At 36.4% G+C, this 72089-nt stretch overlaps 1 protein-coding gene and 1 pseudogene across 3 annotated transcripts; both read left to right on the forward strand.

Annotated features, from left to right (window-relative positions):
* The first annotated feature begins 7883 nt into the window (after window positions 1-7883).
* Window positions 7884-30565, forward strand: LOC115991062 (annotated as a pseudogene).
* Window positions 30566-52821: 22256 nt separating this feature from the next.
* On the forward strand, window positions 52822-57437 carry LOC115992657 (ankyrin repeat-containing protein At5g02620-like). 3 transcript variants are annotated; one of them, XM_031116884.1, is made up of 5 exons: window positions 52822-52831; window positions 53530-54070; window positions 54296-54445; window positions 55789-56297; window positions 56650-57437. In XM_031116884.1, the coding sequence occupies exons 1-5, from the start codon at window positions 52829-52831 to the stop codon at window positions 57328-57330; spliced, it is 1884 nt and encodes a 627-aa protein (XP_030972744.1). In that variant the 5' UTR covers window positions 52822-52828; the 3' UTR covers window positions 57331-57437. The 3 variants fall into 3 exon arrangements, with proteins under 3 accessions (XP_030972744.1, XP_030972742.1, XP_030972743.1); XM_031116882.1 differs by lacking the exon at window positions 52822-52831 and having other exon boundaries at window positions 53202-54070; XM_031116883.1 differs by lacking the exon at window positions 52822-52831 and having other exon boundaries at window positions 53202-54070; window positions 55792-56297.
* The last annotated feature ends 14652 nt before the right edge of the window (window positions 57438-72089 follow it).

A 72089-nucleotide genomic window follows, 5' to 3' on the forward strand; every position in this document is an offset into this window, starting at 1 on the left:
GTGGTAATTGAGCATTTAAGTGATCTGGGAATTGTGTTTGAAAGACTGAGGAAACATAAGTTTCATCTCAATGCCTCAAAGTGTTCCTTTGGCATCAGTTCCGGTAAATTTTTGGGATATATGATCTTGCATCGGGAAATAGAGGTTAATCCTGATCAAATTAGGGCAATAAATGATTTACGACCTCCTCAAAATTCTAAGGAAGTACAAAGGTTGACTGGAATGACTGCTGCCCTAAACAAGTTTATCTCTCAATCAGCAGATAGATGTAGACCATTTTTCAGCTCCTTCACAAGTGGAAGGGATTCGAGTGGACTGAAGAGTGTAACCTTGCCTTTGAGGAGTTGAAAGAATACCTGTCCCAACCACTTATTCTTTCCAGGCTGGAAAAGGACGAAGTCCTTTTTTCTTATATTTTGGTTACGTGTCATGCTATGAGTTTAGTTTTAGTAAGGATGGAGGCCAGGTGTAGAAACCGGTCTATTATGTGAGCTTACCACTAGAGAAAGCCATCTTGGCCATAGTACACACTACAAGGAAGCCCCCTCATTACTTCCAGGTGCTTACTGTCGTGGTCCTTACTCAACTCCCTCTGCAATCATTACTTCGAAAATTGGATTATACGGGAAGAATTGCCAAGTGGGGAACGATCTTAGGAGCATTTTACATAAAGCATATGCCTCGTACAACTATTAAAGGGCCTGTGCTTGTAGACTTAGTGGTAGAGTTTACTGAACATCCAGGAGTGGTTGTTGTCGAACAGGGAGAATCAATTAGGGTGTAGGTCACAGCTGTCAAGATTTTCTTGGACTCAAGGTTGATTGTCGGACAATTTAATGATGAGTTGAAAGCTAGGGATTATACAATACAGGGGTATCTTAATAAGGCTCGACAACTATAGTTTGGTTTTGAATCTTCTCTATTTAGCAGGTCCCGAGAAGCAAGAGTACTTATGCAAACTCTCTGGCAACTTTAGCAACTTCACAAAGCAGGGCCTTCCTCGTTGAGGATTTATTAATGCCTTCTGAGCCAGAACTGGTGAGGGTCGGAGTGCACTAGATAAGGGTTGGTCCGAGTTGGATGGACCCCATAGTCACATTCTTGAAGGATGGAGCATTGCCTAATGATAAGGGAGAGGTTGAGAAAATATGAAAAAGAGTTCCATGTCTTTGGTTGTTCAAGGAGCAAAAATTGTCTAAGCGCTCTTTCTCGAGGCCATATCTGCTTTGTATTCACCCTGAGGTAGTGGAGCCACTACTAGAGGAGCTACATGAAGAAATCTGTGGTAGTCATACAGGAGGAAGGTCGTTATCACATAGGGCCCTTACTCAGGGTTATTGGTGGCCAAGTATGCAGAAAGAAGCTCAAGATTATGTTAGGAAGTGCGATCAGTGCCATAGGTTTGCCCAGAGCATCCACTAGCCTGGGGGCATGTTAAATCCTTTCTCTAGCCCATGGCCATTTGAACAGTAGGGCTTGGACATCATAGGACCATTTCCAAGAGTAGTGGGAAATCAAAGATGGCTTATTGTAAGGACAGGTTACTTCACAAAGTGGGTTGAGGTTGAGCCGTTGTCCAATATCAGGGTTGTTAATGCAAGAAGTTTTGTGTGGAAGAATATTGTGACCAGATTTGGGGTTCCCCATACTCTTATCTTGGACAATAGGCTCCAGTTTGATAGCAAATCTTTTAGGAGGTATTATGGTGAGCTAAGCATCAGGAATAGGTACTCAACCCCGACCTATTCACAAAGGAACGGTCAAGCTGAGGTAGTGAATAAGGTTATAGTTAACGGTTTGAAAAAAGAGGTTAGATGAAGCTAAAGGCAAGTGGGTTGATGAACTCCCGTATGTTCTTTGGACTTACCGAGCTACTCCTCGCCGGTCAACTAGGGAAACCCCGTTTTCCATGACCTATGGTTCCGAGGTAGTAATTCCTTTGGAAATAGGATTTCTGACATTAAGAACAAGTCTATTCATTCTAGAAAAAAATGATTAGTTACTTCGAGAGAGTTTGGATTTAGTTGATGAACAGAGGGAAGTGGCCATGGTCTAGTTGGCACATTATCAACAAAAAGCTTAAATAGGGGTACGACATGAGAGTGATGGTCATACCATTGGCACCAGGATACTTGGTGTTGAGAAAAGTGGTAGGAACTGTAAGGAACCCATCGTAGGGAAAATTTGAACCTAACTGGGAAAGGTTATATCGCATCACCTCCGTAGCTGGTATAGGTGATTATTTTTTGGAAGACCTAGATGAAAATATTGTACCACGTCCATGAAATGTAAATAACCTACAAAAATATTATTATTTGATAGGCCAAGAATGTATTGATCTCTTATGATAAAGTAACCAATTAATTTAGCCAAGTCAATTAATTAAGCTAATTAACATGCAAAGTGCGTGGTAGTACAAACAAATCACCAAATAACTAAAGTGCAGTAGAAATTAAATTGACACCGTGATTTTTTTATGAATGGGGAAAATCTACACGGCAAAAACCCCACTGGGTGATTTTAAGGTCATCACTCCTAAGAATCCACTATTATCAAAACAAGCGATTACAAGTAAAGGAATCCCAGTACCTTATACCTACCTATAGTTGAACCCTTACCCCAAAAGCCAATTGGACTTGTTCTGTAGTGACAATCTCTCCTCTTAATGCACGGCTCCTAGTACGTGACTAACCAATTTGATGCGCGGATCCTTGTATGTGGCTTACTTACCAACTTTAGAAAGATGTTGGCTGCAAAGTTCTTCAGTTCATCACACGATGAATATCACAAAGTTTTTTGGGGTGTACAAACACAACTACTTCTTCAAGAGAAAGATGAACTAGGGCAAATTCTGTCTCTAGTCATAATTTGCATGAACAAGACTTTGGTTCACACTCACGCAACCTTTTATGGGCCTTAAAATAATCCTTATATATGTTTAGGGTTGTGAGAAAAGAAAGCCTAAACATATATTCACTGATTGGAGTGAAATCAGCTCTAAAAAATTGAATTTCATAAGCCTCGACAGATAAGGTATCTATCGAGCTAGCTGTTGAGCTTCGGGCTTCACAACTTTTTATACCTCGATAGATACTAGCTGTTGAGCTTTAAAATTCAACATTTCTTCACTTGTTTCTTGAATAGACTTGCACAAGTAAAGTGCATTTTGTCAAAGGATTAACCAATTACCTAAAATATTGATATATGTTCCTAACATTTAATCACATATGTCCTAACATTATTAATGAAAGGCAGTGTTGCCATCTTTTACTTTAATTATTATTGTTAAGAATGCTTTTTATTTGTTTAAGTGTTAAACAGAACCTCGGCTATGCCTGGTTCCCTAAACCACATGCCTTGGGTAAATTAAGTTTTTTATTTATTTAAGTGTTAAACAGAATCTCGGCTATGCCTAGTTCCCCAGACCACATGCCTTGGGTAAATTAACAGTTTTTATTTGTTTAAGTGTTAAATAAAACCTTGGTCATACCTGGTTCCCCGGGCCATATGCGTTAAATAGAACCTTAATTATGCCTGGTTTCCCGGACCACATGTTTTGGGGTAAATTAACAGTTTTTATTTGTTTAAGTGTTAAACAGAACCTCGGCCATGCTTGGTTCCTCAGACCACATGCCTTGGGTAAATTAACGCTTATAATTTGTTTAAGTGTTAAATACAATCTCAATCATGCCTGGTTCCTCGGACCACATGTCTTGGGTAAATTAACGTTTTTTATTTGTTCAAGTGCTAAGTAGAATCTCGGCCATGCCTGGTTCCTCGGTCCTCAAACTACATACCTTGGGTTAATTAGCATTGTTTATTTGGTTATGCGTTGAACAGACCATCAACTACCTTTGGTTCTTTGGACCCATGGCATGGGTAATATAAGGTTGGTAATAGTTCAATAATTATCTTGAATTATGGACTAGGAGAGGGTTAATATTTCAATTTTGTAAACCTTTGGATTTTCAGTAAATCAGATCATGTTTTGCCTTGATAGGTTATATATTTAAGTATAAAACAAAATTATATATAGCAATACACATTTAGAATGAATTGAAGAAGCAAAAATGCGTTCATTAAAGTTTTTCATTAATGTGAACAGAATACAAGAGTAGACAACATGATTTTAAAAAAAAAAAAAAAAAAAAAAAAAAAAAAAAAAAAAAAAAAATTTAAGTAGAGTGAAGAAGTGTCGTCCTAAGCGTTAGTTGATGGAGGAGGGTTGGTGTTGGCTGTTGGTGGTGGATTGGAGTGCTCAATCTCCTTTTCCTTGGCTGGTTTTGAGGTGACGCTAATGGTATCAATATCAGCAAGCTCTGTTGTTAGAGGAGCTTAGGGAGCAGTGGTTACCTAAGGGGTTGGTTGTGCTGCTATTCGTAAAGCTAGAAGGTAGAAGATGTTCTCAATTTTCCTTAGGTCCAAGGAAGCATCCACCCTAAGCTGGTCCCTGGCCAAGTTCAGCACCTTGGTCCATACCATCAACTACCTTTGGTTCTTTGGACCCATGGCATGGGTAATCTAAGGTTGGTAATAGTTCAATAATTATCTTGAATTATGGACTTGGAGAGGGTTAATATTTCAATTTTGTAAACCTTTGGATTTTCAGTAAATCAGATCATGTTTTGCCTTGATAGGTTATATATTTAAGTATAAAACAAAATTATATATAGCAATACACATTTAGAATGAATTGAAGAAGCAAAAATTCGTTCATTAAAGTTTTTCATTAATGTGAACAGAATACAAGAGTAGACAACATGATTTTAAGAAAAAACAAAACAAAAAAAAAAAAAAAAACAAAAATTTAAGTAGAGTGAAGAAGTGTCGTCCTAAGCGTTAGTTGATGGAGGAGGGTTGGTGTTGGCTGTTGGTGGTGGATTGGAGTGCTCAATCTCCTTTTCCTTGGCTGGTTTTGAGGTGACGCTAATGGTATCAATATCAGCAAGCTATGTTGTTAGAGGAGCTTAGGAAGCAGTGGTTACCTAAGGGGTTGGTTGTGCTGCTATTCGTAAAGCTAGAGGGTAGAAGATGTTCTCAATTTTCCTCAGGTCCAAGGAAGCATCCACCCTAAGCTGGTCCCTGGCCAAGTTCAGCGCCTTGGTCCATACCTAAAGGCAGTAACCCTGGCAAACCTCTATGACTTAGGCCCTCAAAACATCTTCTATCTCTTTCACCCCAATGTCACAGCCAGATTGCTTGGCCTGAGCAAGAGCTTCCTCTTTTTTCTCTAGTTCTTTTTTCTGAGCTTCAATATGCTCCCGAGCAATTGCAAGTTGCTCCTCAGTTATGGGAAGATGCTAATGTTGGTCTTTAGCTTGCTTCTCAACACCGACCAAAGCAGCCTCAGCACTTTGGCTATAGGCCGTGACCGAAGATAAGCCTGAGGATGGTCAATGGTATTGCTGGGCCTAGGTCAAAGGGTCGAGGACAAAGGAAAAGGATAATAAGTCAGCTATGATGACTGAAGAACTAGGCCACCTCGAGAGGGCTTGAGGGAGGTAGCCGTTATGGAAGGATAAATTTTATGGAAAGTAGCAGAAAACTCAGTCAACCCTAAAAGATGAAATATCTAGGAAGAAGGCTGTCACCATCACATTAAATGAACTGTTTGCATTTATGGAGAAGTGACACCTAAACAGTGGTAATTTAGCTCATAGCTATCTACAAAATTTCCAGGAGGTCCTGATGGGACAAGCATCCAAAGGATTTTCTACCAAATCAACAAGTGGAAGGCTGGGATGAAGGGGAGTAGGACTATATAAAGAAGGGATCACCATGAAAAAGTAGGGGGGGGGGGTAGGGGAATTTGAAAAAGGAAAAACAAAAGGAGAACATAGTGTATTCACCCAAATTTGAATTGAATATAAGAACATCTCATCCTCGGACTTGTCCGGGGAGTGTTATTTCTACTAATCTGTGTTTTAACCTTGTTGTCTTGAGTCCTATCAACTGTGGTCCACTTTTCTTGTAGTTTTGTTCCCTGGATCGATTATTCTCTTACAAATACATTGTTTTGGGCTTAGTGGGTCCTTGTCCATTGTTCTTGGTGGACTTGAGTTCATTTCAAGGCTCTACATAGTCTATGCCTCAACTTGGTAAAAAAGAAAAGTACAAGGAAGGGTATTAACGTTGCTTAATAAAGCAAAGAATATAAGCATATTATAAAGACCAAATTAGATGCTATTTTGCACGGAAAATGTAACAATACAATCCTTTATTCGATAAATTTTCTAATGGAAGACAGTTAATTATGAATCTTTTCCTTAGGGAAGATAGGGTAGTGGAAGGTATCTACTTTGCTTAAAAAATTAACTAGTCAGCAAATAATATAAAGAATTAGATCCCATTTTGCACTGAAAATCTACTTTTCTTGGATAAAGATTCAAAACTTGTATTCAGCAGAACATGCATTTTCATTACGAAGGAGCATCTAATTAGACTAAGTGTGTGTTTGGTAAAAATTATTTTTACTAATTTATTTTACTATTTAGTTTATTTTTGCTATTATTTATGGGTCTCATTGCACTTTTTAATACTATTTGTAAATCCTACTATATTATTTCAGCTAACTTTTACCTTTATTTATAGTATTTTCAGCAAGAAAATTTCAATTTCAACAAAATAAGCGGATTCCAAATAGACTCTAATTTAATCTTATTATGATGCTTTCTTGTGGCTGTACACTTTAATGGATTAAGTAAAAAGTAGATACATTTACTTTCTTGTACTGAAAAAATAATAGAAAAATTAAAGTGAAAAAAAAAAAAAGAAAAAAAAAAAAGTAGATAAACGCATTCTCTAGTAGTTGATGGCAGTCTATAAAAGAAAGTTCGATCACAATGATGGTATCCGACACAAACAATCTACATAGCTCACAGAGGGGAAGAGGGAGAGATCGTAAAATGGTAAACTTTCGGAAAACTTGTAATTGTTATTGCTTTCTTATCGTCATCAACATTATAATCATTATCATCACCAGTTCGAAGTTTCATTATATATAAAATAAAGTATCGTTACGGTAAGTATTATGACCACTACTATTGATCATTGTAATTGTTTTTTTTTTTTAATAATTTTATAATTACTATAAGAGATAAAGGAATTATATACTAAATAATTTGGAAACATCAAGATATGCTAATTAATTGAGTTACAAATCCATTTTGTAATCGTTATTGATGCTGCATGCCACCTTGTTAATTACTGTAATTGTTATTAATTTATTAATATTTATTTTCTTCCTCTTATTATTATTTCACTATTATATTGATTATTATGTAGTCCTTATTGGGACTTTTTTTTTTGTGAGAGAGTTTCAACCTATGGCGTTCGCTCTTGATGATAGCTCTTTATTATCAGACCTAGACACCAATCAGTTTTTAGTGTAGGCGGGGATTAAACCCCAAATCTCTTATACAACCATTAGAGACTTTACCAGTTGAGCTAATTGGATCTCACAGTCCTTGTTGGGACTTAAATGTGCTACAGTTATACAAATATATGTAACAAAATAATCTTTTCATTTATTTGTTGTTGAATCTTGCTCCAAATTATACGGGGAAATTTCTTTCAAATATATATATATACACGTGGAGAAATTTTTTACTATACTTTATGGATTAAAATATGGTAACTGTTATCAAATTAACTAAATTAAACTATAAGTGTGGAATTACATCAATATTAAACAAATTATTGGTGCGATTCTGCTTCCTTTTAATTTAAATCGTACCCAATCATCATTAATCGGTATTGGCATCCTAGAAAGGGAAGACTTTTTGGCATCATTGTCTGACTCGTTATGTGACAGATAATTGATTCTCAACAAAATCACTTTAATGGTCGTTGAAAATACTGTTTAATCTAGCCTCCTGCTCGCTATGACTTCACGTTCTGATCCATTGATAAATTTGCAGCTCCAACAAGTTAATACACCTCAATCGCTAGTGTACGATGCTTTTCTGAGAGAAGACGAGGAAACGGTGATAAATCTGTGTGAAGATTTTGAGGAGCAGAGACTACGCATATTGACTATACATGATGACACAGTGCTCCAGGCGGCCACTTACGCCAAGAAACCTAGCTTGGTACTGAGACTTCTACAAGACTTGTCTGATCGCCATCTTGATAAACTGACTCGCCAAAACCTTGCCGGAAACACTATTCTCCACGAGACCGCCATATCCAATAACGCAATAGAGGTGGCAAGGAAAGAGTTGGAGAAAGCTCCAGGATTGTTATGCATGCGTAACAACCTTGGAGAGACAGCTCTTTTCCGGACCGCTCCTTATGGCAAGCAAGATATGTACGACTTTCTAGTCAAAAAAATCTCTGGTTACGATGAAGCCAATCAGAAAGTCTTCCTGCGGAGGAGAGATAAAACCACTTTTCTACACATGGCCATCCTTTACTTCGGCTAGTTCTCCCACTCCTTAAAAATTAAAATCATACAACCATGGAGATATATTTCTCTTTTATGGGACTTGGCTTGGGTTAATGCTTTCAATGCATAGGACCGATGTGATTATGACACGAGAATAATGCTACAAACACAAATTTTTTTATAATATTTTTTTACAAATTATTGATGTGATAAATTTTATTAGTTCTTAATTGATTCAATCTTTAATATTATTTTTTTCCTTATCAATAATGTTAGGTTCTAAAAACTCAGGAACTAATGTATTTAGAACTCTAATATGTAGTGTTGGCAAATCATGATCAAAACAGTTGTTAGTCTTGTTTAGACTTGCTCAAAGTGTGTGCGTTGTATGTAAAGTTGAAATCGAGTGGCTGCAGAAGTATTAGTGACTTTTGGCCTAGTTCGATCGATCGAATCTCGGGCAGAATGTTTTTTCTGCAGATTTTTCCAACTTAGTCCTAGCTTATTAAAACGTGTAGGGTTGTATGTTTTGCCCCAAGTATAAAAGGTAAACCCTAGCCACGTTTTTGTGGTTGCTCTATTTGCTGTGTGTGTGAATCTCTTGTGAGATCTAGAGGTGATTGCCTTCACACATGCTTAGGATTATCAAGAATAAGATTTCATTAAGAGCTTCATGATCATTCAGTTGCTGCACTAAAAAGCTTAAAGAAATACAAGCGGGTGTGCTTGTACTTGCAGGAAAATCCAAGAAAGAGAGAGTCCGTGGTTTCAGAGTTTGCACGTGGTCGTGTCAGTAAATTTCTACTGGTGGGTAGCAATAGGATATTAATGGTCTAAGTCTTATTGTAAAACTTCGATTTTTTCATAGTGGATTCAGGTTTACCTTGAGGATAGCTAGGTTAAATTCTCCCCAAGTTTTTACCGGTTTGGTTTTTTGGGTCATCATATCATTGTGTTATTTATATTTCTACTGCTATGCATGTGGACCATGTCAGATAGGTAAACAAGTGAAATCCAAACATCCGTCTGTTGCTAGTGTTCAAACTTCAAGACCTCTTGAGTTATTGCACATTGATCTCATGGGTCCTGCCAGAGTTCAGAGTTTAGGTGAAAAGAAATATATATTAGTTGTTGTGGATGACTTTACTAGATATACTTGAGTTGTGCTTTTGAAAGATAAAGCTGAGGCTCCTAAGAAGATGATACATTTGTGTAAGAAATTGCAGGTTGAGAAAGATACTGTGATAGCCAGAATCAAAAGTGACCATGGAAGAGAATTTGAGAATACCAAGCTAGCTACCTTCTATAATGATCAAGGCACACATCAAGAGTTCTCTTCACCCAAGACACCTAAACAAAATGGAATAGTGGAACGAAAAAATAGGGTTGTTCAGGAGATGGCACATGTCATGTTACACAATAAAAAGTTGCCCAAATCCTTCTGGGGAGAAGTAGTTAACATTGCTTGCCATACACTCAACCGGGTGTATTTCAGATCTGATTCCAAAAAGACTCCTTATAAACTCTGGAGAGGAAAGAAGCTTGTAGTAAAATATTTCAGGATATTTGGTAGTGATTATTACATTCTACGTGATAGAGAGAACCTAGAAAAATTTGATGCAAAGAGTGATAAGGGATATTTTCTGGAATACTCCTCTACTAGTAGAGCATATATAGTGTATAATCTAAGAACCAAAACAGTCATGGAATCTTCAAATGTTGTGATCAATGATGAAGTATGTTTAGAAGCACATTCAGAAAACACTGCTACGGTACAAAATAAGCCATGGAGGTTGAAGACTCACTTCCTGTTGATTATGTGAGAAAGCATAGTGGTGAAGAGTTGATGGTGCTGAATGATGCAGTTTCTGTGCCATCAAGTCCAGAACCATCCACACCGGTTGATGAGACTCAACAAGCACAACATGAGTTTAGTCCTTCATCAGAATAAAAAGATACCTTCACATCTCTAGTTAAAAGTCCTTCCTCTAGAGTAAGGCTAAATCATCCTACCACAAATATATTAGAATCATCCTACCACAAATATATTAGGAAGATTGAATGATAACATGAGATTAAGATCAAAAGCCTTAAGTGTAATTACACACTCATGCTATCTGTCCCAATTTGAACCGAAAAAGGTACATGAAGCACTTCAAGATGCTACTTGGGCAAATTCTATGCATGAAGAACTTCATCAATTTGTTCGAAATGATGTGTAGGAATTAGTTCCTAGACCAAAGGGAGTAAATATGAGTGGAACTAAATGGATCTTTAAGAATAAGTCAGATGAACATGGTACTGTTATCAGGAATAAATTAAGACTTGTTGCTCAAGGTTACACACAAGTGAAAGGGATTGACTTTGATGAGACCTTTGCACCAGTAGCAAGATTGGAACCCATTAAGATACTTTTGGCTATAGCTAGTCATCTAAATTTCAAGCTATATCAAATGGATGTCAAGAGTGTTTTCTTGAATAGGATGTTGCAAGAAGAGGTATATTGAAAGTTCAAAAACGTGTATAAAACACCTTTGAACGTTTAGACCCCCAAATAACAACTTAATCAATTCAAGCAATATGTCAAACAACTAGTGTGCGGAAACTTAACATATGCTATCATACGAAATTGATTAAATACTATCTAAGCCATAACAAAATAAAATCCACAGCAGATAATTTAAAGGCAAAGATAGAGGAAGGAAGATGCAAACACAAGGACAACACGCGATGTGTTATCGAAGAGGAAACCGAAGTCCTCGGCGAAAAACCTCTCCGCCGCCCTCCAAGCGGTAATCAATCCACTAGAAAATATAGTTGGGATACAAGGACAGCAATAGACCCTCCAAGCCTAATCTACCCAGTGCACCTAAGCCCTCCAAGCTTCTTGCTCCAACGAGGTTGCGCCGAACCTTTTTCTTTTCTAGCTTTCCGGATTCCGCTACTAGACCATAGCATCAACCAATGAAGATTGGTTCCTTCCTAACTGCTTCCCAGAAATCCAAACAGCAAACTCACAATAATGATAATGGTGAGAACCTGGTTTGGTATAAAGCCTCTCAAGGATTTAACAATGGAGAGGAAGAGAGTTGAGGAATTTGAAGAGATTCTAAGGTAGAGATTGTGGGTGAAACAATCTGGTTTTTCTTTAGGGTTTCTCTCTCAAAATTCTCTCTGGAAGCTCTCTTTCAATCGTGGGTAATAGGGGTATTTATACTGGAGTGGAGAGGAATGTGAAACGTCAGAATTCTACAAAACAGGGGTGGCTCGCGGCTTGACCTCGCGGCTTGACTAAGTCGCGAGATCCAGTCGCGAGATAACCGTATGACCAGTTGTCCTGTTTTGTCCTGTAGTGCTCCAGCTAGCAGACTGTTCACCTTCCAGCATGCTTGGCACGTGAGGTTGCTTCTGGCGGCTTGAAGCCGCGAGTCACCCGCGAGACCCAGCCGCGAGACTCTGTTTTCTTGCACACTCTTGAGCAAACTTCACTCTATCTCACTCACTACCGTTACATCAAACCCACCTAAATACAGGGTTACTAAATGCTGAATTACAAGCAAATTTGGCACGGAATAAAGCCAATTAGATGGTTGAATAAATTCAACCTTACAATCTCCCCCTTTGGCTATTCCGTGACAAAACCCTAAAACAGACTCTAGACTTAACATGTGAGTTGGGAACAGTTGAACAAAACTCACTCACACCTAACTCTAGAAGCTGTGAAGCACTTGAATCATATGAACATAATACTCCTGAAACACAACAATACACCATGATCATTGTAAGCAGAAAATTATAAAATGCATATGAAACAGGCAATATTTGATCAAGCAAAGATGGAGTTATGAAACAAACCATGGCTTGATCAACCAAGTGAACACCACAAGGTAGTGATCACAGTGCTCATTCACACTTGGAATGAACACAAGGACATACAAGTTAACAAGCACAAGGCAAGACACTTGTATGCACAACACTCAACCAATGCATATCACACAAGGCATATGCATCTAGGAACAATCCTACACGGGCACAAGAGTGACAGTACATAAACCAAAATGCATAACATTTAGATTAAAGTACTGATTTTAACATAGCATAAAGGCTGCACTAGGCAAGGTACATACCATAAAGCCTACAAACTATGCATAAGACATAAACCCTAAAAGCTTACATAAGCACATGGGTACAAACAAACATCCTGAAAAACATCATCAAAATATATTAAACTTTAAACCAAGAGTATAAGTTAAGAGTAAGAAACAATACACCAAAAAAAATATAGTGTATCAAACCCATAAACCACTAAAAGTACTTAAAACATGACTCCCCCTCAACACATTACTCCCCCTTAAGGGCTGCTCTACTGTTTCTCAGTCCATCCTCAACAGAAACATCTCCCCCTTTTTGTCAGGAATGGCCAAATGGTCAGTGTTCAGGCTGAGTGGTGAAGCTGTCAAGTTTTGCAGACAAAACATCAATCTGATCCTGCATAGCTTTCATCCTCTCAGAGTGCTCAGTCTGGACTTCTCTGATCCCATCAAGTCTTTCCAGAATGATTTGGAAAGCATCTGGAGGAGTATCTGAAGAAGTTGATGCTCTGGGTCTTTTGCCACTCCTCCTGGGTGTTGAGGTTGATGGATGCCCGGCTGCCTCTGCTTCAGTCTCCATTGGGACACCTTCTCCTTCATCACCTTCATCTTCTTCTCCTGGAAGTCTAACACTTATCCTTTTGCAGGTAAGCCTGTTAATTGCAGAAGGTGTGGACATGGGACTGATGTCTTGTGGGATAGGAACACCCTTCCTTCTAAAAATCCTCATAAGCAAACTGGGAAAGATCAGTTTTGGCCTAGAGGTTGTTCTTGTCTCATCCACAATGATGTCATATATGTGGGAACTTATGTCTATGAAGTTCTTTTCTTTGAGATCCATCAGAAAGATTGCTCTAGCACAATTGATGGTAGTCAACTTCTTAATGGGATAGAGGTTAAACATCATGATGATCGTTAGGCACCTCATGTCCACTGGAAAGGCAGTGGTATTCAAACATTTTCCTTCTCTCTGCCCACCTATCCTTTGTTGAACTGTTTCAATGGATACACTCCTATCCTTGTAGTTGATAAACTCCTCATCATCTAATCCTTCAAGTCCTAGTGCCTCATCTATGACATGAGCATCTACAATGAATTCTTTCCCTCTAACCCAGCAGCTTAACTCATTCTCCTTTATCACAGCATTTGAGTAAAATTCCCTAATCAGGGGTTCACAAACTACAGGGAAATCACTCAGAAGTTTTTCCCATCCTCTACCTTCAAAGCAACTGGGGATAAAGGTTTGTCTTAAATCCTCCAAATCAACAAATCTCTCTTGAATAATTCCTGCACTCAAGAAGTTATCCCTGTATCTCTCAAAGTGATGAACAGACCTAAAAAGCTTAGAATCCATTTTCAACCTTTTGTCAGCCTTCTTCGCAGTAGTTTTCTTCTTAGGAGGTGAGGGAGCCATCTGTGATCAATCAGAAGAGGCCACAACAATACAGAGCATTATACGTGTAAAACAAGTTAGTCTCATGTAATAATTAAAGAGATATCATCCATACAACTGAATTTGAAGCATTTAAACACAGGCTTTTTAGATCAATCACATGGAAAAGCAAGCCTAAGATAGGAAATACACATACCAGCATCAGATATAGAAACTAACTTAAAAGCAGTTATATGTCAATGAGACAAAAGCTGAGAATGATATGACACATAAACAGTATTGTGAAGCACACATATGCTCCCAAAAGATCAACACAAAAGAGCAGGCATATTTAGCACATTAAACTCACAACCCCAAAAAAAAATTGAAACACCTCAACAGCTCAAAGAACAGTGAAAATCAAAGAATCACATAGCTAATCACAGAATGAAGAGTAATAGTGAAACAACTAAGAACAAATCATATTCTAGCAGCAGCAATCGCAATCTAAGCGTGAACAAGGAGCAAATTCCGAAACACAAACCCATTTCTAAAATACAAATATATGCGAAAGATCAAAGGGAAAAACACAAAATTAAGTAGAAAAGAGTGGAAAACTGAAAACCCATACCTGTGATGTGAAGATTTTGAGCTACAAGTGTGCAACAATGGAGATTGGAAATGGGAGCACGGAGTGTTTGGGAGGGAGAAGATGAACAGTCACAAATATTCGAGGGAAAAACTGAAACAAATTTTAAAAACTGCCTTTATTTCTGCAAAACACGCGATTTTCGCGACTGGATTAAGTCGCCACACAGTCGCCAGCTCAAGCCGCCAAAACACACAAGACCAAAAATTTGAAAAATTTTTCTAAGTGTTTTTCGCGACTGGAAGGTCTACCCGCGAGTGAGTCGCGAGCTGAGCCGCGAAAATCTCTGAGTAACCTCGCGACTGGACCTTCCACTCGCGAACAAGTCGCCAGAAATTACCAGCGAAGGTGCGACTGAGGCTCGCGACTTGACATACCCGCGACTGAGCCGCCAAAACAGAGCAAAACAGGATTTTTGAAAATTTCAGATTTTTCAAGCAAAATACTGTCCAAAAACACCTAAAACACTCAAAAATCTTTTTGTGCTTGAATCAACAAAGATTGAGCATGTGAAAACACATTTCATCAAGTACAATCACACAAATGAATATGGCATTTATTGAACATAAACTTGTGTGTTGTGTGTGGATATCAACAATGAGATAGTCCTTCGTCTAATGAGAAGCTTCAATGATCAATTCAACCAAGGCATACACAATTAGCACTAGATCATGTGACCCATCTCAATTATAGAAATATGTATATATGACCTCCCACATAAACTTGATAACATGATTTGGAGCTTAACATTTGACTCCACTTTTAATCATAACAATTGATCTTTTTGATCTTTTGAGTCAATCACCTCTCATTGTGAGAGTGATATATGATATTTCACTTTAATGAATAAGCCTTTGGCTTTTTGAATAAACATTCACTTCAAAATAAGGTCGCTTACCCTTTTTCCTAGTCAAATACTAGAGTGTGCGACAGGCTTTTGCAGCTCAATATCTCTTTTCATTTGGAGATTTACATTTGGTGAGCTCTTTTTAGCAAAAACAAAAATAAAGAGTGGGAAGATATATAGACACAAGTCTATGCAAGTCTCAAGATCAACAAAACCATTCACTAATCATTCATGACAAGTTTGAAGATCTATTTACAACAATCACAAAGATTTCAAGATTTTTCCCACTGTGATATAAGTGCATAAAGACAAGCAATGCTCGAAAATGCACAAAGCCATTAGCACAAAGGTACAAGGCAAAACAAGTTTTGAGACAAAAACTCAACAAAGTCAATCAAGCTTTTTGATTTTCTATTTTTATGTGTTTTTTGGATTTTTGACACAAGAAACAAAAAGATTGATAAAACAAAATTAAAGAAATGTACAAAAAGACAAACAAACAACCAACAGCAAAAATAGCAAGCAAAACAATCAAACATATTCACAAAGCATAGGAAGTATTGATGCATGGACATGTTGTAATGCTTATGCATGAGTACCCTTATTCACCCTCACGTCACTTGCGTTTGGGGTGATTTCCTTATAGGATTGGGTACGGGAGTTAGGGCTTTCAAACCTTCGTGAGAAGCTTTCCAAGCAGTTGGTGAATGCACCAATCATCTTCATCACGTTCATCATTCCGGGATCACCATTCTGATCTCTAGATTGATCTCCAGCCCAACTTCTTCTCTCATTTCTAGGTCCTCCTGACCTTTGAGGGGTTGCACTATTCTTTGCTCTCAGCTTTTGGCAATTTGGTCGAGTATGCCCTTGAAGTCCGCAGTAGTGGCACACATAAGTTCCTCTAGGACCTCTTTGTGGTCGAGGACGTGACTTAGCACGAGATTCAGATCTGTCTGCAAACTGATTTCGAGGATTTAACATTCGTTGGTTCACCAAATTCTTCTTCTCCTCCACCTCGAGCTTCTCACCAGTAAGGTTAGCTACAATTGGAGCTTCAGCCTTTACAAACTTCACTCCTTTACTAACATTTCCAGACGAACTACCTCCTCCGGTATATCCCAATCCGGATTTGTCTGAGAAGCTCTTTTGAGATGATATAACATCATCTAGCTTCTTGGTGGTAACCCTCTCTACTTTGGCATTAGCTTGCACAACCTCACTCTCAAGAAACCTTACTTTTGTGTAAGCTTCGGACAACTCTCCATTCAGAGTTTCTATCTCACACTTGGCCTCCCTATATCGGATTAGGAGACTTTTGTAGTCCTCCTCAGCCTTCTTCATTTTTCTCACAGCAGCCTTGGCCACCCTTGTGTATTCCCCGGATTTCTCCAAAAGTAAGTTATAATTCTCCTGAAGGTTCGCGTTGCTTCCATCTACTTCAGCATCCGATTCTTCAACAATTCCTAGTGATTCATCATCACTATGTTCTCCAAGATCTTGCACAAGCAGATTCAGTTCATCTGACGACTCAACATGAGCAATAGTCATAAAAGCCGAATAGTTCCCCTCTCCATCACAGCTCTCTTCAGACTCTGAGTCAGACGAATCCGAGTCACTCAAGGTCGTGGCATACACTTTACCTTTCGATTTCAAATAATTCGGACATTCCTTTTTGAAGTGTCCATGCCCGTTACATTCGAAACAAGTGACACCTTGTGTAGGTTGGGATTCTTTTCCATCTTTCCTTTTGAATTCCCTTTTCTCCCTTCCAGAACTTTGGAATTTTCTTTTATCATCAAATTTGCCATTATTTTTGAATTTCAAAAACTTTTTGAAATTCTTGACAAGGTATGCAACATCTTTGTCAACCACATCTTCTCCCGATGAGTCTTGATCTTCTACCTTCTCATTAATGGTCTTTAGAGCAAGAGATTTACTCTTCCGTTGATTGGGCAGCGACATCTCATAAGTCTGCAGAGAACCCACCAGCTCTTGCACTTTGATGTCATCGAGGTCCTTGCTCTCTTCTATTGCTGTCACTTTAGCTCGAAAACTTTCCGGCAATGATCGAAGGATCTTTCTTACAATCTTCGAGTCCTCCGTTTTCTCCCCCAAGTTGAACTTGCTGACAACCACTTCATTTAACTTCCCATAGAAAGAGTCAAAAGACTCATCCTCACTCATTTTGAGCTCCTCAAACCGAGTGGTCAGCATTTGTAACTTGGTGTCTTTCACTTTCTTCGTGCCTTCATAGGTAGTTTCCAAAATCTCCCATGCTTCTTTGGCCACGGTAATATGAGAAATCCTGTGAAATTCATCTGGAGACACACCACAGAAAATAGCATTGAGTGCTTTACTGTTAGCATTAGATGCAGCAAGTGCTGCCTTATCCCATGTGGATTTTGCTGCCTCTGGTTTGGTCCAACCAATCTCAACAGCATCCCAAACGGATTCATCAATAGAACACAGAAAAGCTCTCATTCGAACCTTCCAAAAAGCATAATTACTACCATCAAAATATGGAGGTGCATTTAGGGATTGAGACCTATCCATCTCAAAAGGGAGTCAAGGATCACACAATGGTAATGAAACCAATATCAGTGTACCCGCTCTGATACCAATTGAAAGTTCAAAAACGTGTATAAAACACCTTTGAACGTTTAGACCCCCAAATAACAACTTAATCAATTCAAGCAATATGTCAAACAACTAGTGTGCGGAAACTTAACATATGCTATCATACGAAATTGATTAAATACTATCTAAGCCATAACAAAATAAAATCCACAGCAGATAATTTAAAGGCAAAGATAGAGGAAGGAAGATGCAAACACAAAGACAACACGCGATGTGTTATCGAAGAGGAAACCGAAGTCCTCGGCGAAAAACCTCTCCGCCGCCCTCCAAGCGGTAATCAATCCACTAGAAAATATAGTTGGGATACAAGGACAGCAATAGACCCTCCAAGCCTAATCTACCCAGTGCACCTAAGCCCTCCAAGCTTCTTGCTCCAACGAGGTTGCGCCGAACCTTTTTCTTTTCTAGCTTCCCGGATTCCGCTACTAGACCATAGCATCAACCAATGAAGATTGGTTCCTTCCTAACTGCTTCCCAGAAATCCAAACAGCTGACTCACAATGATGATAATGGTGAGAACCTGGTTTGGTATAAAGCCTCTCAAGGATTTAACAATGGAGAGGAAGAGAGTTGAGGAATTTGAAGAGATTCTAAGGTAGAGATTGTGGGTGAAACAATCTGGTTTTTCTTTAGGGTTTCTCTCTCAAAATTCTCTCTGGAAGCTCTCTTTCAATCGTGGGTAATAGGGGTATTTATACTGGAGTGGAGAGGAATGTGAAACGTCAGAATTCTACAAAACAGGGGTGGCTCGCGGCTTGACCTCGCGGCTTGACTAAGTCGCGAGATCCAGTCGCGAGATAACCGTATGGCCAGTTGTCCTGTTTTGTCCTGTAGTGCTCCAGCTAGCAGACTGTTCACCTTCCAGCATGCTTGGCACGTGAGGTTGCTTCTGGCGGCTTGAAGCCGCGAGTCACCCGCGAGACCCAGCCGCGACACTCTGTTTTCTTGCACACTCTTGAGCAAACTTCACTCTATCTCACTCACTACCCTTACATCAAACCCACCTAAATACAGGGTTACTAAATGCTGAATTACAAGCAAATTTGGCACGGAATAAAGCCAATTAGATGGTTGAATAAATTCAACCTTACATATATGTTGAACAACCGAAGGGTTTTGTTGATCCTCACAGACCGAATGATGTTTATAAGTTGAAGAGAGCCCTGTATGGTTTGAAACAAACTCCACGTGCTTGGTATGATAGATTGACTGCATATCTCACCGAGCATGGATTCGAAAGGGGGTTTATAGATACCACTCTCTTCATAAGAAAGGATAAGAATAGTTTTGTTGTAACTCAAATTTATGTTGATGATATTGTTTTTGGTGCTACTAATGACTCTCTTGCTCATTCTTTTGCAGATGAAATGAAAGTAATGTTCGGAATGAGTATGGTTGGTGAACTAACTTATTTATTGGGATTACAGGTAAAGCAAACGGACTCAGGAATCTATATTAACCAAGCAAAGTACGCAAGAAATCTAGTCAAGAGATTTGGACTGGACAAGGCTGCACATGCTAGAACACCAATGACTACAAATGCAAAATTAACAAATGATCCATCAGGTGAGTCTGTTGATGTTACATTATACAAAAGCATGATTGAATGCCTATTGTATTTGACTGCTAGTCGGCCTGATATTGCCTTTAGTGTTGGTGTTTGTTCTAGATTTCAATCTAATCCTAAAGTTTCACACTTGAATGCTGTAAAAAGAATCATAAAATATGTTGGTGAAACTTTTGATTATGGATTATTTTATAGTAAAGAGTCTAATCTGTCTCTTGCTGGATTTTCTGATTCTGATTGGGCTGGTAATGCTGATGATAGAAAAAGCACCACCGGTGGATGTTTTTATGTAGGAACCAATCTTGTTGCTTGGATGAGTAAAAAGCAAAATTATGTGCCTTTGTCTACTGCAAAGGCAGAATATATTACTGTTGGAAGTTGTCGCTCACAGCTTCTTTGGATGAAAAATCTTTTGACTGATTATGGGATATCCCAAGATACCAAGGTTGTTTATTGTGATAATTCTAGTGCTATTGATATCTCTAAGAACCCTGTTCAACATTCTAAAACTAAGCACATAGAGATTAGATATCACTTCATTAGGGATCTTGTTGAAAGGAAGATTATGTGTCTTGAGTATATCCCTACTGAACGTCAGAACGCTAACATCTTCACCAAACCTCTTGACAGAAGTAAGTTTGAGATACTTCGTCAAGTAATTGGTGTGATTCTATGTCCTTAATCTTTCTTGGCTTTCTTGGTCCTTGTGCTTCATTGCTTTATTCTTTGTGACCATTGTTCTTTGGTTTTTTTTGTTTTCTTTGTTTCTAGGATTTGCATTGCATAACATTCATACATTTCATTCTAGGTTGTTTTTGTTTATTTTTTTCAAATAAAAAGAAAAAGGAAGTAAATTGTGTTTTGCACTATTTTGTTGGTCTTGAAAACAAGGTTGGTCAATTTATTTTCACATAACATGTCTACCTTGTTTAGCTTTGATGAGCTTACTTATTGCACTTTAATAGTTGAAACTTTGTAATGCATGTTGTGTGAGAAAGATGTTTATGGTTTTTGATCACTTTATCTTGATATTGAAGTCACATGTCTTTGACTTTCGGACTTGAATCTTTTGAGAAAGGCATAAATAACCATCTCACCACTGTTCACTAGCCAATCATAAACATCTTAGTGCATATCGTACGATTTTGTGCTCGAGAAAGTGTAGCACATGCATAAAAAAAAAAACATAAGGTGTAGCCTCGGTTTAAATGTTAAAATTGGTGTGTACATTATTGGATTTAAAGCTAAATCAAATAAATAAAATTGGTGTGTACATTATCCCAGCTATTTTAATAAGTTTCTGAACAATTAAAATTTGTGTGTACAATATGAGGCAAAATCAAGAAACTTACATAATTACAAGCTTATGATCTAGGAGATGTGAGAGTTATATGATGTAATTTTTTAGGTGATAGTCTTTTTCAAATCCTATGTGATGAATTTTGTAGATCTTGTGGTTGATTGCTATTCACATATCACCTCACATATATCTCAAGCTTTTGCTAGTTGCACACACTACACAAGTTACTCTTTGCTAAACATTGTACATGTTATTGTGTGTGTTTTTGGTCTGACCAACCAAGTTTGCAAATACTTTGAGTTTTTATACAAAACAGATTTGGTGCTTGAGAATTTATGGAGAATGTTTGAAAATCTTAATTTTGAGAAAACTGGGTCTAAAATTGTTGTTTTTGAAAAACATTTAATCACATACTCATGCATTTTGTTCATCAATTTCAATGCTTCGAGATGTTCCTAAAATGTGTTTTTTTTTTTTTTGTTTGTTTATTTATTTTATTTATTTAAAAAAAAAAACTGTTTTTTTCTCTCAAAATTTAAGTGAGCCTTTGTTTGTTTCGATTGATTGAGTTTGTTTTTCAATCAATCGAAATTGTTTTTTAAAAATTAGAGGAAGCCTCTGTCTGTTTTGATCAATCGAAACTGATTTTCGATCAATCGAAAATTGTGAATCAGGTTTTTAAAAAAACTAAGTTTAACTTGTTCAAACTCACTTTTCAAAAGTTTTTCAAACTTTTCTCTCTCTCTTCGAATCGGACAAGGCTTACCATCAATTTTTTGTTGTTTTTCTCCATTCTTTTTGCAATGTTTTCCTCTCCCAAGGCCTGTAAGACATTTATACCCTTCCTTTTGCATTTATTTTCATGTTTTCATGCATAAATTTACGCTTTTTGGGTAAATTTTCGGACCCATGCAAAATTGAGATTTTTGATGTTTTAAGCCAAATTTTCTGAAATTGATCAATGGGTTTCTGTTCTAGGATGTTATAAACTTGATCTTGATGGTTTAATTTGATCAACTTGCTAAATTTCGAGAAATTGAAATTTCTAGGGCTTGTATTTACCCAAATTGGGGATTTTGTTCAATTAGGTCCAAATTGATAAAATTGGCTTGTTGGATTAATGTATTTGATCATTATAAATTGATCAATTTTTTACAAATTGAACAAGTGGTTCTCTCAAAATTTTGGCATTTTTGTTAGAAACTCTATGCTCAAGCTAATTTTCTGAATTTGAACTTAAATTAAACCTATTCTCACTGCATTAGAGCATGCATCATGACATTTAACTGTTCATGCATCATATAAATTTTTGTTCTATATTTTTTTTGTGCTAACTTGCAGTCTGCCCTTGATTTTTTTTTTTTTTTTTTTTCCCTTTTTTGTTTTGTTTTGTTTTGTTTTGTTTTGTTCTGCTTTGTGTCTTTGTCCTTATCCTAGCACCATGCCTAGGAAAACTAGAACTCATAGGATACCCTCCACTTCCTCTAAGTCTTCCTCTTGGAGTGAGTTGTTTTGAAATGACAAAAGCAGAGAGGTTTATGAGAAGTTGAACAATAAGAGAAAGATATGGGCTGAGTGATCTATTGTGTTAGATGATCTTGATCCTGCCATTAGGGCAAACTTTAAGAGTAGAGGCTAGTTGTCTTTATTAGAGGTAGATCGTCCACCCCTGACCGCCCTAATTAGAGAGCTATTCTCGAACCTCTCTTGTCACATCTATGATTCCAACACCTTTGTTCGGAGTTGGATACAAGGTGTTGAGTTCACCATTGCCCCTAGGATAGTGGCTGACGCTCTTGGGGTTTTGGTCGTTAGGCAGCCTGTCTATCCTTGTGAGGAGTCTCTATCCCTTGATAACGTTATGTCATACATCACTGGGTCTTCTATCCAGTGGGGTTCTGATCCTCAGATCACATCCGCTGAGCTTACTGAGACTACCTATCTTTTCTTTAGGATAGCGTGTCATTCTTTATGGCCTATTTCTCATCTCCACACCATCCCTCTTGAGGGATGTGTGTTTTTGTACGCCTTTGTTTTTGGTGCATCTATTAGTTTTCTTCATCTGTTTCTTCATTCTTTGAACAAGGTTCATAGGAGTTCAGCCATCGCTCATGTTCTTATTCATCCTATTTTCATTCGTAGGATTTTGTTGTTTCTCAATCTAGTTGACTTTCCTACTAGTGAGCTCGTACATATTATAGCTCCTATAGGTGCCACATTCCTTAGGTAAAGGGCTGCTCATTTGAGAGTTGTTTTTATGAGTCCTAGAGTTGAGCCTTCTAGTGCTGTTCCCCCTCCTCCCTCTTCTACAGGTGATACTACGGCTGAGGCGTTAGGTGCTACTGCTGCTGATGCTGATGTTCCTCCATTGACTACTTCGGATGATTCAAACATTCAACATATGTTGGATCATGTCTTGACCGTTCAGACGGCTCATGAACAGATTTTGGTGGATGTACTCGATGAGATTCGTGCCTTACAAGTAGAGTTGGCACAGTTTCAATGATCCTCACCACCGCCTCCTTTTGATGATGGATTTTGATTGCCCTTTGACATTTTGTCACAAAAAGGGGGAGTACATTTAGGACACTTGTAGAGGTTTTTGTTCTTAGGGGGAGAGTTTTTTGTTTGTTGGAGCTTGTGGAGATTAGATTCTATCTAGGTGCTTCACTTTGTATTTACCTTTTTTGGCTCTTGATGTATTTTTGTTGGGCGATTCATGTTAGGGGGAGATACATTTATTGTTTTATATGTTTCTTGTTTCACTGCTTATTGATTTGTATTTATGAGTTATTCATTGATATATGTCTTTATTTTGTGTTGAGTGAAATCAAGAATTTATTTTGGTTACTTGTATTTTTCCACACATGCGTTTATGTGTTTTGTTTAGTGTTTCAGGAAATATACAGGTTGATTTAATTGAGTTGCTGTCTACACTTGCAACTGATGGATAGTAGTTAGGATTGGATTTGTTATAATGGACATTTTTTTGTAAAGGGCTTTTCTTTGTAAACTTTGAGCTTTAAGTTGTGTTTTGTCACGAATTGCTAAAGGGGGAGTTTGTTAGGTTTTAAAGACTTAAGAACTAATGTATTTAGAACTCTAATGTGTAATGCTGGCAAACCATGATTAAAACAGTTGTTAGTCTTGTTTAAACTTGCTCAAAGTGTGTGCGTTGTATATAAAGTTGGAATCGAGTGGCTGCAGAAGTATTAGTGACTTTTGGCCTGGCTCGATCAATCGAAGCTTAGACTCGATCGATCAAATCTTGGGCAGAATGTTTTTTCTACAGATTTTTCCAACTCAGCCTTAGCCTATTAAAACGTGTAGGATTTTATGTTTTGCCCCAAGTATAAAAGATAAACCCTAGCCACATTTTTATGGTTACTCTATTTGCTTTGTGTGTGAATCTCTTGTGAAATCTAGAGGTGGTTGCCTTCACACATGCTTAGGATTATAAAAAAGGAGATTTCATTGAGAGCTTGATGATCATTCAGTTGATGCACTAAAAAGCTTAAAGAAACACAAGCGGGTGTACTTGTACTTGTTGGAGAATCTAAGAAAGAAGGAGTCCGTGGTCTTGGAGCTTGCACGTGGTCGTGTCAGTAAGTTTCTATTGGTGGGTAGTAATAGGATTTTAGTGGTCTAAGTCCTATTGTAAAACTTCGATTCTTTCATAGTGGATTCAGGTTTACCTTGAGGATAGTTAGGTTATATCCTCCCCAGGTTTTTACCGGTTTGGTTTCCTGGATCATCATATCATTGCGTTATTTATATTTCCGCTGCTATGCATGATATGATTGTTTGATTGTGATAACCTAGATCTGGAATTTGAACTAAGTAATAACTTGACTAATTAACTAGATTAATCCATTTGTGTTTTAAAGGGTCTAAAAACATATAAATAATCTTTCATACATTTAAAAATTTGCAAAACAAAAATTGTAAGAAGGTATGTAGCATTACCGTTTTCTCATGGTACAGTAGGTCCAGTGCACCTAAGCTTTGCCCGCTCTTTATGTAATTTAAAGACTACATTTTCTGTACCTTTTTTGTTTGTTTTTTCTTCCATATTTAAAATTGGAAAACAGAGTTGGCATTTGAAATTGCAAACAAGTTCGGACAATTAGTTCCTGAACAAGATGCGGATGGCATGACTGGCCTTCAGCTTCTATCATGCAACCCTGGAGCTTTTCAGCATGACAATGAAAGGACATTCTTCGAGAAAATTGTCAATTTTGGTTAGTTATTAATTTATAGACTTAAAGTGTTAGTATAATTTATTTTTTTAATGGGTTAAAATGCACTTTATAAATTATAAGGCTCAGAATTTGTGCTATATTTCATATCGAGTACTAGAATTTTACAATATATATATATTGACTTCTAAACATTTACTTTTACTAATTAAAGTCTTTAAATTATGAAAACATTTCAATTTGATGTCTCTGTTTATTCCCTTTATATCTTAACTAGTTATAGATGAGTGTACTTGAAGTAGTCAACTTAGTTCTGAACCTACATGCCTATAACTTCATTTTATTATTATTATTCTAAATAATTATGAATTAAAGAAAAAAGAAAAATCATTTATTAAAATCTGTGTTTCGTCTAGAATTTGTGTTCATAAATCAATTTGATAACTAATGAACAAGGATAATAGAGAGATGACTCCATTTAAAAGGATAATTATAAAATATTCCCAGAGTACAATAAATCCGTATTCACTATTCTCACATAATAATGAGTTTTAATAATTAAAGTCATGATAAGACTTATTTTTTTTAAAGAGATAAAGTTTTACTTAAAATGAGAAATCAATTATGATAAAACTCGAATTTGGTTTCCTAAATGAAACACAAAATTTTACCAACAGTTTTCCCATTTTCTCTATTCCATTATTACTCATAATTTTGAAAATGAATAATCAAGATGAACAATTTCGAATTTTATTTGAAATTTAAAAGCCCGAAAACCTACTCTAAAATAGGATTTAAACTTTGAATCTCTTTATGTAATCATATCACCTTCTTAAATAGAAGTAATCTTACATTACTTATAACAAACATCTTAATGTGACATTAAACTAATGTGTATCACATTAAGGGCACATTGCGGCAAACCAAATACTGACTTTAATGTGTTTAGATCGTGGCTTCCCACTACATTTTCCCCATAAAGTCATACAAAACAAAGGTGTTTATGGGATTGCATTGTGTATCTTTATAAACTTTCACTGACGAATTAGAGAATATGATATGTGTGTGGTTTTTTGTTTAGCTGAGAAATCAGTTATTAATAATCTAGTTGGATAAGGATCGCAATTGGAAGTATGGTGAGTTGAATGACAGTTGTTTCTGCACATATATTGGCTAAATTCTGGATGAATAGTTTCCGTCGTAACTATTTTCCATTGTATTTCTCCCTATCCTTTTTCCATTTATTTTTGGTATATAATTTTGTACTAGTTACCTAGATTTTAAATTGTAGTGTATGGTATTTCTTAGTGCGTGGTGTGGTTTGCCGGCTTCAAATGGAGAGAGAGAGAGAGATTATTGTTGCTACAATGTGAGTTTTATAAGGGTAATGATTCTCTCACAGATTTTTTTTTTTTTTTAATTTTCATACATATCCATTTTTTCACATTTTAATTGTTGACATTGATTATTTGCGATTTAAAATGTGTAAAATATTAAGTATAATTGTAAATATTGTGTGTACAAGTATATAAAAATAAATGTTAGAGAATATTTACCGATTTTATAATATAATCTAATAAAATATTTTCCTTTCTTTCTTGATCTAATAAGCGACGAAAGCACGAATAATTTTTGATAGATATGTATTCTTGCTTTTTATAAGATATTTCCCTACACGAAAGTGGTACAATTGAAAGGTATTCTAATTAAAGTAATTAAATGCCTTTAAATAAAAATTTAATATGTAATTCTTTTAATAATGTTCCATTTGTTTTGACAAAAATATTTTTCGAATTTTCTATTTAATTGTTTATTCTAGGACAACAAAAACCTTGTCCAAAATCAATAAAAATAGAGAGAGAGACTGAGAGAGAGATCTTCCACAATTCATTCTTGCTCCCACCCTGTAGGGATGACAATTTTTTCCCCGCCCCACTTAACCCGCCCCTCCCCGCTTCGTCCCACACGGGTTTTCCCCGCCCCGCAAAGGTGTTGGGGCGGGGATGGGGCAAGATTTTAGCCCCGCATCACGGGGTAGGGCGGAGATGGGTTTAAACTCTTTAGACCCGCCCCTCCTCGTCCCTGTCCTGCCCCGTGTTAATAAGGGTTATAATTGTAAAATTTTCATAATCTAATACTTTACTATTTAAACAAACATATCAATATTAGCTTATTTTATTTTACCTGATGTGGTTCTCTATCTTTATTTTGTTATGTGTTATACTATGAGATTTTTTATATTTTTATTTTTTATGGTTGTCTTGTTAAACACTTAGATATATTATTCAATTTTTTCTAAAAATTGATTTGATTTGATGAGATAAATTTAGTTATAATTTCAAGTATATTTTTATTAATGAAATAAGTTTCATTAAAAAAATTGTTCTATTTGTAGGACAAATTAACAAAAAGTAAAGTTTTACGGCATGGGGCGGGGCTTCGCAGGGCCCCAAGGGGCGGAGATGGGGGGAGAAAGTTTTTCCCGTCATGCGGGGCGGGGACGAAGACTCCATCCTTCGGCCCCGCCCCGCCCCACCCCATTGCCATCCCTACCACCCTCGCGTCATCGCTACTTCCATAACCTCTATAATTGCCATCAGCATCACTTTTGCGGTCATTGTTGCCACCAGCAACATTACCATTATCATTGTTGTGCTTTCATAAAATATTAATGATTTATTGTGGATGCCAAAAGGTGAAATATGTTTTTTTTTAAACCATTTCAAGGTCTAAATTAATATTAAAAAAAAAAGTTATTTTCATTTATTTTAAGACATAACTTTGTGACTAAATAACTAAATTACTAAAGAATTTCCTCTCATCAAAATCATTATGATATATTCTTAGATGGATTAGAAGAGATTGGTCTTATTTTCCCTATAATTTTATAATATAATCAATTATATATTCAAAAATTGCTAATTAACTTCCGTTTCATGAACAGCCTACTTATATTGTAATCCAGTCAAACAGAATCGTACTAAAAGGCAGGCCGAAACTACTTCTTTCATGATAGCAGGTTTACTAATATCTTACACAATAGTGACTTACACCACTAATATCTTATTGTTACATCAAGTAGGAAACTTACTACCACGACCTCATGATAGCTTCGAGTCCACGAACTACTTCTTTCTTAAATTCCCAGCAAGTACAAGCAGGCAGGCGGAAAGAAGTAGTAAAATCCAGTCAAACTACTTTCATGGGAAACTACTTATCCTGGAACAGACCAAAGTAAACCTGTCCTCCACAAGTATGGTAGTGGTCATACAACAGAGAAGAAAGTTGGAGAAGGAACGGCCATGAGTTCTCTTGGGCTAGAGGAAGGGGCAGCGAAAATTCAGGAAGGGGCAACAAAAACTCCTCTGTTCTTAGCAACTAGGTCAGGTTGTGTAGAGATTGTTGAAAAAATACTCAAATTATACCCCCAGGCAGTTGAGCATATTGATGAGAGGGCGAAACATATTGCATATAGCAATCAAATATCGCCAATTAAAAATTTATGACCTTGTAAAAAATATGGAGTTACCAATGAGGAGGCTAACACGGAAAATTGACGAAGATGGGAATTCCATACTACATACAGTTGGGAAAAAAAGTAAGGATTATGTGCCTGAGAAGATGCAAGGGGCTGCACTTGAATTGCAAGACGAGTTGCGTTGGTTTGAGGTGTTACACTTCGAGCACCCTTTTTTCTCATATGGTTTAGGTGTACATGCATCCATATGTTCAAATACAATCACATCCATACAACTCTTCATGCCATAGTACTATAGTGTAGGCTACATATTATCACAGTAGTTGAGGCTCACTTGATGCACAGTTTTGATGGCTTAGATCTTGCTTCTAGAATTTTGGCAGGGTTTTCTGTTGGGTTCTACGACTTTAGGTTTAAATGTATTATAACTTCAATTTGTAATGTTGGCAAACCATGATTAAAACGTTTTAGTCTTTGTTTTAGACTTGCTCAAAGTGTGTTTATATGTAAAGTTGGAATCAAGTGTTCTGCAAGATTTATTATGTAAATCTACCTGACTCGATCGATCGAAGCTTGTGCAGATTGTTTTTTTGCAGAATTTTCCAACTCAACTCAAACCTGTTTAACATGTAGGATTTTATGTTTTGTCTTAAGTATAAAAGAGAAAATCCTAGCCATGTTTTTAGGAAGCTCCTCATGCTGTGTGTGTGAATCTTCTGTAAGATCAATATGTGGTTTTCTTCACACATACTTAGGGTTTCCAAGATTCAAGATTATGTCAAGAACTTGGTGATCGATTCAGTTACTGCTTTAAGAGCTTAAAGATACAAAAACATGTGTGCTTGTACTTGCTGGGAATTCAAGAAAGAAGTAGTTTGTGGACTCGAAGCTATCATGAGGTCGTGGTAGTAAGTTTCCTACTTGATGTAACAATAAGATATTAGTGGTGTAAGTCGTTATTGTGTAAACTTCAATTCTTTCATAGTGGATTCAATTTTACCTTGAGGATAGCTAGGTTAAATCCTCCCCAGGTTTTTTACAGTTTTGGTTTTCCTAAGTTATCATATTGTTGTGTTCTTTATTTTTTGCACTTTGTAATAATATGATATATGTGTGTTAACTTAGACTTCATAATTTGACCAAGTAATCACTTGACTAATTACCTAGGTTAATCTGATTGTGTTTTAAGGGGTTTAAAAACAAACATTTTCAATAGAGCACCATTGTCTCCAAAATGTCATTTCATAATATTTATATATATATATATATATATTGTCATATTTATGTTTTTACTTTCCTCTTAATTAAAACAATTATGTCATTTTCGTTTGTTTTGTTATCATATGCAGCGTGTGAAGATTGATACGCCAACCCATTACCTTCATCACCGCAACAATCAAAAGTTGACAGCAGAGGGACTATTTGATGAAACAAATAAAGAACTCCAAGAGAAAAGCATAGAATGGATAAAGCGCACTGCCGAAGGATGTTCAGTCGTGGCAGTTATTATTGCTACTGTTGCCTTCGCTGCAGCCTATACAATACCTGGAGGCTCGAATGATAAGACCGGTATCCCACTCTTCCTCAATCAACCTTTCTTCGTGGTTTTCACTGTGGCGGACGTACTATCAATTTCATTTGCTCTGACATCAGTGGTTGTATTTCTTGCAATCATCACTTCACCATTCCGATTTGCAGACTTTAGACATTCTCTTCCTAATAAGTTGACGTTTGGCTTAACTTTATTGTTCCTTTCCGTCTCCATGATGATGCTATCATTTGCAGCAACAATTCTTCTCATGATAAAGAACGGGGAAGGGTGGACAAAAGTGCTCCTATATGCCATGTCTTTCATGCCAGTTGGGCTCTTTACACTTTCATATTTCCCTCTCTATTTAGCACTGTCAAAAACCTACAAGTACTTGCTCAGTAAGCCATGGCAAGTAATTTCTCAGAGCCGTTCTTTATCTAGGGAGACCAAAACGTTCCATCAAACCTCCAATTCCCCATATCCACAGTACACCATGTCCGTTTGAGAGAGATATTACATTAAGCTTTTGGATTACTTGTTGCCTTCAGGAATTTCCTATAAATGAAAGTGACACAACATGAGCTACCAATAATTTATTTTATTTTATTTAAATGTTGAATACTATACCAAGAAAGCTATGTAATAAATGTTTGTATCTCAAATATAGTGCATCTCAAAATTATGTGTTGAATAAATGTTTGTACCTCTTTTCTTTGCCAGTTTTTGCTCACATGTAAGAGATTTAAACCCCACATAGGAAAAGGGTATAGTTTCTATTAGAAGTTGAGAACTAGTGTAATGCACATATATGTTCTTAACTCGTATGTCAAGTTTTGAGCCAGCTAGATGTTATTAATTGATCCATAAACCTATTTTTTTATACATAATTTTAAACTACAAAAATAAATGATACATGAAGAAAATATAATCCAATAATAAATTTGTTACAATTCACTTTCAATAAAATATATATATATATATATATATATTGAGTGAAATTGTAGCCTTAGAATATAACCAAGTTTACTACAAAACTTTATGCCTGGACCAATAACTAAAATTATGATTTTCTTTCATTTCATTATTGTTTCTTTTATTGTCATGTGCAGCGTGTGTAGAAACATATGCCATCCCATTTTATTGACCACCGTAACAATCAAAAGTTTACTGCACGCAGAGGGCTTTTACGATAAAAAAAACAAAGAACTCAGGGAAAAAGCTGTAGAATAAATAAACCCTACCTCTAAAAGATGTTCCATTATTGCAGTTCTCATTGCTACTGTTGCCTTTGCCGCAGCCTACATAATACCAAAGGCATTGTTTTCCAATGTTATCTAGGGAGACCAATGTGTGATCAGTCGAACCTGTAATTCCCTAAACCCTAATTACACCCGCATGTCCGTTTGAGAGGGCTATGATGTTAGGCTTTTGGAATCACTTGTTGCCTATAGAAATTTCCTATAGATGAAAGTGACACAACATGAGCTACTTTATTTATTTATTTATTTTTAATGAGTTGAATACTACCAAGAAAATAGGCTATGTAATAAATGTTTATATCTCTTTTTATTTTTTTTATTATTATTTTTTTAAGAATAAATGTTTGTATCTCAAATATAATGTGTTGGAGCATTTTAATATTATATAATTAAAATTGATTTATATTACAACATAAATATAAAGATGTGGACATTAATATGGAAGATAAGAAGTTAATGAAAATGTTTAATACCACATTGAAAGGGAGAGAGATTATTTTATTCCTTTTAATTGTGGTGATTAATGGGTTAATATGTATTGATTTAGATATTAGGCTAGATACGTGTACAAAGGCTAATATGTATTATGGGGCCTAGGTGTTTTCTATGCTAACCTCTCAAAATGTTTTCTCCCAAAAATGGGAAGAAAACATGGTAGGGATTCTGATTTGGTTGATTGATTTTTTTTTTTTTTTTTTTTGGTTTAACTAGATGTGATTTTTTTACATGATTTTTTTTTTTTGGTCACTTTTTTGTTTTAATTGGGCATAATTTTTTAACAAATGTATATGAGTAAATTTATATAGAATCACTTTTTCCATCCCTTCACTTTTTCACTCCCAACCAAACCAAAATGAGAGAAATTAAAATTTTTTCTATCCTCCCACTTTTCCATCCTCCTATCATTTTCTATCCTCCTATTTTTCCACCCCTAGCCTCTAGCCAAACGAACCCTTAAACCCCATAAGGGGGAAGTGTATAGTTTATGTAAGGTTGAAATTAATCAACCATTTTATTAGCTTTATTCCGTGCCAAATTTGCTTGTATTTCAGCAATTAGTAACCCTGCATTTTGGTGGGTTTGTTGTAAGGGTAGTGAGTGAGATAGAGTGTTGAATGCTCAAAAGTGTGCAAGAAAGTAGAGTCTCGCAACTGGATCTCGCGGGTGACTCGCGGCTGCAAGCCGCCAGAAGCAGCACACGTGCCAAGCATGCCAGAAGTTGAACCGTCATGCTAGCTGGAGCACTACAGGACAAAATAGGACAACTGACATTCTGTTATCGCGTGACTAGATCTCGCAACTTAATCAAGCCGCGAGCCACCCCTGTAAGGTTGAATTTATTCAACCATCTAATTGGCTTTATTCCGTGCCAAATTTGCTTGTAATTCAGCATTTAGTAACCCTGTATTTAGGTGGGTTTGATGTAAGGGTAGTGAGTGAGATAGAGTGAAGTTTGCTCAAGAGTGTGCAAGAAAACAGAGACTCGCGGCTGCAAGCCGCCAGAAGCAGCACACGTGCCAAGCATGCTGGAAGATGAACAGTCATGCTAGCTCGAGCACTACAGGACAAAACAGGACAACTGGCCATACGGTTATCTCGCGACTGGATCTCGCGACTTGGTCAAGCTGCGAGCCACCCCTGTTTTGTTAAACCTGACGTTTCACATTCCTCTCCCACTCCAGTATAAATACCCCTTTTACCCACGATTGAAAGAGAGCTTCCAGAGAGAATTTTGAGAGAGAAACCCTAAAGAAAAAAACAAGATTGATTCACACACAATCTATACCTTAGAGACTCTTCAAATTCCTCAACTCTCTTCCTCTCCATTGTCAAATCCTTGAGAGGCATTATACCAAACCAGGTTCTCACCATCATCATCATTGTGAGACTGCTGTTTGGATTTCTGGGAAGCAGTTAGGAAGGAACCAATCTTCATTGGTTGATGCTACGGTTTAGTAGCGGAATCCGGGAAGCTAGAAAAGAAAAAGGTTCGGCGCAACCTCGTTAGAGCAAGAAGCTTGGAGGGCTTAGGTGCACTGGGTAGATTAGGCTTGGAGGGTCTATTGCTGTCCTTGTATCCCAACTGTATTTTCTAGTGGATTGTTTACCGCTTGGAGGGCGGCGGAGAGGTTTTACGCCGAGGGCTTCGGTTTCCTCTTCGATAACACATCGCGTGTTGTCTTTGTGTTTGCATCTTCCTTCCTCTCTATCTTTGCCTTTTCATTATCTGCTATGATTTTATTTTGTTATGGCTTAGATAGTTTTTAACCAATTTCATATTATAGCATATGTAAAGTTTCCGCACACTAGTTGTTTGACATATTGCTTGAATTGGTTAAATTGTAATTTGGGGGTCTAAACGTTCAAAGGTGTTTTGTACACGTTTTTGAACTTTCAATTGGTATCAGAGCAGGTACACTGATATTGGTTTCATTACCATTGTGTGATCCTTGACTCCCTTTTGAGATGGATAGGTCTCAATCCCTAAATGCACCTCTAGATTTTGATGGTAGTAATTATGCTTTTTGGAAGGTTCGCATGAGAGCTTTTCTGTGTTCTATTGATGAATCCGTTTGGGATGCTGTTGAGATTGGTTGGACCAAACCTGAGGCAGCCAAATCCACATGGGATAAGGCAGCACTTGCTGCATCTAATGCTAATAGTAAAGCACTCAATGCTATTTTCTGTGGTGTGTCTTCAGATGAATTTCACAGGATTTCTCATATTACCGTTGCCAAAGAAGCATGGGAGATTTTGGAAACCACCTATGAAGGCACGAAGAAAGTGAAAGACACCAAGTTACAAATGCTGACCACTCGGTTTGAGGAACTCAAAATGAGTGAGGATGAGTCTTTTGACTCTTTCTATGGGAAGCTAAATGAAGTGGTTGTCAGCAAGTTCAACTTGGGGGAGAAAACGGAGGACTCAAAGATTGTAAGGAAGATCCTTCGATCATTGCTGGAAAGTTTTCGTGCTAAAGTGACAGCAATTGAAGAGAGCAAGGACCTCGATGACATCAAAGTGCAGGAGCTGGTTGGTTCTCTTCAGACTTATGAGATGTCGCTGCCCAATCAACGGAAGAGTAAATCTCTTGCTTTAAAGACCATTAATGAGAAGGTGGAAGATCAAGACTCATCAGGAGAAGATGTGGTTGACAAAGATGTTGCATACCTTGTCAAAAATTTCAGAAAGTTCTTGAAATTCAAAAATAATGGCAAATTTGATGATAAAAGAAAATTCCAAAGTTCTGGAAGGGAGAAGAGGGAATTCAAAAAGAAAGATGGAAAAGAATCTCAATCCACACAAGGTGTCACTTGTTTCGAATGTAACGGACATGGACACTTTAAGAAGGAATGTCCAAATTATTTGAAATCGAAAGGTAAAGTGTATGCCACGACCTTGAGTGACTCGGATTCGTCTGACTCAAAATCTGAAGAGAGCTGTGATGGAGAGGGGAACTATTCGGCTTTTATGACTATTGCTCATGTTGAGTCTTCAGATGAGCTGAATCTGCTTGTGCGAGACCTTGGAGAACATAGTGATGATGAATCACTAGGAATTGTTGAAGAATCGGATGCTGAAGAAGATGGAAGCACAGCAAATCTTCAGGAGAATTATAACTCACTCTTGGAGAAGTCCAGGGAATACACAAGGGTGGCCAAGGCTGCTGTGAGAAAAATGAAAAAGGCTGAGGAGGACTACAAAAGTCTCCTAATCCGATATAGGGAGGCCAAATGTGAGATAGAAACTCTGAATGGTGAGTTGTCCGAAGCTTACACAAAAGTAAGATTTCTTGAGAGTGAGGTTGTGCAAGCAAATGCTAAAGTAGAGAGGGTCACCACCAAGAAGCTAGATGATGTTATCTCATCTCAAAAGAGCTTTTCAGACAAATCCGGATTGGGATATACTGGAGGAAGTAGTTCATCTGGAAATATCACTAAAGAAGTGAAGTTTGTAAAGGCCAAAGATCCAGTTGTAGCTAACCTTACTGGTGAGAAGCTCGAAGTGGAGGAGAAGAAGAATGCGGTGAACCAACGGATGTTAAATCCCCGTAATCAGTCTGTGGGCAGGTCTGAATCTCGTGCCAAGTCACGTCCACGACCACAAAGAGGTCCTAGAGGAACCTATGTGTGCCATTATTGCGGACTTCAAGGGCATACTCGACCAAATTGCCAAAAGCTGAGAGCAAAGAACAGTGCAACTCCTCAAAGGTCAGGAGGACCTAGAAATGATAGAAGAATTTGGGCTGGAGATCAATCTAGAGATCAGAATGGTGATCCCGGAATGATGAACGTGATGAAGATGATTGGTGCATTCACCAACTGCTTGGAAAGCTTCTCACGAAGGTTTGAAAGCCCTAACTCCCGTACCCAATCCTATAAGGAAATCACCCCAAACGCAAGTGACGTGTGGGTGAAAAAGGGTACTCATGCATAAGCATTACAACATGTCCATGCATTAATACTTCCTATGCTTTGTGACAATGTTTGTTTGTTTTGCTTGCTGTTTTTGCTGTTGGTTGTTTGCTTGTCTTCTTGTGCATTTCTTTAATTTTGTCTTATCAATCTTTTTGTTTCTTGTGTCAAAAATCCAAAAATCACATAAAAATTAGAAAATCAAAAAGCTTGATTGACTTTGTTGAGTTTTTGTCTCAAAACTTGTTTTGCCTTGTACCTTTGTGCTAATGGCTTTGTGCATTTTCGAGCATTGCTTGTTTTCATGCACTCATATCACTGTGGGAAAAATCTTGAAATCTTTGTGATTGTTGTAAATAGATCTTCAAACTTGTCATGAATGATTAGTGAATGGTTTTGTTGATCTTGAGACTTGCATAGACTTGTGTCTATATATCTTCCCACTCTTTATTTTTGTTTTGCTAAAAAGAGCTCACCAAATGTAAATCTCCAAATGAAAAGAGATATTGAGCTGTAAAAGCCTGTCGCACATTCTAGTATTTGACTAGGAAAAAGGGTAAGCGACTTTATATTAAAGAAAATGTTTATTCAAAAAGCCAAAGACTTGTTCATTAAAGTGAAATGTCAAATATCACTCTCACAATGAGAGGTGATTGACTCAAAAGATCAAAAAGATCAAATGTTATGATTGAAAGTGGAGTCAAATGTAAAGCTCCAAATCATGTTATCAAGTTTTGTGGGAGGTCATATATACATACTTCTATAATTGAGATAGGTCACATGATCTAGCGCTAATTGTGTATGTCTTGGTTGAATTGATCATTGAAACTTCACATTAGACTAAGGACTATCTCATTGTTGATATCCACACACAACACACAAGTTTATGCTCAATAAATGCCATATTCATTTGTGTGATTGTACTTGATGAAATGTGTTTTCACATGCTCAATCTTTGTTAATTCAAGCACAAAAAGATTTTTGAGTGTTTTAGGTGTTTTTGGAAAGTATTTTGTTTGAAAAATCTGAAAATTTCAAAAATCCATTTTTGCCCTGTTTTGGCGGCTTAGTCGCGGGTATGTCAAGTCGCACGCCTCAGTCGCATCTTCGCGGGTCATTTTTGGCGACTTGTTCGCGAGTGGAAGGTCCAGTCGCGAGGTTCACTCAGAGATTTTCGCAGCTTAGCTCGCGACTCACTCGCGGGTAGACCTTTCAGTCGCGAAAAACACTTAGAAAATTTTTCAAATTTTTGTTCTTGTGTGCTTTGGTGGCTTGATCTGGCGACTGTGTGGTGACTTAATCAAGTCGCGAAAATCGCATGTTTGGCAAAAACAGGAGCAGTTTTTAAATCTTTTTCAGTTTTCCCTCGAACTTTTGTAACTGTTCATCTTCTCTCTAAACTATCTCCCTCCCAAACACTCCGTGCTCCCATCTCCAATCTCCATTGTTGCATACTTGTAGCTCAAAATCTTTAAGTCACAGGTATGGGTTTTTAGTTTTACACTCTTTTCTTCTTGATTTAGTGCTTTTCCCTTTGATTTTTCGCATATGTTTGTGATTTAGAAATGGGTTTGTGTTTCGGATTTTGCTCCCTGTTCATGCCTCACTTGCGAATGCTGCTGCTAGACTATAATTTGATCTTAGTTGTTTCCTTATTGCTCTTCATCCTGTGCTTAGCTAGGTGATTCTTTGATTTTATCTGATCTTTGAGCTGTTGAGTTGTTTCAAATTGTTCCTTTTGAGGCTGTGAGTTTTTACTGTGCTAAATATGCATGCTCTTTGGTGTAAATCTTTTGAGAGCATTTGTGAACTTCACAATGCTGTTTATGAGTCATATCATTTTCCATTATCTGTCTCTTTGACTTATAACTGCCTTTAGGATAGTTTCTATATCTGTTGCTTTTATATGTGTTTCCTATCTTAGGCTTGTTTATCCATGTGTTTAATCTAAGTAGCTTGTGTTTAAATGTTCCAAGTTCATTTGTATGGATGTAATCTCTTTGTTAATTACATGGGACTGACTAGTTCTACACATATATTGCTCTATACTGCTGTGGCCTCTTCTGATTGTTCACAGATGGCTCCCTCACCTCCTAAGAAGAAAACTCCTGCAAAGAAGGCTGACAAAAGATTGAAAATGGATTCTAAACTATTTAGGTCAGTCCATCATTTTGAGAGATACAGGGATAACTTCATGCAAGCAGGAATTATTCAAGAAAGATTTGTAGATTTGGAGGATTTGAGACAAACCTTTATCCCCAGCTGTTTTGAAGGAAGAGGGTGGGAGAAACTTCTGAGTGATTTCCCTGTAGTGTGTGAACCCCTGATTAGGAAATTTTACTCAAATGCTGTGATAAAGGAGAATGAGTTAAATTGCTGGGTTAGAGGTAAAGAATTCATTTTGGATGCTCATGTCATAGATGATGCATTAGGGCTTGAAGGATTAGAAGATGAGGAATTTATCAACTACAAGGATAGGAGTGTCTCTATTGAAACAGTTCAACAAAGGATAGGTGGGCAGAGAGAGGGAAAATGTTTGAATACCACTGCCTTTCCAGTGGACATGAGGTGTCTAACAATCATCATGATGTTTAACCTCTATCCCATTAAGAAGTTGACTACAATCAATTGTGCTAGAGCAATCTTTCTGATGGATCTCAAAGAAAAGAATTTCATAAACATAAGTTCCCACATATATGACACCATTGTGGATGAGACAAGAACAACCTCTAGGCCAAAATTGATCTTTCCCAGTTTGCTAATGAGGATTTTCAGAAGGAAGGGTGTTCCTATCCCACAAGACATCAGTCCCATGTCCACACCTTCTGCAATTAACAAGCTTACCTGCAAAAGGATAAGTGTTAGGCTTCCAGGAGAAGAAGATGAAGGTGATGAAGGAGAAGGTGTCCCAATGGAGACTGAAGCAGAGGCAGCAGGGCATGCATCAACCTCAACACCCAGGAGGAGTGGCAAAAGACCCAGAGCATCAACTTCTTCAGATACACCTCCAGATGCTTTCCAAATCGTTCTGGAAAGACTTGATGGGATCAGAGAAGTCCAGATTGAGCACTCTGAGAGGATGAGAGCTATGCAGGATCAGATTGATGTTTTGTCTGCAAAACTTGATAGCTTCACCACTCAGCCTGGACACTGACCCTTTGGCCATTCCTGTCAAAAAGGGGGAGAATGTTTCTGTTGATAATGACATTGATGACTGAGAAGCAGAAAAGCAGCTCTTAAGGGGGAGTAATGTGGTAATGTGTTGAGGGGGAGTTGTCAAATTCAAAGACTTTGTTTTTATATGTTTATGTTTTGAGTACTATTTAATGTTTTTTTTTTTGGGTTTGATACACTGTGTTTTGGTGTATAGTTGTTTCTAACTCATTTCTTATACTCTTGGTTTAAACTTTAATATAATTTGATGATGTTATTCAAGATGTTTAGGATTTGTACCCATGTACTTTTGTAAGCTTTTAGGGTTAATGTTTTATGCATAGCTTGTAGGCTTTATGGTTTGTACCTTGCTTAGTGCAGCCTTTATGCTATGTTAAATTCAGTACTTTAATCTAAATGTTATGCATTTTGGTTTATGTACTGTCACTCTTGTGCCCTTGTAGGATTGTTCCTAGATGCATATGCCTTGTGTGATATGCATTGGTTGAGTGTTGAGCATACAAGTGTCTTGCCTTGTGCTTGTTAACTTGTATGTCCTTGTGTTCATTCCAAGTGTGGATGAGCACTGTGATCACTACCTTGTGGTGTTCACTTGGTTGATCAAGCCATGGTTTGTTTCTTAACTCCATCTTTGCTTGATCACATATTGCCTGTTTCATATGCATTTATAATTTTCTGCTTACAATGATCATGGTGTATTATTGTGTTTCAGGAGTATTGTGTTCATATGATTCAAGTGCTTCACAGCTTCTAGAGTTAGGTGTGAGTGAGTTTTGTTCAACTGTTCCCAACTCACATGTTAAGTCTAGAGTTTGTTTTAGGGTTTTGTCACGGAATAGCCAAAGGGGGAGATTGTAAGGTTGAATTTATTCAACCATCTAATTGGCTTTATTCCGTGCCAAATTTGCTTGTAATTCAGCATTTAGTAACCCTATATTTAGGTGGGTTTGATGTAAGGGTAGTGAGTGAGATAGAGTGAAGTTTGCTCAAGAGTGTGCAAGAAAACAGAGACTCGCGGCTGGGACTCGCGGGTGACTCGCGGCTGCAAGCCGCCAGAAGCAGCACACGTGCCAAGCATGCTGGAAGATGAACAGTCATGCTAGCTGGAGCACTACAGGACAAAACAGGACAACTGGCCATACGGTTATCTCGCGACTGGATCTCGCGACTTGGTCAAGCCGCGAGGTCAAGCCGCGACCCTGTTTTGTTAAACCTGACGTTTCACATTCCTCTCCCACTCCAGTATAAATACCCCTTTTACCCACGATTGAAAGAGAGCTTCCAGAGAGAATTTTGAGAGAGAAACCCTAAAGAAAAAAACAAGATTGATTCACACACAATCTATACCTTAGAGACTCTTCAAATTCCTCAACTCTCTTCCTCTCCATTGTCAAATCCTTGAGAGGCATTATACCAAACCAGGTTCTCACCATCATCATCATTGTGAGACTGCTGTTTGGATTTCTGGGAAGCAGTTAGGAAGGAACCAATCTTCATTGGTTGATGCTACGGTCTAGTAGCGGAATCCGGGAAGCTAGAAAAGAAAAAGGTTCGGCGCAACCTCGTGGAGCAAGAAGCTTGGAGGGCTTAGGTGCACTGGGTAGATTAGGCTTGGAGGGTCTATTGCTGTCCTTGTATCCCAACTGTATTTTCTAGTGGATTGTTTACCGCTTGGAGGGCGGCGGAGAGGTTTTACGCCGAGGGCTTCGGTTTCCTCTTCGATAACACATCGCGTGTTGTCTTTGTGTTTGCATCTTCCTTCCTCTCTATCTTTGCCTTTTCATTATCTGCTATGGCTTTATTTTGTTATGGCTTAGATAGTTTTTAACCAATTTCATATTATAGCATATGTTAAGTTTCCGCACACTAGTTGTTTGACATATTGCTCGAATTGGTTAAGTTGTAATTTGGGGGTCTAAACGTTCAAAGGTGTTTTGTACACGTTTTTGAACTTTCAACCCCTGTTTTGAAAAACCTGACGTTTAACATTCTTTTCTCACCCTAATATAAATACTCCTTATACCCACAAAAGAAATAGAGCTTCCAGAGAGAATTTTGAGAGAGAAACCCTAGAGTAAAACAAGATTGATTCATTTACAATCTTTACATAAGAGTCTCTTCAAATTCCTCAACTCTCTTCCTCTCCATTGTCAAATCCTTGAGAGGTATTTTACCAAAACTTTTTTCTCATCATATCCATTACTATGAGAGGGCTATTTGGTGTTTTGGAAAGCAGTTAGGAAGGAACCAATTTACATTGGTTGATGCTATGGTCAAGTAGCGGAATCCGAGAAGTTAGAAAAGAAATAGGTTCGGTGCAACCTCGTTGGAGCAAGAAGCTTGGAGGGCTTAGGTGCACTGGGTAGATTAGGCTTGGAGGGTCTATTGCTGTCCATGTATCCCAACTACATTTTCTAGTGGATTGTTTACCACTTGGAGGGCGGCGGAAAGGTTTTACGCCAAGGGCTTCAGTTTCCTCTTCGATAACACATCGCGTGTTGCCCTTGTGTTTGCATCTTCCTTCCCTTTTATCTTTACCTTTTATTATCTGCTGTGGGTTGTGATTTTAATTTGGCTTAGATTGTTTTTCAATTCTGTTTTATAACTTTTGTTCATTTTCCGTACACTAGTTGTTTGACATAAAACTTGAATTGGTTAATTTGTAAATTGAGGGTCTAAATGTTCAAGAGTGTTTTTACACTATTTGAACTTTCAATTTAAATAACAAGTTCAGTACTAGTGCAATGCAAATGATACCAAGGAGCTTTAAAACAATAAAAAAACAAAAAAAAAAAAAAACAAAAACAAAAACAAAAACAAAAAAAATCAACAACAGCAACAAAAATGATATTTCAAAAAGCATACCTTTTTATTTTTATTTTTTTGGTTGGCTGAAGAGAAGAAATTTATTAAACAAAACTGAAAACTATACAGATGAATGAGAATAGGCCTCCCTTCAGAGCTAAAGCATAACTTGAATTTTCATGAAATGGTAACAGACTCTTTAGATTTCAGCTTGGGTCCGGCCATATCTAACCCAAAACAGGACATGGGTAATAAAGTGTAATAAAAAATGAGTATTACTCTCTGTCACAAAGTAGTCAATTAGGATTGTTTGGAATTATTAAGGTAATTTGTTTGTTTGTTAAGACCCCTTAAAAACAAATTAGTTTAGCTTAATGAATTAGCCAAGTATTTACTTAGGTTAATTATGAAATCTAAATTAAACACATGCAAACATATTACTTGGTGCGGAAAAGTAAAGAAAACAGTAATATGATGACATAAGAAAACCAATGAAACCAACTATTTCAAGGTAAAAACTTGGGGATGATTTAACACATCTATCCTCAAGGTAAACAAATCCAATATGATAGAATGGAAGATTACAATACATTTAAACCCTAAATCTAAAGCTACCTCAAGTAGAACTTACTAACACAACCATGTGTAGCTTTGATTCCATGGACTCTTCTATATTGGATTTGCTGAACACAAACTCCCTATTTATGACTTTGAAATTCCATTCAAAAGTTTCAGATCATAATCAGTGGTAGATCTTTATACAGCAACTTGTTTCCACCAGTTCTTCATTGTAGATCTCGTTCCGGTAGATTCTTGTTGAGTTAGAAGGTACACAAACCTCTCAAATCTCACAGGAGTAACTCCTAAGTCTTCCAAGAGCTTATAAAATGTAATTACGATTTTCCTTTTATACCTTGTAGTGGACTGAAACCCTAAACGTTTTGCGGGTTTGAGCCTGATTTAAATTTTGTAGAATTGACTTATCTGCGATTTTCAATCAGTCGAGTCTAATTTTCGATCGGTCTAGCTTCACAGAACTTGAACTCTCCTTTCTGTAGCTTGAATATTCTTGAATCTTGATTTGTACAATCTTGAGCAATGTCTAACATCTAATCTAAACATATTTTTATTCTCAGTTAGCAAAACTTACATAAAATAAAAATCTAAACATTTAATCCTAAATATTTATAACCCTTAAAATGTATGGATAGGATTATAGAAAATTCTGGTTATTCTAAAAATCTGACCTGGACCATTATAGGGAATCTTCATCTTATAATTACAATATTGTCAACTACACAAACAGTACTTAAACATTTATGAGCTCCTAAAGTTGTAAACGCATAAATTATATAGAATCTTAAATGAGCATTAATACAAAGAAAAGGAACTCCTGGACAGTGATACTGATTTGGCCTTCAAAGTATGCCACCAAAAGGACCATTGAGCCAAAGATAATAGACTACCAACTTGGAAAAATCTGACCTGGACCGAGACCCAAATGGTTGAGCAAAATCCTGATGAAAGCAGGTACCGAAAATCAAAGCCCCTCTATCAATGTGCTTACATGGTAGCAATGACCAAACTTCTCTCTTAGAACATTTACAACCATGTTCACCTTCCAAGAGAATCCTAGGGCAAACGGTGTGAGAAATTTCTTGTTTTTAGGAATCTTCATAGCCTCTAATTAAAATTTCCTCAAACCCTACCAGGTGGTGGTAAAGGCTTACATATGAGAGAGGTAAAAAAGAGGAAGGTGGCGTGGCTGAAGATGAACTCTTATCACTAGATTGCTATCGGCCCTTGGAGGGTTTGAAGTGGAATCAAGAATGACAACACCACAATTTACAATTTATAGTAACTAGCATGTAACTTCATGTATATGCACATGTGCAATTAAAAACAATTACAATTACTCGGTTCAAATTATATATGGTATTAACATATACTTTTTTTTAAACCATACATTTCTAAAATATGTATAATAGTTCTCATTAATTATATATATATATATATATATATGATTTAAAATTTGTTAGGTTCTAAATATTTAGGATTAAATGTTTAGATTCTTAATTTTTGTATGCTGGCAAACAGAGAACAAAATTAAGAATCTAAACATTTAATCCTAAATATTTGCACATGTGAGATTTGAGAGGTTTCTGTACTTTCTAACTCAACAAGCATCTGTCGGAATGAGATCTACAATTAAAAACTAGTGGAAACAAGTTGTTGCATAAAGATCTACTACTTATGGTAATCTGAAACCTTTGAGTGGGATCTCAAAGTCACAAATAAGAAGATTGTGTTTAGCAAATCCAAGATAGAAGAATTCGTGGAGTTGGAGCTACACATGGTCATGTTAGTAAGTTCTATTATAATTTTTCATTCTATCATAGTGGATTTGTTTACCTTGAGAATAGTTAGGTTAAATTCTCCCCAAGTTTTTACCTTGAAATAGTTGGTTTTATTGGTTTTCATATGTCATCATATTATTGTCTTTTTTTCTTTTCTACACCAAGTAATATGTTTGCATGTGTTTAATCTAGATCTCATAATTAATCTAAATAAATACTTGGCTAATTCATTAGGTTAAACTAATTTGTTTTTAAGAGTATCCACATTGGTGGTGCTAATTTTTTAGCTATTTGGCACCACAAAAAGTTATTTTATCTATTTTATCTACTCACTTTAGAAAACATCTAGCATTATGAATCTATTTTTGCTTTCAACACAATAAAATAATATAAACAACACAACAAAATAATATATCTACTATAATAAAATAATATATATCCACAACCATTGTAACCACAACCTCTCTGCACATAGAAAATTCTCATACAAACATTTACAAGCTGAAAAAATAATAAGCACAACAATCAAATTATTAATACCATTTGACCTAGCAAAATCCAATTTCAATTAACAATCAAATTATTAATATATCATTTGTTTTCTTAGTAACCAAACAAAAGGGTTGCATAACCCCAACACAAATACCCAATCTTTTTTATCAACCCAGACCATAAAAAATCACCAACCACAAACAAAATTTCAAAAAATTTAGGATCTTTTGAATAACCCCAAAGCAGAGCTGGACTTCGAAGATGGGTGAGGAGGATGGTGTTGGCGTGGGTTGTCTTGGGACTTTGGGGTTGGGGCCTGGGTCGGCAAGCTGGGTCGACGGAAGGGGTGGGTCAAAGTTGGGTAGGCGAGCTGAGTCTATGGCAGCGTGGGTCGGCGGCATGGGTCAGGGGAGTGGGCCGGTGAGAGTTGAGTTTCGGGGTGGGCTAGCGGTAGTGAGAGGATGATTGAGCTTCGGGGTGGGTTGGCAACAGTGAGAGTTGAGAGAGAGAGGTGAGAGTTAAGAGTTGAGAGAGTGATCTGAACTGTCGAGTAGAGGATAAAGAAATTAAAAAAAAAAAAGAAAAAAAAAGCAGTGAAATAATATTTTAATTGAGGGGGGAATAATTTTTTTTATTTTTTTTTAGCTTTCAGCTACAGTGCATAGCCATATATAGCTATGCACGTTCCTTTTGTGTGCGGATGTAGCTAAGTGTCTAACTCTAAGTGTCTAAAATAATTTAGCTATACCACTACCAATGTAAAACTCTTTTTGTATATGGTGGCACTAAAAATAGCTTTTTAGCACCACCATTATGGATGCTCTAATGGGTCTAAACATAAACAAACAAAATTTAATTGGATTTAGACTTTTCTGTTTTTTCACTCAATAATTCACTTATCACAAAAATTTAAAAAGCATATGGACATGTGGTGCAAAATTGGACTCAATTGAAATCCAATTTAGAATCTAACTAGATTTGGAATCTTTGATTATTATGCTTAATATTTCACTTGACACAAAGATTAAAAATTAAATGAAACACATGGCATAAAATTGAGAATCCAGTTGACATCTAATTATTTTTTCTGAGTTTTGGGTGTTAATATATATTTATATATAGATTTGTGAATTAAGGGAGTTAAGACAATGATAAGCAAGAAAATCTCATCCAAAGAGGGTCCAATAATTCCCCACAAGTTGGGAAATTAACCTAAACAGGGGTAAAGGATGTACAAATGATATCGATTTTGAAGCTACCTAAGTGATCGCAAACTTGATAAACTCTTATAAATAAAAACCCTCGAGGAACCCCTTGAAAAGTAAATATGTAATACTCCGATTTGAAGGAGAGGGATAAAAAATTAAATAAAAAATAAAAAAGGAAGATATTTTTGCCTTAGATGAAAAGGGTAACTTAATAATTTTAATATTGTTGGTTAGTAGTACATATACTCTCTCGGGGTTTGGATCCTCAGTGTTACAAATTCAGATCCACATCCTAAGTAGATGACTCCATTCCATAAGTCATAGCAAAGGAAGTCTCCCTATGGACCTTCTGGGTAGACGTGGGAAAACGGGTGTATCGGGTTGGGTTTAGGTTAGGTCAATCGGGTTGCGGGTTAATCAAGTCGCGGGTCAAATCGGGTCGCAAGTTAGGTCGAGTTGACCCGTATTTTTCAAACAAGTTTTTTTTTTTTTTTTTTTTTGAGAAATAGAAGCAATCTGTCAATTGTTTATGAGTTCCTTAATTGTAATTAAATTCTCACTCATACTATTATGAATTACCACTAAACACTTGATACTCAAATTTGGTGCAACTCTTATTCTAGCTTTCTAGAAGTTAATCTTGGTATAATCTTTGATTTGTTTAAAGTAGGAAGATAAAATAAAGGTGGCAAGTAAAGAATGACAAACAATAATGGAGTACATAACATATTAAGTAAAGAAGAATAAGTAAATATTTTATAAGAATTACATTTCAATCTCAATCTACTCAACGTTGGTAGACATTGCAAAACGGGTGGGTCGGGTTGGGTTCGGGTCGAGTCAATCGGGTCGCGGGTCAAAACGAGTCACAAGTCAAAACATGTCATTTTTAAACGGGTCAATCGGGTTACCGGTCAAACGGGTTGGGTCAGAAAATTTTGACCCATTTTGCCATCCCTACTTCTGGGTGTGCTGTTATGTGTCAATCAATTTCCCATTACGCCCTCCAATTTCTTCTTCATTCCATCTATAATTGTTTTGTTGGAGGCTTTAGTTTGCCTGTTGCATTGGGTCGAGCTGGGGTAGAGAAATAGTTCTTGATGTCAAACACGAGATGGAATTGAATGATGCCAAATTGAGTTATAATGTTCTTCCATACAAACAGTTTGGAGTGTCGACAACTTGGATGCTGGCTAAAAGTTTGACCTTGATCCTTTAAATGAGATAATCGATAACCACAATCAACCATCACTTCTTTATACAATTAACCTAAGGGTGGCAAAATCAACCCAAACCCATTTGCCCACCCAAACCCACCCCTTAAATGAGACCCAAACCCACCCAATTATTAATTGGGTTAAATGGGTATTAACCCAATTAACATTAATGTTTATTGGGTTTTAATTGGGTACCCAATTAGACCCAATTATGATCTAACTATCATTTTTGCAAATCACCCAACTCTAAAATGCCCCAAAACCACTAAAATTACCAAAATACCCCCTCAACCTAAAAAATGATTAAAATAACACCTAAACCTAAAAATGACCAAAATACCCCTAAAACCTAAAAGAAAAAAAAAAAAACCAAAATACACCCAAAACCTACAAAATACCCCTTAAACCCCAAAAATGACCAAAATACCCTCGACACCCAAAAAATTACCAAAAAAACCCCCCGAAACCTAAAAATGACCAAAATACCCCTGAAATCCAAAAAATGACCAAAATACCCTCGAAACCTAAAAATTACCAAAATCCCTTTGAAATCTAAAAAATAGGCAAAATAACCCCAAAGCCTAAAAAATGACCAAAATAACCCCAAAACCTAAAAAATAACCAAAATACCCCCAAAACCTAAAAAATGACAAAAATAACCCCGAAACCTAAAAATTGATCAAAATAGTCTAGAAACCTAAAAATGACCAAAATACCCCCCTAAAACTATAAAATGACCAAAATACCCCCTAAACCTAAAAAATTACCAGAATACCCATGAAACCTAAAAAATGACCAAAATATCCTCAAACCTATAAAGTGAGGAAAATAGCCCTAAACCTTTGAAATGACCCAAATAAACCCAAAACCACTAAAATGGCCACAAACAACTTGAAACCTCTAAAATTACCAAAATTACCCTGAAACCCCTAAAATGACCAAAATACCTCTAAACCTATAAAATGACCGAAATGCCCCTCAAAATATCTAAAATGACTAGCATACCACTAATCCCTATAAGATGAACAAAATAGACCCGAAGCCTCAAAAATTACCAAAATAGGGGTTTGGGGTATTTTGGATATTTCGAGGGTATTTTCGTTAAATTAAAGGTTCTAAGATTATTTCAGTCATTTTGTAGGTTTTGAGGGAATGTCACTAATTTTTTAGGTTTTAGGGGTGTTTTGTTAACTTTTAGATTTTGGGGCCATTTTTTGTAATTTTATAGGTTTTGGAGTTCGTTCAAATAACTTTTTAGGTTTTGGATATATTTCAATCATTCTTTAGGTTTCCGAGTTATCTTAGTCATTTTTAGGTTTAGGGGGTATTTTGGTCATTTTTTATGTTTAGCGAGTATTTTGGTCATTTTTGAGTTTTAGGAGGGATTTGGGTAATTTTTTATGTTTAGGGTGTATTTTTATCGACTTATAGGTTTAAGGGGCATTTTTGTCATTTTATAGGTTTCAGGGTATTTTGGTCATTTTAAGGTTTAGGGGTTATTTTGGTCATATTTAGGTTTCAGGGGTACTTTGGTCATTTTTTAGGTTTCAGGGGGTATTTCAGTTAATTTTTAGGTTTCGAGGGTATTTTGATAATTTTTTGGTTTCTAGGTTATTTTGGTAAATTTTTAGGCTTTGGGGTTATTTTGGCCATTTTTTAGGTTTCGGGGGAATATTGGTCTTTTTTAGGTTTCGACATTATTTTAGTTAATTTTTAGGCTTCGAGAAAATAATTTTTTAGGTTTCGGGGGTATTTTAGACATTTTTTGAGTTTTGGGGGTATTTTAGTCATTTTTAGGTTTCGGGGGTATTTTAGACATTTTTTGAGTTTTGGGGGTATTTTAGTCATTTTTAGGTTTCAGGGGTATTTTGGTCATTTTTTGGGTTTCAGGGGGATTTTGGTCATTTTATATGTTTCGGGAGGTATTTTGGTCGGTTTTTTGGTTTCGGGGGTATTTTGGTCATTTTTTAGGTTTCGGGGATATTTTGGTAATTTTTTGGGTTTCGGGTATATTTTGGTCATTTTTTAGGCTTCGGGGTTATTTTAGTAATTTTTAGGTTTCAGGGGTATGTTGATCATTTTTTGGGTTTCGAGGGTATTTTGGTAATTTTTTGGATTTCGGGAGTATTTTGGTCATTTTTTGTATTTCGGGGGTATTTTGGTAATTTTTAGGTTTCGGGGGGTATTTTGGTAATTTTCTGGGTTTTGATGGTATTTTGGTCATTTTTTGGGTTTCGGAGGTATTTTGGTCATTTTTTATGGGCTTCGGGGGTATTTTGGTCATTTTTTAAGATTTTAGAGTACTTTGGTCATTTTCACTTTAGTTGCATTTTGAAAATTTTTATAATTAAGGTTTATCCATAATAATTGGGTTGGGTTGGATTTGGGTTAGAAGCAATTAGTTAAATGAGTTTTAATAGGTAAATGAGTTTTATATACCCAATTCAATTATGCCCACCCCAAACCCACCCATTTGCCACCCCTAAATTAGCCTATAAAGCCGAAGTATACATATTTTATTCACACAATTAACTGTGGAAACGTGAGTCACAAGACATAACTTCATGCACACAGTTCTGCTAAATAGAATTTTGTAAACGTGTGTCACGTGACATTACTTATACACAACGTTCTGCTAAATAGAAGTTTGAATTTGCCGTGAGTCACAACACATGGCTTCATGCACACACAAATCTTAAACTAGAAGTTTGTAACGTGAGTCACAAGACCTTACTTCATCAACACAGTTTGCTAAATAGAAGTTTGTAAATGTGAGTTACAAGATGCATATGACTTCATCAGCACAGTTCTGCATCTGCTAAATAGAAGTTTTGAATCATGCTTATATTGTTTTCTTACTCGATTATAATTTATTAGTAAGCAACGTAGATGCCCATCCACATGCATGATAGCAATCAATATTCAATAGGATAAAGCACCGGCTGGTCGCAATGATGGTATGTGACACAACTTGAAAAAATCAATTTTAAGACCCCAGTGTGATTAACCTTCCGGAATTAATAAATCTTGTTGTTCATAAAAGTATAAATTAATAAATAAACTAATTTACAAAAATATTATTATTTATTTATACTTTATATAATAATATTTCAAAAAAGTCATAAAATAAAAAGAAGAATACCTCGTTGATGTTTTGATATATCTTATAACATGAAATGTTAATTGATATTGCCAATTTCATGAGATTGAGGATGACCAACTTGAGGCGCAAATTATGTAAATATATTAAGACAATATACGCCATTTGCAAGATATTCTATAAACTAAAGTGACAAACTTTTTAGGAGTATAAAGTAGAACGGTCACTCGTACCGTTACCTTACTAGTTTGCACCTGCAGAATAGTACTCTCTTTCATACCTAAGTGGCATAGTTATAAGAAAGCATTATTAAGCTTTTGTTAAGAATTGGAGTGAAGAACACAAGAAATATTAAGATACCTGCACATTAGACTAGTGTTGCGTCTCCTCTAATAGGAAGAGGAAAAGAACATATTTATAAGCATGGGAGAATATTAGTGAGTTACAAAAGAAATAAAATCACCAAATAAATGTAGCCAGATTAATTAATGAGCATAAAAAAATGTGAATTTAATATGTTATAATTCTAAGATAAAACTCCATCAATGAATACATATTCACGATCTAAATTTCACTATAAAATTAATTGGAAAATAAATTACAAATATATATATTTTGATTAGAATATCCCAAAATTCCACTTAAAAAATATATATATATATAAAAACAAAAAAACAAAAAAACTTTACATCCATTTAGGTAAAGGTAGAGCATTATGCATGATGAGATTGCCAATAACTTGAACTCTCAATTTATTGGTATATTATCAACACTCGTTCTAGACCCAGTAGTAAACAACATATCCTGAATTATTTATTACCTCTTCAGTATACAAGGTGTTGCATTACGCACATAATAGTTGAGTACTCTACAAGAAACAACCAAGCCTACACATTAACAACCTCGTGCTATATCTCGAATTTCAAGATTGATCTAGAGAATTAGTAAAAATTCTCTTAGATGCATCCCAACTTCAACAGTCATAGGTGAGCCTATCAAGAATGCCCCCATAATAAAGGCATCCTGCTCGTAAGAGCCATAGAACTCATTAAGAGTTATATAATATGTAAACCTCTTATTATGTTACGGGACATTTACCACACCATAGGGACTGACAATGAGTAAAATTATTGAATGACGTACTCTATGAATTGTTTTCCAATTTGAATCTAGTTCTAAGGATCTATGTTTCCTAGATAAGGTATCCTTATAGACAGTTTTTTCATTATTTGGCTTAGTCTCATCCTTGGTTTTCAAACCTGAAACGTTCAAAGAACTGAAAAAGAGAGAGTGGTTGAAGGCTTTTGAGATTAGACCGAAATTCAACCAAGGTCAAACAGTAGTAATATTATGAATATATTAAATCTAGTCTTAATTGTATATAAATATCATTAAACGTCCATCCTTGACCAACAAAGTCGCGTAGCCTAGTGGATATCAATCAAGACATGTTATGGAACCTTTGGAATTGAGTTTCAAGTTCAAAACTGAAACATACGGTGTTTTGGATGAATTTTCACTCACACAATCAGTTTAGTGTTGTATGTATTACATTTATATAGTGGAGGATACGTCATAGGATTTAAAATATATAAAGAGTACTGAGAGCGAATACCCAACATATAAGATCAATCAACTGCTCAACCACGTTAGTGAAAGTTTGTTTTGGTTAAAATTTGTTCCTTTTCACTAAACTCTTATCAAAACTAGGTTTGATCAAGGGAATCTTTTCAAAACTTGGAATATTTTTTTCCATGCATAATATCATGAAAAATGGATACAAAATTTTGGCTGCTACTTAGTATCGGCAAACTACTATTAATGGAAGGAGTAACGTGTTGATTTTCTCAAGTCTCAAGAGAGGGAGGAGTATCATTTCCCTTACACTATGTTTGGTTGTAGCTAGGGGGAGGGAAAAGAAAAGAAAAGAGAAATTGCTTCTCTCATGTATGTTTGAAAGTAGGGAGAAAAAGAAAAAATAATATATTTGATCATTCCTTTGTTTGATTTGCGAGAGGAAGAGAAAATGAAAGGAAAAAGATGAGATTTGAGTTAGAAACCCCCCAATGAAGTAAAGCTTTTAAAAGCTTATGGAGGAAAAAAACAAAATTTTGTAGGTTATAATAGTGGGCCCAGACAGCAACTAACATATTTAGATGTCATTTCTCTCCATTTCTGCCCAAATTTTTTAGATGAGAAAATGAACCTGATTGATGTGTTTTCCCTCAACTTTTTACTTCCTTTCCCTTCCCTTCTACAAACCAAATAGGTTTAGCTGTCTTTTCTTTTCTCTCCTCTTGCATCATTTCCAAATATAGTGTTAAGGTTTAGGGTGAAGTCAACAGCATCATTCCCCATATTTCAAAAGGAAAATCCTAGAATCAAGTTTAAGCAATAGTAGGCTTAATATTAGGTTTGTGGTGGCTCTACACTTTACTAATTGATTAAGCAAAACGCAGGTTCCTGTCATTTCCTTGAAAGAAAAAGAAAAAGAAAAAGAAAAAGAAGAAAAAGAAAAAAGAAAAAGAAAAAGAAAAAGAAAAAGAAGAAAAAGAAAAAAGAAAAAGAAAAAGAAAAAGAAAAAGTAAAAGAAAAAGAAGTTGATACTTCTCATTCTCTAGTATAGCATTTCCTCAGAAAAAAAAAAAAAAAAAAAATAGTAGTTGATAGCAATGTATAAAACAAAGTGCAATGGTATCAGATACAACTATTTCACGTAGCACATAGAGGGAGATAGAAAGATGGTAAACCTTGGGAAAACTTGTTATTGTTATTGCTTCTTAAATCATCATCATTAGTATTATCAATATTTCTATTAGTATAATTATCATCTTCTTCTTCTTAATTCTTTTTTTTTTTTTTTTTTTTGCTGCTAATATCAGTATCATTGCTACCGTAAATTGTTATTAAGTTTTTTTATTGTTCTTATTATTTTACTCCTACAATGATTTTTTTTTTCCTAAAAATAAATGATTTTTTTTTTTTTTTTTTATAGAAACTACAGCGATTATTACTATTTTTGTTTGTTGTTGCATTACTAATATTAGGGCTTAAATAGGCTACATTTATATAAATGTAGCAAAATAATATTTTCATTTTCTTTGCTGTGGAACCTTGGATGTTGAACAAGTTAATAGGTTATACTCCTAGAAAACATGTCGTCATCTGAGAATCCTCATCACATCAAAATGATTCTATTTTTCCTAAAAAAAAAAGTAAAGAAACTGATTCAATTTATGATACAGAAGTAAAAAATAATTATAAAAAAAAAAAATCAGATGTTGGGTCTCTTGTATTGCTCCCATATCTCATACAAACATAGCTCTCTCTCTATTATTTTATTTTACTTTTTATTTTTAGACTGCGCTAGAAGAATACTCTTTCATCACTTTGTTTTCACTTCAGTGACTTCACGTTTGATCCATTAATGAGAAATTTGCAGTACCAACAAGTTATCACACCTCAATCGAGGCGTTCCATGGCAGAAAAGCATAGTTTAAATGCGAAACTGTACGATGCTCTGGGGAAAGAAGATGCGACGACAGTGAAACAACTCTGTGAAGATCTTGATGAGCACGGATTGCACATATTGACCATAAACGACGACACAGTGCTCCAAGCGGCCACTTTTGCCAAAATGCCCGACTTGGTACTGGGACTCCTAGAAGACTTACCTGACCGCCATTTCGATAAACTGACCAGGCAAAACCACGTCGGAAACACAATCCTCCACGAGGCAGCCATATCCAACCAATCGCTTGAAGTGGCAAAGAAACTGTTACAGAAAGCTCCAGGATTGTTGTGCATGCGTAATCACCTTGGAGAGTCGGCGCTTTTTCGGACAGCTCGTTATGGCAAGCGGAAGATGTTCAACTTTCTTGCAGGAAAAATTTCAGGTTATGATGAAGAAAATCAGAAACTCTTCCTCCGGAGGACAGATAAAACCACTATTCTACACATGGCCATCCTTGCACACCACTTTGGTTAGTTCCCCCATTGAGTGATATCAAATAACTATGCACATGTGTCACATTTCAACTAAGGAAAAAAATTTCTCTTACGCTAGTTTACATTCTATTTCACACATATCCACAATTGATACATTTTAACATATAAAAGAGAATATAAAATAAGAGACGTGAAATTTTGACCGCGAGGGAATCAAAGCCTTCTCTTTTGATGAAATTTTGTATAAAATTGGAAAACAGAGTTGGCCTTGGAAATTGGAAATAAGTTCGAACAATTAGTTCGCGAACAAGATGGTGATGGGATGACAGCCCTTCAGCTTTTATCATGCAACCCTGGAGCTTTTCAACATGATGATGGAAGGGGATTACTTGAGCAAATCGTCAATACTGGTTGGTATTATCAATCTTTATCATGTCATTGTATTCGTGTAAATTCCTGTATTAGTTTCCTTTAATGCATGTGTACGCAGTGCATGCTCAAAGCTTTTTCTATGGATCCAATTAATGTATACTTTTAAAGCATATATTAATCATTCATATTAGGAAACTTTTTATTGAAAATTGAAGAAGCTGTAATAAAGAAGCATGCACATTGGGAAACAACAACAAAACCTTGAGGATAATGTTTTTTTAATGTGGAGAGAATTAAATGTTAAAAACCCCTTATTTGTTAGTAAGAGATATTGGCACATGTAACACTATAATCACATGGGTTAATCCGCCATGAATGCACATGCTTAATTAGTAAGCCAATAGGATTAAGCCATGTGTGGCCAATAGAATGAGAGCTTGAACTCTTGTAACCATCATTTGAATATATTGAAGAATAATCAATTCCATACTTAGTATATTTCCTTTCTCTCTTAGTATTTTTTAATGAAGGGTGACTACCACGAATTAAAGCATTTCAGATACAATTTTAATCCATTTTCATAAACTTTCCACCCATCCCCCGGCCCTTAGGAATCACCACGGAATACAAATCCTACCATTTTTTATGTATCACTCTATGTTCTACCAATCACAACTTATTATACGTATATTTTTTTTTCATTTTCAACTTTAATATTTCATAAGGAAAGTAAAATCAATACATGACAAGTTGTGATTAATAAAAAATAAAGTGGTACACAAATAACGGTACAGAGGATTTATATTCATCACTAGGTTCCTAACATGGATATTCTACTTAAAAAGCTTTAGACAAAATTTATCAAGTACATATTTTTAATAAGTTTTTGTTTGTTTTACGAAAAATATTTTTTTCATTTTCCACGTGTTTGGTATAGCATCTTATTCAACAATAATGTTTTTATTTTTTATTTTTTTTTTGTCAATAAATAAATAAGAAAAGGTAGCAAATATTGTGCATAATTCTTTTGTAGCCTCACCCCTCATAGCCACCTCTACTAACCACACCATCTCCGTTGTTACCAAAGCCGCCACCCATTATCTGCATTGTGCCTACTTATTAAAGTATTAATGACATTTTGTGGGGACAAAAATAAAAAATTCAAATGGTTTGCGACTAAATTTATGAAGAATTCCCTTAAATGAAAACCATTATGTTATAGATATTTCAAATGCTTTAGATGAGCTCGGTATAACTTCCCTTTTAAAGTTCAATTAATTTATTTGTGTAACAATTTATCAAAAGAAAATTTATATGCAACAATTACTGACTTCCAATTCCTGAACGGTCAACTTATATTGTAATTTTACCAAACGGAAAGCAGCTAGAAAACAAGAGCAAAGATATCAATCAGCTTTGCGGCTTGCCAAGTTCCTAATAGAAAGGGATACTTCATGGGAGACTACTTATCCTCCATCGGGCCAGACTAAGCCTATCCTCCACAAGTATCGTGACAGTTCCATGAGTTCTCAAGCTGCAGAAGATGGCGCAACAAAAAAACTGAAAGGGGAAACAAAAATTCCTTTGTTCCTTGCAACTAAGTCGGGCTATGTGGAGATTGTTCAAGAAATAATCAAATTATACCCACAATCAGTTGAGCATGTTGATGATAAAGGACGGAACATATTGCATATAGCAATTAAGTACCGCCAATTAAAGATTTTCGAGCTTGTAACGAAAATGGGGTTACCATTGAGTAGACTGGAACGAAAACTTGACCTTGATGGGAATTCCATACTACATACAGTTGGGAAAAAAATTAAGGATTATGTGCCTGAGAAGATGCAAGGCCCAGCACTCGAACTGCAAGAGGAGTTGCATTGGTTTGAGGTGTTACACTTCTAGTACTCTTTTTCTCTATGCTTTAGCTGTGCATGCATGAACATACTCAAACACAAACACAAACACACACATCCACATTTTTCTTCATGCCTCACTGGTCTACGTAGTTTCAAGGCGGTCGAGGATCACGTGAAGCACAACTCTGGTAGCTTGATTCTTGTTTCCATGGTTTTACTAGGCTCTCCAAAAGAGCATCATAGGTTACTCATAAAGCTAAGCTTCAAGCATGTGGATCAATGACTAAAATTTCATTTTATAGTTTGCTTTCATACTTAGGTGTGCACTTGGCTCTCAATTAAAACAGCTATGCCATTATTGTCTGTTCTATTATCATGTGCAGCGTGTGAAGAAAGTTACACCATCCCATTTCATTGCCCACCGTAACAATCAACGGCTTACTGCAGAGGGATTGTTCCAAAAAACAAACAACGTACTCCGGCAGAAAGCTGTAGAATGGATAAAGCGCACCTCCGAAGGATGTTCCATTATGGCAGTTCTCATTGCCACTGTTGCCTTTGCTGCAGCCTATACAGTACCTGGAGGAACCGATGAAGATACCGGTTACCCAGTTCTCGTCCATCATCCATTCTTTGCGGTTTTCACCGTGGCAGACGTACTATCAATTTCATTTGCTTTGACATCAGTGGTTGTATTTCTCGCTATCACCACATCACCATTTCGATTAGTGGACTTTAGCCATTCTCTTCCTAATAAGTTGAGGCGAGGCTTAACTTTGTTGTTTCTCTCCGTCTTCATGATGATGATAGCGCTTGGAGCTACAATCCTCCTCATGATACATAAGGGGGAAGATTGGACAAAAACTATCCTATATGCCGTCGCTTTCATGCCAGTCGGGCTCTTTGCACTTTCATATTTCCCTCTCTATCTCTCACTATCAAAAACCTTTGAGAACTTTCGCGAGAAGGCATGGCGTGTAATTTCGCTATCTAGGCCTAGGGAGACCAATTTCTACACTCGAACCTCTAATCCCTCAAACCATCAATCTACCATGTCCGTTTGAGAGTGCTATGATGATAGGCTTTTGGAATCACTTGTTGCCGATAAGAATTTCCTATTAGACAAAAGTGCCATAGCTTTAGCTTCTTCTCTTCTTCTTCTTCTTCTTCTTCTTCTTCTTCTTTTTTATTTTATTTTATTTATTTATTTATTTATTTATTTTTATGTGTTGAATACTACCTAGAAAACTATGTAATTGATTCTCAAAAAAGAAAACAGAGAAAAATATATATATATATATATATATGTAATTTAATGTTTGTATTTTTTCGGTATCATCCCATTTCCCAATTGAAGTATCCCAAATACAATGATGGTTCACCTCTTTCCTCCTCCCACGCTAAGGAGTTTAAATCCCACAAAGGGAAATGGCTATAATTTGAATAATTAGTCAAAACCCAATGGGATGCACAAAATACAAAGATGCTTAAAAAATGTTAAAATGCAAATTGCCCCCTTAAAGTTTAATTGAAATTCTTTTTAGTCTTCTAACTTTAATTTCGTTCAATTGAGTTATTTAAGTTTTAAATTTATTCAAATCAGTTTTTTTGTCCGATTCCATTAAAATTAATGCCATTAAATACGCAATTAACAAATGAAAAAGATTTTTTGAAAAAATAAATTACAACAAAAAAAAATCTTTAAATTTTTTTATTAATTTTATAGATTTTTTACATGTAATTTTTTTTTTAATGGCAATTTAAAAAAATGGATATAAGACCTGAATTAAATAAATTTGAAACTTAGAAGACTCAATTAAATGAAAATTCAGTTAGAAGAGTGAAATGAATTTTAACCAAACTTAAAAAGTGCAATTTGCATTTTAGCCAAACTAAAATAATAATATTTCAAAGCATACTATAAACTAAAAGCACAACTTGAATTTCCATAAAATGGTACTAGAAGCACAACAGTGAAGAATGAGACTGAAAAGAGAAGGTAGATTTTTTTTTTGCTCAAAGCTAAAACTCCCTTTTTTCATACACAAGAATATGGGTTCCAATGTGATTAGAATAATTCCTAGGTGTAAGGGTCTTATTTTTGTATATTGGCATATTTGAAATCAAAATGCACTTTATTTGTAATTTAGTCTTAGTTTCTAATGTGTTCAAGAAAATCATTTATTGTCCAACAAGTGGTATTATTGAAGATATGAAAAATACTCAAATAATGGCTCAAGAAAAGTTGAAACTACAGGTCCCAATACCTGTCCATCTATCGAGAATTAATGAAGTTCGATACTTGTCTCAATACCTCTCGATCTATTGAGCTACAAGATTTTTGATATAGCCTACAATGTTTTATTCTAAATGGCTATTGTTTATGGGGTTGTGTAACCTAATAGGAAAGCCTATTTAAAAGGCCCATTAAGCTCCTATATAAGTAAGGTGGTAGATACAAAAAACCCTAATGCTTTATAAGGTTTCCCATAGCTTCATTATTGAAACCCTAGCCTCCACTTTTTGAACCTATGAGTTCATAAAGTAAAAGAAGGAGATATTGCAATGACGCTTGTGCCTCTTTGGGTTCTGTACCAAGCAAAGTTTCTAGCACCAACAATTGAAGATCTTATTGGTGTTTTTGTGTGAAGCTAAAATCAACTACAACATGCTATGGAGTTAGTCATGTAGTTGAATTCGTGCAAAGGTGTTACTCACGTAATGAGATCCGTGCATGGAAAAGTCTTTACAAGAACAAGTCCAATTGGGTATTAAAGCTGATACTGGCATTGGTTAGTAGGTTCAACTATAAGTTAGTATGTTGGGATAACCTGGTTGGGTAAGATTTCTTATACTTGTAACCATTTAATTCTTAATTAATGGATTCTTTAGGAGTGGTGACTTGAAATTCACCTAGTGGGATATTTGTTTGTGAAGATTTTCTCTATCATGATCAAATTGCCATGTCAAATTTATTCTCTGGTACTTCTAATTTAGTTTGATGATTTGATTGTGCATCAACTTAATTGACATGTAATTTGAATGATTAATCAACTTAGGTAATTGAATCAATTAACTAGGGTCAATCTTTATTAACCCAACACCAAGATTATGTTTCACTCTTATCTGAAGGCCCAGCCACATAGAACAACTAAGGGGTTGTGTGCCAGCATCATTACGATGGGTAGAAAACAGTTAGAAAACAAAGTACACTAATCATGCAACTCGCAACCTTGTCATGGCCTAGCAAGTTGTGAGATGGTTGCGACTTGCCTATTCAGTACTTTGATCTAACATTTTGCCATGTGTCACTCGTGGGTAGAGCATGTCACCTGAGCTCACAAGATGACTCTAAATGCATATAAGGCTCAAGTACAATCTATCCCGAATACAATTAAGTCCCAAAAAGATACATTAAAATAAAAATAAAATATATAAATTTGTCATGGAATAAAGCTAGTTAACATGCACTTTCTATAATTCAACAAAGCGAGCTCAACAATAACCGCAAAGTATAGGATAAAGTAGGATTAAGAGCATCCACATTGATGATGCTAAATTTTTTAGTTTTTAGCATCTAAAAAAGTCACTTTTTATCTATTTTAACTTTCCATTTCACAACTCACTCCACATCAATATTCTTATTTTCACAACAAAGTTAAACCCTATTCATTCATTTATTTATTTTCTCTCTCTCTCTCTCTCTCTCTCTCTTATTCTCCGTCTTTCTCTTCTTCTTTGTCTCTTCTCCCTCTCTTCAAGCCACCAAAACCCCCACCCCAAATCAAATACTACCACCGTCATAGCCGCCACCACGGCACCACCACCATCACGGCAACCTTAAGCTTAACCAAAAAACTAGCAACCAACAAATAAAAAAAATACAAAACACAACTAGCAAAAAAAACGCAAAAAATAGTACTATAGCAAGTTGCCAAATTTTTTTAGCTATGGCACTACCAATGTAGCACAACATTTTGTAGTTTATGATACTAAAAATAGCATTTGAGTAATATACCTCCACCAATACTAATGCAAATTGTGAAATTTTATCATTTAACGCATATCCAAAAAATTATAAATTAAAATAATTAAAAATATAAAGAAAGAAAAGAAAAGCCAATGCATGTATCACGTGCTTAAGATATTAATATACCTTTAAACTTACTAGGACTGTCACATAATTTTAAATATCCTTGGAGAGCGAAGACAATAACCTATAATCTCTAATGTATTTCAGCGGCATACATACACATACATACATACATATACATACTACATATATATATATATATATATATATTGATGATGCTGAAAATCACCAATGAGTCACATGGCCCTTCCGTGCTCGAAACGACACCTACACAATACAGAAAAAAGAGAAGACCTTATAGAGAGCACTAGTGTGGTACCGGCCAAATACCCTCCGAATGTCAAGTTAGAGAACTTTCGCAACTCTAGAGTGCCAAAGCTAGGGTAAAATTTTGCGTACCTTGGTTTGTGAGGGTTTTGGGATTTTTATAGTAGCATAGGGTTGACATCCACTCCTTGGCTTAGAAGACCTTTCCTTGTAGGTGTCTCAATTAGTGTATCTTGCAGAATCCTTTCCTTGTAGGAGTCTTCTTGATTAATGTTGAGCATGGGATATATGATATTTCCTTATACACGAATGCGTGGAGACCAAGTAAAGCCACGTCAGACCCGTCAAAGTTTTATATATCCCCTTCAGCTTCTTTCCATCAACTTCCTATTTCGTCGCCCAAGGTGCTCCCGTTAACTTCAAGGTGGAAATGTAGACTTCATACTGTCAAAGCTGATGGGTTTATTAGGACCATCGCCTTTTGCCTTATCCTGGGTGAGTATCAATATTACAAAATTACCCTTATCATATATATATATATATGTTTTGGGCCAATTATGTGCATCAATCTCGTTCCTTTTCCAAAGAAAAAGTCCACATCTTGCTAGCTAATTATATATGAAAGAAATTAAACTGCATATCATAAATAGGCAGCACTTATTTTCCAAAAATAAAAATAATATAAAAAAATAAAAAAAATAAAAAACAATAAACACTAAGATTCTACTTAGAGCTAATGTGCTAACTATTTCCTTAAATAAATTTTTTTTTTTTTTATAAAAAAAAAAGCTAATATGCTAACTAAGCCTCTAAGAAATCTGGTTCGTTGGTTCTCTAAATCTAATCTTTATCAAAACATAAAATCTCAATTAAACAGTTGAAGCAAAGTACCCTAAATTTGCAAGATCCCTAATTCCGAAACAAGGTGTTAGGTATTTCGAAGGAAAATATATTAGCGATAACGGGTTCACCTCAATGGATCAATTAATATTTGAACTTTAGAACTAATTATTTGTCTTGTGTCCCCCTATTCAAAACTTTGATAGGCTTCCTCCCTATTGATCTATCTAAACATACATCAAACTAACTAATAATCATACAATCATATGGGAGCTTCTTTTTATTTTTTATGGTATACGGGAGCTTAACAGCCGAGTTTTCCCAGATCACACTCCAAACGAAGAAAAATACACTAATACTCCCACTATAAATGTACATATCTACCCCCTTAAAAAAATTCTTCCCCTTTTTTTTCTCTGGGTATTACACACACAACTATGACCACAGTTTTGCACCTTTATTATTATTATTATTTTATTTTGTTTAGAGTTTTACAACCTATGGTGTCCACTCCTGATGATAGCTATTTATCATTAGACCAAGACACCAATCGATTATTGGTGTAAGCAAGAAATTGAATCTGTTGAGTTTTGTGGAGCCTAGTTGTGTTTGATATGAATTATGACCCAACCCAAAATAATGTTGTTATAGTTTTTTAATGTGTGATTATTTTTCGTTGGTGTATATTTTTCTCTATTTTTTCATCTCACAGGTTTGGGAATTTCGTACATATTCCCATCAATTGGTATCAGAGCCTAGGGCCAGGTTTGAGTGGGAGCAATGGCAAAGGAAACAAGAAAGGCTTCTAGAATAGAAAAATTTGACGGCATAAACTTTGGATTTCGTAGGATGCAAATCGAGAACTATCTCTATAGGAGGAAGTTGCACCTGCCGCTTTTAGGGGAGAAACCTGCAACTATGAAAGATGATGAATGGACTCTTCTTGACAGACAGGTACTAGGAATTATTAGATTAACTCTGTCAAGGTCTATTGCACACAATGTTGTGAAGGAGAAGACCATGGCAGATCTGATGAAGGCTTTGTCTAGTATTTAAAAAAAGTCTTTAGCAAATAACAAGGTGCATCTAATGAAGAAACTATTCAATTTGAAGGCAAAGAATGCATTAGTAGCACAATATCTGAATGAATTTAACACCATCACAAATCAACTGTCTTCTATAGAAATTGATTTTGATGATGAGATCCGTGCACTAATTGTTTTGGCTTCATTACCAAACAGTTGGGAGGCTATAAGAATGGCAGTGAGCAATTCTACTGGAAAAGAAAAGCTGAAATACAATGACATACGGGATCTAGTTCTGGCTAAAGAGATTCGCAAAAGAGATGCAGGTGAAACCTCAGGGTCTAGTTTTACCCTAAATCTTGAGACAAGAGGTAGAGGTAATGACAAAAATTCAAATCGGGGTAGATCAAAATTCAGAAAATTCCAATCGGAATAGAAGTAAATCTAGATCTGACCAACAGGTGCAGTGTTGGAATTGTGGCAAAGCTGGCCACTTTAAGAGGCACTGCAAAAGCCCTATGAAGAAGAATGATGATGATTCTGCTAATGTTGTAATAGATGAGGTACAGGATGCGCTGCTTGTTGCTGTAAATAGTCCACTTGATGATTGGGTTTTGGACTCAAGAGCTTCGTTTCATACCACTCCACACCAAGAAATCATATAGAACTATGTTGAAGGTGATTTTGGTAAGGTCTATTTGGCTAATGGAGAAGCCTTGGATGTTGTGGGTATGGGAGACGTCCAGAGTATATTGCCTAATGGGTCTATCTAGTTATTGCAGAAGGTTCAACATATTCCTAACCTGAGAAGGAATCTAATTTATGTAGGACAACTTGATGATGAAAGGCAAGCAATACTATTTGTTGGTGGTACCTGGAAGGTTACAAAGGGAGCCATGGTATTGGCTCGTGGAAGGAAAACTAGTACTCTATATATGACCTCAAGTCCAAGGGACACAATTGCAGTTGTTGAAGCAAGTACTAATGCAAGTCTATGGCACCGCAGACTTGTTCACATGAGTGAGAAAGGAATGAAGATGCTACTGTTAAAAGGGAAACAAACAAAATTGAAGTCTATTAATCTTGACATGTGTGAAAGCTATATCTTAGGAAAGCAAACAAGGGTGAGCGGAGTTAGTATACACTAATTTGTGGGGGCTTTCTCCAATTGCATCCCTTGGAAGTTCAAGGTACCGATTTGATATATTTGAGACTTTTAAGAAATGGAAGGCCATGGTTGAGACAGAAACAGATCTAAAAGTAAAATGTCTGAGGTCAAACAATAGAGGAGAGTACATAGATGGAGGGTTCAGTGAATATTGTGCTACACATGGAATTAGGATGGAGAAGACCATTATTGGGACACCACAGCAAAATGGTGTGGCTGAACGCATGAACAGAACTCTCAATGAGTGTGCTAGGAGTATGAGATTGCATGCTGGATTACCAAAAACTTTTTGGGCTAATGCTATTAGTATTGCAGCTTACCTAATAAATCAAGGACCATCAATTCCCATGGAGTTCAGAATTCCTGAAGAGGTTTGGAGCAGTAAAAAGGTAAAGTTTTTCCATTTAAAAGTTTTTGGTTGTGTTTCTTATATTCATATTGATTCTGATGCTCATAATAAACTTGATGCAAAGTCTAAAATATGTTTTTTATTGGCTATGGTGATGAGAAATTTGGCTATTGATTTTGGGATGAACAAAAAAGAAAAATCATCAAAAGCAAAAATGTGATATTTAATGAATAGGTTATGTACAAGGACAGATCAACTGTGATGTCGAATGTTATAAAGATAGATCAAAAGAAATCTGAGTTTGTCAACTTAGATGAATTGGCTGAAAATACTGTCCAGAAAGGGGGTAAAGAAGATAAAGAGAATGTAAATTCATAAATAGATCAGAGTACACCTGTAGCTGAAGTTCGTAGATCTTCCAGGATCATTAGACCTCCACAGCGTTATTCACCCACACTAAATTATCTCCTTGAATGTTCAAATAGTGTGTAAAACACTTATGAATGTTTAGACCCCCCAAATTAAAGTTACGGCTTGATTGATTTTACTCTAACTTAATACTAAGTATGGAATAGAGTAAATGCGAGCATATGAACAAACAAACTATTCTAAACCATATTCATAATAATCTAGTAGTAAAATGAAAGGTAAAAGAGTAGGTAAGAAAGATGCAAACACAATGACAACATAGCGATGTGTTATCAAAAAGGAAACCGAATTCCTCAGCATAAAACCTCTTTGCCACCCTCCAAGCAGTAATTGATCAACTAGACAATCAGTTGGGATACATGAGTTAACAAGAGACCCTTCAAGCCTAATCTACCTGATGTACCTAAACCCTCCAAGCTCCTACTCCAACAAGGCTACTCGAAATCGTGTCTTGTCTAGCTCTCTGGATCTCGCAACAAGCTCCATATTGCATCTGCCATCCTTGACTTCTTCCAATGCATCCCAGTAGCACCAAAACCTCACTGAACACTCTAAAAGGGTGTAGTAAGTGTTTGGGCTATCAACCTCTCAATGATATAAAAATGGAGAGGTAGGAGTTAAAGAAAATTCACAAGCAAGTGTGTAAAAAATTGTGGGTATAACAACCTCTAACTCTCAAGGTTTGTGGCTAGGGTTTTCTCTCAGAAGCACTCCTCAACTTTTATGGGTAAAGGGGGTATATATAGTGTGGGTACAGAAAGTGTGTATCAGACAGAACAGTCTGGCAAAACAGAATGTTTCGCGATTGTCTCGCGGGAAGGCCTTACCCGCGAGCTACTTGCGAAACACAGCTGTCTCCATCTGTCCTAACTCTTCGCATTCCAGTCATGTGCAGAGCATATGCATCATTTTGCAAGATGCTTAGTCACAAGCTACCCACGAAAACTCTTCAATCTTCAATTGCTTAAGTCTTTACACTCTCTCTCTATCACACAACTCTTACAATTAAATCCCACATTAAATACAGGGTACAAAAGATTGAATAAAATTACAATTAAATTTGGCATAGAATAAAGCCAACAAAACACATAGTTGTAAATTACAACTTTACAATCTCCCTCTTTGGCTATTCTGTGACAAAACTCCTAAAACAGACTCTAGACTTAAACGTGAGTTTGGGAATAATGGCAAAACTCACTCACACCTAATCTAGAAGCTGTGAAGCACTTGCACATATATACCTGTAACTTGAAACCCTTGCACATAAACAAAACTTTCATTAAGCTTATGACAAGTTGAATACATGGTACGTACATGAGCAAGTAAAGTGCGAACAAGTTTGTAAATACTATAAAACATATAAGCATATCTTGATCATACAAGAATAGTCATTAAAGAATCACTGCAATGAACATTTAACTAGTAAATGCTCATTTAGACATGCAACGCAATGAAGACCAACCATAATGATCATTGCATGTCCAACACACAACCAATGCAAAATACATGAAGTATATGCATTTAGGATACAAGATCCTACTAGGGTACAAGTGTGAGGTACTTAAGACATATTAGCAATATCTTAAAAGCACAAAAAAATGCTACAAAGCATTGAGATAAACACAACTACTGAATATAAGACTGAAATTAAAAACAATGTACCAAAGCTTTAAACAAAAGCAGTAAAAACTATAAATCAACAGTTATAAAAACTAAAATAAACAATGGTGAACTGCCAGTAATAAACCAATGTATCTAAGGTCTAAGCTATGCTCTCCCTAAACTATGCAAGCTCCCCCTCAAAATTTTCTCCCCCTTTTTGACCGGAATGGTCTACGAACAAGTCCTCAATTTAAGAAGATAATGTCGTGATCTGACGCTGAACGTATGCAAACTGGTCTGCGGTGTGCTGTACATAGGAGTCTAGCAAGGTATACAACTGGTCCACTCTAGCAAGAAGTATATCAAGTCTGTCTGGTCCTCGTGTAGGTGTTGAAGGGGATGGTTGTGCTGAAGTCTCTGGGGCAGAAGTGAATCTATCAATCTCCTCCTCTGTATCTCCTCCCTCCTCCTCAACACGATCCCGTGGTATCGTATGCACACCTGTTTTGGAGCCTTTGACGTGAGTTGTGCTCCCAGTCATTGTGTGTGCACCAATAGGATGGCCCCTCTGAACCACAATGAGGCCACTCGAAAGTTTGAGCCTTGACTTTGTAATGAGGCCCATAATGAGTGAGGGGAAGGGCATGACTGTTCTGGAGTTCTGTTCTCTATGCTCTTCTTCAACAGAAGGAAAATGTGTCCATATATATCAATCTCCTTGTGAGTAAAGAGATCATACATAAAGATTATCCTTGGAGTGGACAATGTTGTGAGGTTTGTGACCAGATATAAGCTGTGGATCATCACATGAGCAAGAGTCCGGAGGTCTTCTTAAGTGTACCACCAAGAGTCAACACCATCTCCTCAATAGAGTCCAAGCGATCCTCATATTGGACTGTGAGTGGCTGTGAGGGAGGACGAATCTCCAAAAATTCTTGAATGCTTTCTCTTGTGATGACAAACTCTTTGTGTCTCACCCAGTAGTCTATATGATCCCTTTCTACACTAGCATTAGAGAAAAATGCCTTTACGATCTCCAAGTATACAACCCCAACTGGATTCAAGAGCTTTGTCCACGTCCTTTTCTTGAACACTTTAGGTATGAAAGTGTCCTCAAGGGTATCCAATTTCACGACCTTTTCCATGATAATCATGGCTCTTTTGTAGCAGTCATTATACTTCAAATCGGCCTCCATAGACTTGAAGTTGTCAGAATCTGTGCAAGCACATTTTGATGACTTCTTGGTCGCAGAATGTTTGGTAGGAGACATCTGCACATTTACATAGACAACCAAGAAAAAGAAACAGGTGCACAAACACTGAACAAAACACAAAACTTGATTAGATTCAAGTTAGTCCAAAACAAATAGTAAAACAACTTTAAAATAGAGTATAACCAACTCAAAACAGAGCAAATAAACTTAAAACAACATGCTATAAGTGTTAAAACATGTAAACAGAGGCATAATGCATGGAGTACATGACTATGCATGTGTGTGCATGTGCGTGCATGAGCTGATGCATGTGATTGCAACAAGTGATGCATAGTGTGTGCCTAGTAGGTGCCTAGTGTGTGCATGGCATGGCATTGAGGAACAAAATGGGCACAGTGTGTAAAACACACACCAAACATGTTCAATCAAGAGTAAACCCAATCAATTGAACTCATTTAAGTCCAAGACAACACAAGAATGTCACATGAATATTTTGTCAAACACCTAACATGCAACAGTACACAACACCTATGGGAATTGCATGAACATGATGAAATTTGCCTTAATACATGTTCAAATTTGCCACAAAGGGCCAACACAGATACAAACACATCAAATGGGACTCAGCCCAATCAAAATTTTGAAAAAATTTGCACAAAATCAAGAACCCTCAACCCTTTTTAGAAAATCCCTAATTTTTAAAACCCTAACTTAATTTCTGCATAATCTAAGATAAAAGTGAAGAAAATGTTTTAGAAAACATACCTTGAAGTTGAAAATGCAGAGCACAAGCTTGAAAATGATGGGGTTTGAGTGAAAAGTGATTTTGGGTTGAGAAGAGTTCGAGAGAGGCAAGGCGAGGGAAATAGAGAGTTTTTGAAAAACTGTCACATTTGCCTTATAAAACTGAAAACACGCATCTTTCACGAGTTAGGCAGTCACGAGATTAATCGCGAAAAGCACCACTAAAGCACAAAAGCTTTCGCGAGAAGCTTTTAGTCGCGAGACAGTAGCGATAGCCTCTTTATGAAATTGAAAAATTTCCAGTTTTTGCCTAAAAACATTTCGTGAGAAGAGTTTAGTTGCGAAATACTTGCAAGGCAATAGCGAGACTTTCTGTATAAAAATATGACTTTTTAATTTCTCTTAAGCACATTTTGCACGAAGCTCTAAGTCACGAGCTTCTCGCAAAACAGCCTCTAAACCAGTTTTTTGAAGAAAAAACACAAAAATGCATTTTAAACAAAAACTAAAAGCACGAAAGTATAAAATCACTTTCAAAAATATTTTTGGGTTTGATCAACAAGTAATTGAACATACACATCACATTTGAACATGTACAATCACACAAATGAGAGAAGCATTGTTTGAACAAAGTCTTGTGTGTTGTGGGTGAGTATCAAATGTGGAATAGTCCTTAGACTAGAGTAAAGCTTCAACGATCAATTCAATCAAGTCATACACAACTGGTACACAGACAAGTGGACTATCTCAATTATAAAAATGAGCATATATGACCTCCCACAAGAGAATGATTACAAAACAAAGAAGCTTTTCATTTGGCTTCTGCATAAATTATAGCATTTGATCCTTTTTGGATAATACATCTCTTTTTGAGATCGGTGCTTGAAATTTTCGATATTTCAACATTGAGAGTTAGCCTTTGGCTTTTTGAGTACCATACAATTCAATACAAGAGTCGCTTTCCCTTTTTCCTAGTCAAATACTAGTATGTGCGATAGGCTTTTGCAGCTCATAATCTCTTTTTCATTTTGAGATTTACATTTGGTGAGCTCTATTGCAAAAACAAAAAAATAAAGGTGGGAAGATATATAGGCACAAGTCTATGCAAGTATCAAGACCATCAAGACTATTTTCCAATCATTCATGACGAGCTTGAAGATCTATTTACAACAATCACACATAGTTTTCAAGATTTCTCCCACAAAGATAAATGTGCATACAAAACAAGCTAAGCTCGTAAATGCATTACGCCATTAGTACGAAGGTACTAAGCCAAACTCACATGTGATATACACAACACAAGTAATCAAACTTTTTGAAGATTTTTCAATTTTTATGGGTTTTTGAATTTTTGAACACACTAAAAAACAAAACAAGTAAAGTAAGATCAACAAAATGTAAAAACATTTGAAAGACAAAACAAGCACAATATTCAACCCAAGCTAGAACCATTACAAAAAGCATACAACCGATAAAAGTCACAAAGCATAGGAAGTATTAATGCATGGATATGTTGTAATGCTTATGCATGAGTACCCCTCTTCACCCACACGGCACATACGTTTGGGGTGATATCCCTAAAGGATTGGGTACGAGTGTTGTGGCATTCAAACCTTCTGTTGAAGCTTACCAAACAGGTGGTGAATGCATCAATCATTTTCATCACATCCATCACTCCGGAATCACCATCTTGACCTCTTGATTGCTCAACAGCCCAATTCCATTTGTCATTTCTTAGTCCTATTGACATCTGATCACTTGCATTCTTCAATGCTCTAAGCTTATAACAATTTGGTCTAGTGTGTCCTTGAAGTCCACAATGATGGCAGAAATTATTTGTTCTCGGACCTCTTTGTGATTTTGGAAGTGATTTCCCTTTGGCTTTAGACCTGACCATTGATTGGTTATGAGGCTTATTTAACACCCATTGGTCAATCACATTTCTCTTCTTCTCCGGCTTCACTTTCTCAGCCTTTGTGGTAGCTACCACCGGTTCTTTGGCTTTCACAAACTTTACTTCCTTGGAGATATTGACATCCGAACTACTCTTTCCAGCATATCCCAATCTGGTTCTGTCGGAGAAAGGTTTTTGATGAGAAAGGACTTCATCAAGCTTCTTGGAGGAGACTCGCTCTACTTTAGCATTGGCTTGAACCATCTCAAGCTCAAGAAATTTTATCTTTGAGTAGGCTTCGGTCAGCTCTCCATTCAGCGTCTCTATCTCACATTTGGCCTCCTTATATCGCACAAGAAGACTTTTATAATCTTCCTCTGCCCTCTTCATCTTTTTGATGGCTACATTAGCCACTTTTGCATATTCACTGATCTTCTCAAGGAGATAATTGTAGGTCTCTTGTAGTCCCACTGCTTCTTCATCTTCCTCATCATCAGATTCCTCAACAATCCCAATTGACTCCAATTTAGTGTGCTCACCAAGCTCTTCCACTAGCACACTCAAATCATCTAAAGATTCCACATAAGCAATTGTCATGAATGCAAAGAAGTTTCCCTCTCCATCATAGCTTTCATCTTAATCTGAATTAGAGGAGTCTGAATCACTTAGAATAGTGGCATACACTTTGCCCTTCACTTTCAAAAAATTGGGACACTCTTTCTTGAAATGTCCATGTCCATTACATTTGAAGCAAGTGATTCCTTAAGTTGATTGAGAGTCCTTTCCATCTCTCCTCTTAAAATCCTTTTTCTTCTCTCCGAAACTTGGGAATTTTCCCTTCTCAGCAAACTTTCCATTTTTCTTGAACTTCAAGAACTTTCGGAAATTCTTTACTAGATATGCCACATCTTTATCGACAACATCCTCATCCAATCAGTCATGAGCTTCTACCCTCTCATTGATTGTCTTAAGAGTAAGGAATTTGCTCTTCCTTTGTGAGGGCAATGACAGCTCATATGTCTGAAGTGAGCCAATTAGTTCTTGAACTTTAATATCATCAAGGTCCTTGCTCTCTTCAATTGCTATAACCTTTGCACGAAAGGTCTCTGGAAATAATCGAAGGATTTTCCTTACTATCTTTGAGTCCTTAGTTTTCTCACCCAAGTTGAACTTGCCAATGACAACCTCATTCAACTTGCTATAGAAAGAGTCAAATGACTCATCCTCACTCATTTTTAGCTCCTCAAACCGGGTGGTCAGCACTTGCAACTTAGTGTCTTTCACTTTCTTTGTTCCTTCATTTGTGATGTGAGATATTCTGTGAAACTCATCTGGAGATACACCACAAAAAAATAGCATTAAGTTCTTTGCTATTTGCATTAGCCGCCGCGAGAGCCGCCTTATCCCATGTGGATTTAGTGGCCTCCAGCCTAGTCCATCCTACATCTACTACATCCCAAATAGCCTCATTGATTGGACATAGGAATGCCCTCATTCAAACTTTTCAAAAGGCATAGTTGCTACCATCAAAATATGGTGGAGCATTTAAAGATTGAGACCAGTCCATCTCAAACGGGGTCAAGGATCGCACTAAGGTAATTAAACCACAGCTAATGCACCCGCTCTAATACCAATTGAATGTTCAAAGAGTGTGTAAAACACTTATGAACGTTTAGACCCCCCAAATTAAAGTTACAGCTCGATTGATTTTACTCTAACTTAATACTAAGTGCGGAATAGAGTAAATGCGAGCGTATAAACAAACAAGCTACTCTAACCCATATTCATAATAACCCAGTAGTAAAATGAAAGGTAAAAGAGTAGGGAAGAAAGAAGCAAACACAAAGAAAACACAGCGATGTGTTATCGATGAGGAAACCGAAGTCCTCAGTGTAAAACCTCTCTGCCGCCCTCCAAGCGGTAATCGATCCATTAGACAATCAGTTGGGATACATGAGTTAGCAAGAGACCCTCAAAGCCTAATCTACCTGATGTACCTAAGCCCTCCAAGCTCCTACTTTAACAAGGCTACTCGGAACCGTGTCTTGTCTAACTCTCCAAATCCCGCAACAAGCTCCATGTTGCATCTGCCATCCTTGGTTTCTTCTAATGCTTCTCAGGAGCACCAAAACCTCACTGAACACTCTGAAAGAGTTTGGTAAGTGTTTGGGCTATCAACCTCTCAAGGATATGAAAAT

The sequence above is a fragment of the Quercus lobata genome, chromosome 5 (genome assembly GCF_001633185.2).
Source record: "Quercus lobata isolate SW786 chromosome 5, ValleyOak3.0 Primary Assembly, whole genome shotgun sequence".
Classification (NCBI taxonomy): Eukaryota; Viridiplantae; Streptophyta; class Magnoliopsida; order Fagales; family Fagaceae; genus Quercus; species Quercus lobata.

Coding starts and splice junctions, on each gene's coding strand:
- LOC115992657 (XM_031116882.1), top strand. CDS start 53,515: ATGAGAAATTTGCAGTACCAACAAGTTATCACACCTCAATCGAGGCGT. Junction 54,071..54,295: donor CATCCTTGCACACCACTTTG/GTTAGTTCCCCC, acceptor ATTGGAAAACAG/AGTTGGCCTTGGAAATTGGA. Junction 54,446..55,788: donor TGAGCAAATCGTCAATACTG/GTTGGTATTATC, acceptor CCAAACGGAAAG/CAGCTAGAAAACAAGAGCAA.